This window comes from Macaca mulatta, chromosome 14, assembly GCF_049350105.2.
Source record: "Macaca mulatta isolate MMU2019108-1 chromosome 14, T2T-MMU8v2.0, whole genome shotgun sequence".
NCBI lineage: Eukaryota > Metazoa > Chordata > Mammalia > Primates > Cercopithecidae > Macaca > Macaca mulatta.
In genome coordinates this window covers 59644658-59704412 of record NC_133419.1, presented here as the reverse complement: position 1 = coordinate 59704412, position 59755 = coordinate 59644658, and the positions used below count along the sequence as shown (strand labels likewise).

At 38.1% G+C, this 59755-nt stretch overlaps 1 protein-coding gene and 1 pseudogene across 1 annotated transcript; one reads left to right on the top strand and one right to left on the bottom strand.

Moving 5' to 3' along the window:
• Positions 1 to 19584: 19584 nt before the first annotated feature.
• LOC106993351 (olfactory receptor 52K1-like) lies at positions 19585 to 20543 on the bottom strand (annotated as a pseudogene).
• Positions 20544 to 44826: 24283 nt separating this feature from the next.
• OR56B4 (olfactory receptor family 56 subfamily B member 4) lies at positions 44827 to 45792 on the top strand. Its single transcript, XM_015114996.2, is given in 1 exon segment — positions 44827 to 45792. A coding segment is annotated over 1 exon segment (966 nt).
• The last annotated feature ends 13963 nt before the right edge of the window (positions 45793 to 59755 follow it).

Sequence of the window (59755 nt, the reverse complement as noted above, 5' to 3'; positions counted from 1 at the left end):
ACACGCACAAAAATGCCCTGTCCCCTCCTCGTGGCTATCTAAGTCCCCATGTGACATTATCAACAGGCTCTAAGTTCCCTCACCCAAAGGATGGGAAAGAGCCCACATTTTTGCCAGTTAGGGAAGAATCTCATTTCCTCCACTTTACACTTCCACAGAGGAAGGCTTTTCTTCTCACCACAAGGGGAAACATGGGAGTGAATACTTCTCTTTCCTCTCCTCTTTTCCCCCCTTTGCTTGCTTTTCCATATGGCAAGAAGGATCATTAATACAATTGAAGAGATTGTTGGGAGCAATGGCTGCAATGGTATGAAACATGCTATGCTCTACCTGTCTGTTTCACTGCCTGCCTCATGGTATGTAAAGATGGCAGTGGACTCTTTTGCTTTATACTTGAATACCACAACCCCACCTGCAAAAAAGCCCATAATTTGCCTTCCAGGGAGAGAAAACTAGAAGATAGCCATTCTCTCTCTTGCATTTTATGTTCTGCTGCGGGCTTTGTTTATGGGGTCCTATAGTCCTCCGTGCAGATGACTGGCAAATTATACTTGGAACCTAATTTTCCAGGTCAAATCTCCTCATGGGTAAGGGAAGGGAGTAGGAAGAAATCTCAAGATCTAGAATTAAGGGAAGGGAATTGAGGGTCTCTTGTTTGTCCCCTGGTCCCATTTGTATTTTCCAGCCACGAATAACCAGACAATTCTGGACATAGAAGTTACTGGGTTCTAATTGTTATGATTTTGACACCTATTTAATTCCTTGGGGGCATTTGCTACTGCTAAGAGTATAAATGGGCTAGTGAGAAATCTGCATTTTTAATCTCCAGCAGCACTCCTGAGCTTCTTCCTCTCAAAAACATACCCTGTCTCCTCCAGGTAGAGAAGGATCTAATTCTAGAATGGGAGATCTGTTCCCCTAATCCTACACAGAAAATGACACTAAAAATTATTAAAAGGAAAAAATGAGCACTCACTGCAGAGGTATCAATTTTGTGTATTAATTGATTACAATATTTCTTATCACAAATAATTATTGAGGGTGTATATTGTGTTGAAAAATGACAGGTACTTGGTAATGAGAAGTACATGGAAGACATAAGAATCCTTCCTCCCTGAAGCCTACAATCTAGCACGAAAGATATACACAGCACAAGTAATATCACAAATTTAACTAGAATTGCAATCATTCCAATTCAGGATGTTGGACTGCAAACATCGTTACCCACTAAATTGCTAAAGAAATATAAAAATAAAAATAATGCAATAACAATACTAGAATATTAGCAAATATACTTGGATTGCATCATATACTTTGAGAAACTTTTGGAATTCATAAATCAGATTAGATTGGATTTATAGAAAAACTGGAATGCAGAAACCTGCAAACCAATGTGTAGGTATGTATATGTGGAGGGTAGGAACTATTAAGGGAAGAGGAATTGGAAAAGTTAAAGCTTGATGCAGGACTGGGAACTGTTCTCATTAAGAGATTCAGGGTGCAAACCTCATCATTACACAATACATCCCTGTATCAAACCTGCATATGTAACCCCTGAATCTATTTTTAAAAATTTAAAATTTTAAGAGATCCAAGGGATACTCCAAGTTTAAAATCAATAAAATTATAACAGTAATTGAAAGCAATTAATTAGTGCATTGATTAGTTTATTATTCTTCTACCTCCAGAGCAATTGGGTCAGTTTAGTATGAAACCTGGCTCCCTATAAAATGAAAGAGGCGACTTTATATCTTCAAACCCTGTAATTGCAGTGGGGCAGATGTAATCAGAGGCAATTACAAGGTAACTTTTGTTCTCCAAGTTACAAATAGAGAAAAGGTATGGAGAGGCAGCTCCACAGGTCAGCAAACTATACCAGATTATCTCTGATTGCAGATATAAAAGCTTCACTGCTTCAGCAAAAGACGAGGGAATGCAGCTCATCTTTCATTTTCCTTTTGACAGCCTGAGGGGGATTCTGTCTGTTAGTAAATCCCTGCACAAAGACCTACAAAGTCCTACAACTGGGACACAAGAGCAATGACCTTAACAGGCTCTGAGAAAATTCACAGCAACGACCCAACCATTTAATTCTTATCTATGAACAAGTAAGAGTAAGAATCAACAAATAATTGAGAAAAACTAGTATCATGTGAAGAAAGGACCTGCCTGAACAAGCTGAAAAACTCATCCCTTACAGAAAAGAGTAAATGCAAGAAAAAAGTAATTTATAATATGCATAATAATATTTTAGAAAAGTCCTAATTTATGCATTTTGAGGTAGCAGAAAAGTAAAGCAATCTAAGTCATCATAAAAGACAAGAAAAGGTTAATCTAAAGGGTTAACACTAGCATTTAGCTGAATGGCTGCACCATGTAAATGTTGAAATATTTTCACAATATTGATAAATATCTAGCATAGGTGATAAAGGCAAACAGAAGGCACATATAAATAACATTAGGAATGAACTAAGTAGACACAGACACAGTAGAAAATAAAACATAATAAGAAAATAAGATAAACAAATTTCTGATAGTAAATTTAATGAGAAAAAATAAAGATTTTTAAACAAACATAAACAGCAAACCCTTACAAAAGGAAATTCTAAAAGATATACTTCAGGCAGAGGAATACATATCCCACCTGGAAGATCTGAGATGAAAAACGTTTACATTTTAGGCTACAGGTTGGTCTGTTGCAACGAAGATTCCCAAAAATATAGTGGTTCAATCAAAACACAAGCTTATTTCTGTCTCAGGTTGAAGTCAGGGTTGGTGGCCCAGACAGTGTCAGCAACACACCTTGTCCATATTATTGTTCTGCCATCTTCAACTCTCATTTCTGTCTTGTGATCCAGGAACGCTGCCTTAAATCCCACCATCATATCCACTTTGCAAGCATCAGCAAGTAATACAAACGGAAAGAGACAGCAAAAAACTACTTGTTATAGCCTACCGAAACGAAACTTAGAACTGTCTCGGGTCAAGAAAGTTTATTCCAATACATATGATAGACCACAGCCTGAGTTTCTCTAGAATACCTCACCAGACCTGGTAAGTCGAAGTCCCACACCTGGAATCAAGCTGATGAGAATGTGTAATTCCTCTTGCAATGAGAACAGTTCACTCCCTAATTCATTCATGTGCACCAACCCAATTAAAAGCATAATACTCAGTTTCACAGACAGAAAATTATTTTACTGAGAGTAGAATTTACAAAGAAAGAAGAAAGTAGAAAGACCTAATTCCACCCCTGCTACCAATATGAAATCCCAAGATAGGATATTCTCATCACCTGAGCATCTTCCCTCAAAATAGCAATGACTTTACTTCTTCCAGGACTAAACAAAATGTGTTACCATTTAGGAACAAAAAAAGTTAAGCCAGAACTTAGGGCTACATCTAACACACAGTATGCAATACACCAGTTGTGACAGTCCTCTTGTAAGTTCTTACCCAGTTCCTATTAACAGAAATGAAAGATCTAATTGACATCACTCTATATCCACAGTTTCAGAAAGAGAAACTGAAACTCATTTTAAGTGGCATAACTCCTTTTTTATTTATTTATCTCTTAAAGCTGTATTTACCAACACCAAAGTCTAGCACATTTTGTGGTTATTGGATGCTAATAATTACATGGCTGCATTCATTTTGTTAAATTAACACTTATAAAAAAAAATACACACACACACACACACACACACACACACACACACACACTCACTCAGTACTTGGTCTTATTTCCTCTTTACCCAAAGTAAAAATATAAATAAATTTAAAATTACAAGTATACCTTTTAAAAAAGAAATCATACACACACATATATATACACACATATACATACGTATGTATGTGTATATATATGTGTGTGTGTATGTGTGTGTTCCTTGATAATAGGAATCCTATTTTGTTATTCCTAGGATGCATTATACTACCTTCCCCATTTGTTTTTGTTTTAAATAAATAACACCTATATTACAGTGAAAGGTGTTTTCTCACACTGTGGCCTTCTCAGCTGTTTTGCAGAGACCCCATTAATACACAGGGGGATTCCAATGATCTGGGGCTGCCAGCACAAACTTAGAGGTTTGGAAGACACTCTAAACCTAAAACCAAGCAAAGGGTGAGACTTTCCATTGCCATTCCAGTGAATGTTGCATGGTCTATCACTGGGTAATAGCAGGAAAGATGACATCCAGAGCTGTCATCCATTTCTACTGTCCTCAAGTCTCTCTGACACAGGAGTAGGAAAATGTTGTAATCAGGAACAAAAGAAAGAATGTAAAAGCTATTCACAAATTCAGGTATCCAGACACATCCCAATAAGCTGTGAAGCCAAGTGCCTCTGGATATTCTTTGCTGTCATATAACTGACACTAGAAGGAGTACTCACTGTGAAAATTACCCCAACCATATAATCTGAGACTACGTCTCAAAAAAAAAAAAAAAAAAAAAAGAATATCTGGATCAGGCAGACAGTGTACTCAATCTCATGGGCATGAACCAGGAGCACTGCAAGGGCTTTGGGTGCAGTGGAGGAGGCCAGAACCAGGTCGATGGCAGCTAACATGGACAAGAAGAGGTACATAGGTTGGTGCAAGGATGGGTCTGTCCCGATGATGAAGAGAATGGTAACATTGCCCACTAGAGCAAGGAGGTAAAGGATGCCCAGGGTCAGTGCAATCCAGTGCTGGCTTTCCTCTAAACCTAGAATTCCTATCGGGAAAAAAGAAGGCTGGGGTAGCCTCCAGCTGGAATTGCTAAGGGCCATTATCAATGACTTGAGGAGGAAAGAGAAAAAAGAAACCAAAGTCATGATTTCTGCATTTCTGGTACATTATCACATTGTCCAGGTCACGTTGTCTATCATCTTCATGGGAGGAATAAAGTGATTAAAACTGCAACCAAAGGGTATCTAACTTTATAGTTAGATACAAGAAAGAAAACCTTTGGTGGAGATAATTTTTTTACAGGTGAGATATCCACATGTCTGAATTAGAATAAGTCTAGTTTTGTTTAGAGATAAGAGTAAACATACACTGTTTTTGGAGAGATGCATAAGCTTTAACCATTCAGTTGCTTATGTTTTGAAACTGTCAACTTCAAAGGTTCTCTTTATTAACCTCTTGGCATTACTGAACACTGTAAATTAAACTGCTGTTTTTGAAATTAGCTTCCCTCAGTTTTCATGGCATGGCACTCTAGAGTTGTTTCTCCTATAGCCTCCGTCCCACCATTTTCTCCATCTCATTATGTTGTTGATTCCAGGGATCCATCCTTTCCTCTTTTCCCTATTCAGTACGTGATCTCTGTATTGGCTTCATCCACTTTCATGGTTTTAACTATCTACTTTTATTTCTTTCGAATCTATGTTTCTAAGTCAAATATCTTTCTGAAACACAAATCATTCTTTCCGTTTGCTTCCTGAATAGCTACACTATAGCCTCAACATATTCAAGACAAATTAATTGATCTATCTTTCTTAAATCTGTTCTACCTACCTTTGGCAATATTTTTATGGATTACATCACTATCCGTCTACCAAATCCAATCTAGAAACTTGGAAACTGTCTTTACTTATTTTTATCTCTCATCCCTTTTCCCTATTTGCCAATTCCTGTTAACTGTATTTTTAACACAAAACTATTACATCCACTCCTGTTCTCAACCCCTGATGTCAAACATCCAACTTCTCTCACCTGTACTGTTTCATTACATCTCTCTGCCTTTTCTGTAAACATCTTCCCAATTCACTCTCAACCTTTAAGTCAGGTTTTTCCTAAAATGAGGTATCATCATCTCATGTCTATGGCTAAAATCCTTCAGTGAATCTATTACATGGAATAAAATCATACTCTTCAGACTGCATTAAAGGTTTTCAAGGGTTATCTATTGTGTATTACTTTGGTCTTACAGTTAACATATTTCTACATGTATGTTTTACTAAACCATTCCAACATTCTTGGAGTTATATGACTAAACTATCCTATTTTACATATGTCTTTTGTGTAGTCTTTCTTCCATGTCCTTTATCTGAATTGGTCTTCCTCACTCTTGAAAATTTAGAGTCTACTCTCTTCTGCTGCTCAAAAGGACTCATTGGCGGTGTTAGGTCAAGACTGTTTATGTCAGGAGCACTGTATGTCATGATCCTTCTTTGTTCACCCATAACTTTCTGACTTATCTCCATCATAGAAATCCTGTCAGCATCTTAATGGCTTGTTTTAAAGAACTGTATCTCATTACATTTCAAGATTATAAGCTAGCATGGATGCTTCACAACACAGTGTGATAAATACAAGCTTTGAGGGCAAAGTTTGTTGAAATTCTGTCCATTTCATATTCTGGGAATAAAATCTTGCTAGGCTTTTGAAACTCTCTAAGTCTTAATTTCCTTATTTCATAGTAAAATAAATAATATTAATCTTACATACTTACTACAAATTTTAACTAATGTATGTAAAGTCTTGATATATAGGTTACTTTATAAAGTATAGTCTATAAATTATAGTTATCTTTTTTAACATTACTAATAAAAGATGACTATGAGATCTTAGTCATCTTTTATTAAGTTGATGCAAAAGTAATTGTGATTTTTGCCACTGAAAGTAATGGCAAATATTAATAGCAATATTTTTTTAATTTATTTATTATTATTATACTTTAAGTTGTAGGGTACATGTGCATAACGTGCAGGTTTGTTACATATGTATACTTGTGCCATGTTGCTGTGCTGCACCCATCAACTCGTCATTTACATCAGGTATAACTCCCAATGCAATCCCTCCCCCCTCCCCCCTCCCCATGATAGGCCCTGGTGTGTGATGTTCCCCTTCCTGAGTCCGAGTGATCTCATTGTTCAGTTCCCACCTATGAGTGAGAACATGCGGTGTTTGGTTTTCTGTTCTTGTGATAGTTTGCTAAGAATGATGGATTCCAGCTGCATCCAAGTCCCTACAAAGGACTCAAACTCATCCTTTTTTATGGCTGCATAGTATTCCATGGTGTATATGTGCCACATTTTCTTCATCCAGTCTGTCACTGATGGACATTTGGGTTGATTCCAAGTCTTTGCTATTGTGAATAGTGCTGCAATAAACATGCGTGTGCATGTGTCTTTATAGCAGCATAATTTATAATCCTTTGGGTATATCCCCAGTAATGGGATGGCTGGGTCATATGGTACATCTAGTTCTAGATCCTTGAGGAATCGCAATACTGTTTTCCATAATGGTTGAACTAGTTTACAATCCCACCAACAGTGTAAAAGTGTTCCTATTTCTCCACATCCTCTCCAGCACCTGTTGTTTCCTGACTTTTTAATGATTGCCATTCTAACTGGTGTGAGATGGTATCTCATTGTGGTTTTGATTTGCATTTCTCTGATGGCCAGTGATGATGAGCATTTTTTCATGTGTCTGTTGGCTGTATGAATGTCTTCTTTTGAGAAATGTCTGTTCATATCCTTTGCCCACTTTTGGATGGGGTTGTTTGTTTTTTTCTTGTAAATTTGTTTGAGTTCTTTGTAGGTTCTGGATATTAGCCCTTTGTCAGATGAGTAGATTGCAAAAATTTTCTCCCATTCTGTAGGTTGCCTGTTCACTCTGATGGTAGTGTCTTTTGCTGTGCAGAAGCTCTTTAGTTTAATGAGATCCCATTTGTCAATTTTGGCTTTTGCTGCCGTTGCTTTTGGTGTTTTAGACATGAAATCTTTGCCCATGCCTATGTCCTGAATGGTACTACCTAGGTTTTCCTCTAGGATTTTTATGGTATTAGGTCTAACATTTAAGTCTCTAATCCATCTTGAATTAATTTTCGTATAAGGAGTAAGGAAAGGATCCAGTTTCGGCTTTCTACTTATGGCTAGCCAATTTTCCCAGCACCATTTATTAAATAGGGAATCCTTTCCCCATTTCTTGTTTCTCTCAGGTTTGTCAAAGATCAGATGGCTGTAGATGTGTGGTATTATTTCTGAGGACTCTGTTCTGTTCCATTGGTCTATATCTCTGTTTTGGTACCAGTACCATGCTGTTTTGGTTACTGTAGCCTTGTAGTATAGTTTGAAGTCAGGTAGCGTGATGCCTCCAGCTTTGTTCTTTTGACTTAGGATTGTCTTGGAGATGCGGGCTCTTTTTTGGTTCCATATGAACTTTAAAGCAGTTTTTTCCAATTCTGTGAAGAAACTCATTGGTAGCTTGATGGGGATGGCATTGAATCTATAAATTACCTTGGGCAGTATGGCCATTTTCACGATATTGATTCTTCCTATCCATGAGCATGGTATGTTCTTCCATTTGTTTGTGTCCTCTTTTATTTCACTGAGCAGTGGTTTGTAGTTCTCCTTGAAGAGGTCCTTTACATCCCTTGTAAGTTGGATTCCTAGGTATTTGATTCTCTTTGAAGCAATTGTGAATGGAAGTTCATTCCTGATTTGGCTCTCTGTTTGTCTGTTACTGATGTATAAGAATGCTTGTGATTTTTGCACATTAATTTTGTATCCTGAGACTTTGCTGAAGTTGCTTATCAGCTTAAGGAGATTTTGGGCTGAGACAATGGGGTTTTCTAAATATACAATCATGTCATCTGCAAACAGGGACAGTTTGACTTCTTCTTTTCCTAACTGAATACCCTTGATTTCTTTCTCTTGCCTAATTGCCCTAGCCAGAACTTCCAACGCTATGTTGAATAGGAGTGTTGAGAGAGGGCATCCCTGTCTTGTGCCAGTTTTCAAAGGGAATTTTTCCAGTTTTTGCCCATTCAGTATGATATTGGCTGTGGGTTTGTCATAAATAGCTCTTATGATTTTGAGGTACCGAATTTATTGAGCGTGTTTAGCATGAAGGGCTGTTGAATTTTGTCAACAGCCTTTTCTGCATCAATTGAGATAATCATGTGGTTTTTGTCTTTGGCTCTGTTTATATGCTGGATTATGTTTATTGATTTGCAAATGTTGAACCAGCCTTGCATCCCAGGGATGAAGCCCACTTGATCATGGTGGATAAGCTTTTTGATGTGTTGCTGAATCCGGTTTGCCAGTATTTTATTGAGGATTTTTGCATCGATGTTCATCAGGGATATTGGTCTAAAATTCTCTTTTTTTGTTGTGTCCTTGCCAGGCTTTGGTATCAGGATGATATTGGCCTCATAAAATGAGTTAGGGAGGATTCCCTCTTTTTCTATTGATTGGAATAGTTTCAGAAGGAATGGTACCAACTCCTCCTTGTACCTCTGGTAGAATTCAGCTGTGAATCCATCTGGTCCTGGACTTTTTTTGGTTGGTAGGCTATTAATTGTTGCCTCAATTTCAGAGCCTGCTATTGGTCTATTCAGGGATTCAACTTCTTCCTGGTTTAGTCTTGGAAGAGTGTAAGTGTCCAGGAAATTATCCATTTCTTCTAGATTTTCCAGTTTATTTGCGTAGAGGTGTTTATAGTATTCTCTGATGGTAGTTTGTATTTCTGTGGGGTCGGTGGTGATATCCCCTTTATCATTTTTAATTGCGTCGATTTGATTCTTCTCTCTTTTCTTCTTTATTAGTCTGGCTAGTGGTCTGTCAATTTTGTTGATCTTTTCAAAAAACCAACTCCTGGATTCATTGATTTTTTGGAGGGTTTTTTGTGTCTCTATCTCCTTCAGTTCTGCTCTGATCTTAGTTATTTCTTGCCTTCTGCTAGCTTTCGAATGTGTTTGCTCTTGCTTCTCTAGTTCTTTTAATTGCGATGTTAGAGTGTCAATTTTAGATCTTTCCTGGTTTCTCTTGTGGGCATTTAGTGCTATAAATTTCCCTCTACACACTGCTTTAAATGTGTCCCAGAGATTCTGGTATGTTGCATCTTTGTTCTCATTGGTTTCAAAGAACATCTTTATTTCTGCCTTCATTTCGTTATGTACCCAGTAGTCATTCAGGAGCAGGTTGTTCAGTTTCCATGTAGTTGAGCGGTTTTGATTGAGTTTCTTAGTCCTGAGTTCTAGTTTGATTGCACTGTGGTCTGAGATACAGTTTGTTATAATTTCTGTTCTTGTACATTTGCTGAGGAGTGCTTTACTTCCAATTACGTGGTCAATTTTGGAGTAAGTATGATGTGGTGCTGAGAAGAATGTATATTCTGTTGATTTGGGGTGGAGAGTTCTATAGATGTCTATTAGGTCTGCTTGCTGCAGAGATGAGTTCAATTCCTGGATAGCCTTGTTAACTTTCTGTCTCGTTGATCTGTCTAATGTTGACAGTGGAGTGTTGAAGTCTCCCATTATTATTGTATGGGAGTCTAAGTCTCTTTGTAAGTCTCTAAGGACTTGCTTTATGAATCTGGGTACTCCTGTATCGGGTGCATATATATTTAGGATAGTTAGCTCTTCCTGTTGAATTGATCCCTTTACCATTATGTAATGGCCTTCTTTGTCTCTTTTGATCTTTGATGGTTTAAAGTCTGTTTTATCAGAGACTAGTATTGCAACCCCTGCTTTTTTTTGTTCTCCATTTGCTTGGTAAATCTTCCTCCATCCCTTTATTTTGAGCCTATGTATGTCTCTGCATGTGAGATGGGTCTCCTGAATACAGCAGACTGATGGGTCTTGACTCTTTATCCAGTTTGCCAGTCTGTGTCTTTTAATTGGAGCATTTAGTCCATTTACATTTAAGGTTAATATTGTTATGTGTGAACTTGATCCTGCCATTATGATATTAACTGGTTATTTTGCTTGTTAGTTGGTGCAGTTTCTTCCTAGCCTCAATGGTCTTTACATTTTGGCATGTTTTTGCAATGGCTGGTACCGGTTGTTCCTTTCCATGTTTAGTGCTTCCTTCAGGGTCTCTTGTAAGGCAGGCCTAGTGGTGACAAAATCTCTAAGCATTTGCTTATCTGTAAAGGATTTTATTTCTCCTTCACTTATGAAATTTAGTTTGGCTGGATATGAAATTCTGGTTTTAAAATTCTTTTCTTTAAGAATGTTGAATATTGGCCCCCACTCTCTTCTGGCTTGTAGAGTTTCTGCTGAGAGATCTGCTGTTAGTCTGATGGGCTTCCCTTTGTGGGTAACCTGACCTTTCTCTCTGGCTGCCCTTAAGATTTTTTCCTTCATTTCAACTTTGGTGAATCTGGCAATTATGTGTCTTGGAGTTGCTCTTCTCGAGGAGTATCTTTGTGGTGTTCTCTGTATTTCCTGGATTTGAATGTTGGCCTGCCCTACTAGGTTGGGGAAGTTCTCCTGGATGATATCCTGAAGAGTGTTTTCCAACTTGGTTCCATTTTCCCCCTCACTTTCAGGCACCCCAATCAGACGTAGATTTGGTCTTTTTACATAATCCCATACTTCTTGCAGGCTTTGTTCATTTCTTTTTCTTCTTTTTTCTTTTGGTTTCTCTTCATTTCATTTCATTCATTTCTCTTCTCGCTTCATTTCATTCAATCCTCAGTCGCTGATACTCTTTCTTCCAGTTGATCGAGTCGGTTACTGAAGCTTGTGCATTTGTCACGTATTTCTCGTGTCATGGTTTTCATCTCTTTCATTTCGTTTATGACCTTCTCTGCATTAATTACTCTAGCCATCAATTCTTCCACTTTTTTTTCAAGATTTTTAGTTTCTTTGCGCTGGGTACGTAATTCCTCCTTTAGCTCTGAGAAATTTGATGGACTGAAGCCTTCTTCTCTCATCTCGTCAAAGTCATTCTCCGTCCAGCTTTGATCCGTTGCTGGCGATGAGCTGCGCTCCTTTGCCGGGGGAGATGCGCTCTTATTTTTTGAATTTCCAGCTTTTCTGCCCTGCTTTTTCCCCATCTTTGTGGTTTTATCTGCCTCTCGTCTTTGATGATGGTGATGTACTGATGGGGTTTTGGTGTAGGTGTCCTTCCTGTTTGATAGTTTTCCTTCTAACAGTCAGGACCCTCAGCTGTAGGTCTGTTGGAGATTGCTTGAGGTCCACTCCAGACCCTGTTTGCCTGGGTATCAGCAGCAGAGGCTGCAGAAGATAGAATATTTCTGAACAGCGAGTGTACCTGTCTGATTCTTGCTTTGGAAGCTTCCTCTCAGGGGTGTACTCCTCCCTGTGAGGTGTGGGGTGTCAGACTGCCCCTAGTGGGGGATGTCTCCCAGTTAGGCTACTCAGGGGTCAGGGACCCACTTGAGCAGGGAGTCTGTCCCTTCTCAGATCTCAACCTCCGTGTTGGGAGATCCACTGCTCTCTTCAAAGCTATCAGACAGAGTCGTTTGCGTCTGCAGAGGTGTCTGCTGCGTTTGTTTAGTTTACTGTGCCCTGTCCCCAGAGGTGGAGTCTACAGAGACAGGCAGGTTTCCTTGAGCTGCTGTGAGCTCCACCCAGTTCAAGCTTCCCAGCAGCTTTGTTTACCTACTTAAGCCTCAGCAATGGCGGGCGCCCCTCCCCCAGCCTCGCTGCTGCCTTGCCGGTAGATCACAGACTGCTTCGCTAGCAATGAGGGAGGCTCCCTGGGTGTGGGACCCTCCCGGCCAGGTGTGGGATATGATCTCCTGGTGTGCCTGTTTGCTTAAAGCGCAGTATTGGGGTGAGAGTTACCCGATTTTCCAGGTGTTGTGTCTCAGTTCCCCTGGCTAGGAAAAGGGACTCCCTTCCCCCTTGCGCTTCCCAGGTGAGGCAATGCCTCGCCCTGCTTCAGCTCTCACTGGTCGGGCTGCAGCAGCTGACCAGCACCAATCGTCCGGCACTCCCCAGTGAGATGAACCCAGTACCTCAGTTGAAAATGCAGAAATCACCGGTCTTCTGTGTCGCTCGCGCTGGGAGTTGGAGACTGGAGCTGCTCCTATTCGGCCATCTTCACCGAACTCTCAATAGCAATATTTTTAATGTTTAAAAAAGAAAACTATAGTTCTTTCTTTTCTTCTTTGTCTTCTTGACTCTGCTTCTCTGTTTCAAACTTTTGATATGTTTACCTCTCATCATGATGTTATAACAATTCAGTGTCTCTGACACCCCATGTTAACATGAACTATTGAATGAACAGCTGTCTGTTTAACTTTCTCCATGGGATCCACCCCTCAAGTATTAAAATAAAAAACTTGCAATTGATTATATTTGTGTCTGTATGTTTATCTTAAAAGACAGATGTAGTCTGAAACAACTATATTTTTCTTTGTTGGGGTGGTGGTTCATGTACATGTACATGTGAAGATTTCTTAAAGTCTAGAATGACTCAGTTCTTGTGGATTATGCATCTGCAGATCACTCAGTGTGTCTTTTTTAATGAATAAATAATGTTTGGGAATTATCACCCCAAACTCCCAGTATAACAGTTATAAATTCTGAAATTCCAGGTGGGCATATATCTCCCAGCCTTTGTCTTTCTTCAAGAGTCAACTTAAAATAATAATGACATTTTTATTGAGACTTCCAGGGGAATCTCACACTCTTACAAAAAAAAAATCACCTTTCAGTGCTTAATATTCCACATACTGAGAAAGTTAATTCTCTTTCTTAGATACTCCCCTTCTGTTACAAGCATCAGCTCATTTCTCATTTTATATCTGAGAAGTTGGAGAACAGGTATGTGTTTGTGGAAGGCACCCATGGCTTTAATAGAAGCAGTGTGAATAAAGCAGTGAGACTGAAACTGTACTACAGAAGGTGAAGCAGAGGAGCAGAGACACAAGCCTGAATATAATCTGCTTCTTTTTTATGCTGCATGGCTTGTAAGACTAGAGCAAAAGCCTACATCTGCTTATTAAGTGCTAATTATTAAAGTAAGTAAGAGATCACTCTGTGATTCTTAGAAGAAAAGCTGAAGACACTTTATTCCCAAGAACCTAAAAGTGAAGCTCTATTTAGTTCTCTAACCAGAAAGCAGGGGACAATTAGCAAAGAGCTGATGCTGTTGAACGAATACTTATTTACCCACATTCAATCTAAGCAACCTATCTTCTGTGAAGTTGTGCTTGAATTCTGTAAGACAGCATAATGTGTCCCCTTTTCTTTCCTTTTGTGATGTCTTTACCACTTTGTCATTGCATTTACGACTTTGCACTTTAAAAAACAGAGACTATGCCTTGCTTATTGCAGCAACCCCAGGGCAAGCTCCAGAAGCACCTAGAATCCAGTCTGTAATCAGTAATGTTGGCTGAATAAATATTTATATGATTACATTAAATAATAAATAAATAAGTGCATGAGTGTCTTAAAAGGCTGAAGATCGTGAAAGTTTGATAAGGCAGAGACTGAATTTAAGTAAAGGAATAATGTAGCAGACACTGGGTTGCCATTTGAGGAGATTACTGATTGAGTGTCAATAGTCCTCACCTTAAGTGATGCTCTGGGTGCTTCATGGCAGAAAGATCCCCACTGATTCATCACTATCCTACATTCAAAGAAGTGATAAAGAAATCCTAGGTGTGTCAGAAATCAGGGGATTCCTGTGGTCACTGGTAGTCACTTCTGCTCCTAGCAGGCAGGGAGGCCTCTATGGGATGTGACTTGTCTCTCTCTCTCTTTAATTTCCTTATCAGCAGTGACCTGGACTCTAGGATAGTTGGGAGGAAAGGAGGCAAGGACTTAGGCAGAAAAAGAGCAGTGGAGGGCGCAGAAATAGTGGGTCCGTGATAATGACCTCATAAGAGAGGAAGATACAGAAATCAAGCACTAAGAGGCAGAGCTTAACTGCACAAATTGGAGACACATAGATAATCAATATAGTAAGCCTGGCAAAGGGCACTGTCCTTCTGGTCTCTGGGTTGTCTTTGAGGATGTGCCCTTTAAAGTGTTGGGTCAGCCTGGAGGGAGACTCACAACACAGAGAGAACTAGGAAAGGGAGAAAATTCCCAGACTCAGGAAGGTTCTGTTATAACCCTTCCTGCTCATCTCCAGGAACACGCTGAGTCCTCTGTTCAGCCTCCACAATGGTCTTCTGCCTTAGCTTATGCATAACAATGATGAAGAGGATTTTCTATTCAGAAGGGCTGCACAGCAGTCTCAATGCCAGAGAGGGAGAAGGAGAGGACATCAAATGCATCCCTCGAGGTCTGTACAGCTAAAGTTTCCCAAAGATGTGACACATGAATACTAGCTTTGGCAAGACATGGGTAAACTGTATCTACATGCATGATATTTGATGGCGAGGATGCCACCTAGGACCACGCTAAATGGTCCTGTGAATGCCTCAGGCTAATCATGAAGGCTTAAAGAGATTGGTAGGCACCTGTAGGCACACAAGTTAACTAGCAGCAATGAGTCCTCCCCTAATCTCTCTCTGTCTGTATTCTTTCTTATCTTTCTTTTTTCCCCACTGTCATAGAGTCCAGGCCACTGTTAAGAAGGAGATTAAGGATAGAGAAATAGGTCACATTTCATAGAAGAGCCTCCCTGCCCACTAGCATCTAAATGGTAGAAACTAGGAGAGGCTTCATTTTGAGAAATCAGGCCTGGAGAGAACAACTACTCTAACTCAGGGGGAAATAAAGACTACAAAGAAGTGTCAGACCAGAGGTATTAGGAAACTCAGAGCCACATTAGCCAAGCCAAAAAATAACCCCTGTCACAAGGACAATGAGAAGGGTAGGAGTCAGCTGGCTATAGTCTTCCCCCACCATGAGCCCCAAAACTGACCTCATTTTTCACACCTGAATTCCTGTACACCAGGGATCACTGTTTCCATCATCATCACCCCGAAAGGAAAGGTCATTCTTGATACCTTCCCAAGGCAGTGATGGTGACTGTGAGCAAGGCACTGGGCAGGCAGGCTGTTATTACCAACTGGCAGGTCCCAGAGGTCTCACAGACCCACCTGGGCAAAGCCAAAAGTAGCCCCTAGACTGACTAGAGGAACACAGAGCTAAAGTTACACCCCACAGGGATGAGTGCTTGGACAGAGAGGCCAAGCAGGAAGAGTGCTCCTACACCTAACCAGGTGGCCCATATCTGTTCAGCATTGTTCATTACTCCTAAGCCTATACATGCTGATGGTGATAGGAAAACTTGTGCAGTGAGCTGGGAAATTTCACATTGTTCTGTGAGCTCAGACTTCTCATTCTCACAGAACAATCTTAGACCCCAGGAAATTCTTTAGTGAATGCTGTGGTTCAATGTGCTATTCCTCCAGGTGAAGGGAGTGTTGGCTTCTGGAAGTTGATAACTAACTTACTCTCCTTTAGCTAAAGAAAGCAGCCTCGCCCAAGGTTACCTTTCCTTCCCCAAGCAGCTCATAGCCAATGACTGATGATATAAGAATATAAAGTCCTGGCCCCCTTTCTCCATCATAAACAACACTGAGAAGTCATTCTAGCTCATGAGGTCCCATTTGTTTAGCTAAGGCACCTGAGACAACTTGATCATAGTTTCATTTCTTCTTCAGCCCCATTTCACTCCTCTCACTCCATGACAGTCATTGTTACCATGTATATGTCACAATAAACTTCTTGCATGCAAATCTCTGCTTCAGAGTCTGTTTCTGGAGAAGCCAACCTTAGACAAATGCTGCCTGCCTCAGGCGAGTTGAGCACTTTACTTCTCCTCTATAGGACGGTGACAAACCCAAGGGCCTCAACCCCATTGCCATGGTACATGTGGGACAAATGAGGCTCCTCCAACAGTCCATCTGAGGAAGTTCCCAATGAGATAGGCTAAGGCCTCCTTTATCATATTTTCCCATCATAAATAGACCCTTCTCTTATTTCCATCTCTGATTGAAGCAGCTTCCCACTTCACCTAGTGTCCAATTATCCTTGGGAACAATGCCTCAAGTGCACAGTCCTTCCATTCATCCAGTCAACAAGTATCTCATTCACAGCTTGTGAGGCACCCTATTTATCCATTCATTCAATAAACATTAAATATATAGTAATTCTATGTACTCTACTAGATGTTGGAAAAAAACAAACGATATGATAAAATGGTTCTCATGGATCTTGGGATGATATAGGTTAAGTACATGATCATAGAATTAATTACAATTATAAGTGTTATATATTAAAACTATAATGTTTTAAAAGCATATAATGAAAGGACCTCTCCAGTATGGGGAGTTCAGGAAATCCCTCTCCAATTTAAGTTAGTGACCAGAAGACTTGGGTCTTAAAGTGGCTTAATTTAAGTTAGTGACCAGAAGACTTGGGTCTTAAAGACCTGGGTTAAAGTGAAGGGCGATATGGAGATAGGCTCCGTGCACAAAACATGAGCAGAAGAAAAGGGACTCCGGTATTTTCAAAGATCTGAAAGAATTTTTAAAATTGGAGACTCAGGACTCAGGACTGAGCCTGGAGTGTAAGCAGGAGCCCGAACATACTGGGTTTTTTGGGCCATGTTTAAGGGCCAAGGAAATCCATGAAAGATTTTAAGCAGAGGATTGAGATATCATCAAAATCTCATCAACAAAATGACATCTTACGAAAATGGAGAGGCCAAGGCTAAGCATAGATGGCAGGAGATCTTTGAGGAAGAAAATTCAGTGATCTCTACAGAGGTTCAAGGATGTGTAATGAGAATGGGTAGATGAGGTAGGTATCTTTGGGAATAAAGAAATTGAGAATATGAAAAGATAGACTGTTCAATGGATTAGCCACATAAATACTGATGTCTCCCTCCAGGGTCATGGGTGGCAAAAAAAAAAAAAACAGAGAAGATTTTGACCATGTCATCATTTGATGAAGGCAAGTAGAGGAGAGATAACAGTAACCAGGAGTGGTAGAGGATGATATGAATGAATGGCATGAACCTCAAAGAAGCACCAGTCTTCGCTGATTTGTTTGTTTGTCTGCTTTTACAGGAAAGAACTGAAAATTGTATTTCAGAAAAAGACACTGAACTCACCACCATGCCAAAGGTAGAAGAGATCTGAAAAAATAAATTATCACCACTTATTAAGAAGCATAACATTGCATCAGACATAAAATAGGATTAATTATAGCACCAGCTTCATTTGCATTTTGTGAGCATTAAATGAAAGAGTGTATCTGCAAAGTTTTTACTTCAAGGATTCAAGGTACCATGTAGTAAGAGCTGAACACACAGGAGCTACCTTTGTTATCAAGATTTCTCACTAATACAATATGTTCAGGATAGAATTCTTCAGAGCTAGTTTGCCCAGAGCACTTAGAGACCTCTGAGCCCTTATAGCAGTGATTCTGTCTTATAATAGTAACTATGCCCTCCAATGCCCCTGCACAACATCCAAAATACCGCCATTTGAAATTACAACTTTTGCAAAGACTAAGTTAAGGTGATGTTTGCGGTGATGATGGTAGTAAAGAAAATAGTGTTAATAGTGATTGTTGCAGCAATGTTTTTTCATTTCTTTAACAAAAATATGTTGAATGTCCACTGTCATAAAAGTATACATAGTCATTTATTCAAAAGCACATACTATGTTAATATGACTAAAGAAGAAATACGCTAGTAACACAGTCCATTAAAATAATGAAACTTATTTATTAACACATGTTTATTGACAGCATATTATATGCCAAGAACTATTTTAAGAATATGGTAGAAGTCACTATGTAGTAAGAATGTAAACAGAGATTATTTTTCCAACAAAAAAATTATAATTATAAATTATAATGAATAATAAAAGAAACACACAGTACCCTGAGATCAGAAAACAAATGACTTAATGTAATTAAAAGAATCTTTTCTAAGGAGATGAGGTTTGAACTGAGGTTCAAAATGAGTAGAAACAGCAAGAATAAGGGCAGGGAAAAGCATTTCTATTAGGAGGAGCCTGGACAACCCACCTGGAGGGAGCATAAACATTTGAGGAAATAAAGAAAAGCATTTATGTATATTAGGAATATATAACACTCAAACAATACTAATATGTTTCAAGGATATGCAAATACATAAGAGCATAACACAAACACATTAATGGTAGGAACTGGGAAGGAAATGAACAAGAGAGTAAGAAATGAAGACAGAAAATAAATAAACAGAACAAGAATCAGAACAACAATCGTTGCATGCAATAAACTTACAAGTATGATTAACTCCAAGTCTTGCAGCTGAGATTAAAAATGAAGAAATAAAACTACAGATATCATAGAGGGTCATTCATCTCAAAAATAGAATGAAAAAGTACTGGAAATAGAGAAAACAACCTTAATCTGCAATTCTAGTCATATGGAACATGAATATTTTAAAGTATTTCTCTCATAAATTTGAACTCAAGATTATCTCCATAGTTAGTCACCCTTCTTTCTCTGAAGCTAAGTAGGTGGTACAGAGGCCAGTCTCTTCCCATGGACTGGCTGTGAGTGAGCTCTGTGGTGGTGGGAGGTGCCCCATTTTTTCCTATGTCCAGCTCATCTCTTTCTGATCTCCTAAAACACTTGAATTCAGATCCATCATATTACCTGATGCATTTATCTTATCAACACAAATAATAAACTTTCAGAAGAGAAAGGTATCAGAAAGATTTCCTGCTTATTGATCAGTTGAGATACCCCAGCCCTTCTAATAGTTTTCCATCCCAATATATAAATACCATAGGCCTCAGAAGAGATTTCCTAACTTCCAAACACCTAGGATAACTTTCCCTGCTTTCTTTTTACTCTCTCCACATGACCTGGGCTATGGGGCTTTCACCTAGTGAGGGAGGGCCACCTGGGCCCCTGAAGTCCAGCTGATGATAACTACACTGAGGTAGGCTCAACCCACTTGGAGCTCAGAATCATCAACAGCCACTCCCAGATCTGCTTGGTCTTCATGCCATAGACAAAGGGATCCAGTGCCGGGGGAAAGAGCAAGTGGAGATTGGCAAAGATGACCTTTGCAGCAGAAGCTGTGGATGGTCCAAAGCTCTACATGACCACAGAAAGAAAGCCAGGTCCATAGAAGAAGAGGATGACACAGACATGGGCTATACATGTGCCGCCTGCTTTAGCACGTGCCTTAGGTGAAGGAAAATGCATTACAGTCCTCACAATCTGCCCATAAGAATAGGTAATAAAGGCCACATCCCCCACACCAAGAAGGATTGCCATGGCAAAGGCATAGAGGTTGTCCACAGTGGTGGCCCCACAGGCCAGTTTCACCACTGCCCTATGCTCACAGTAGGTATAGGTAATTGTGTGTGAGAGCCACAGTAGGGCAGCCTATGAGCCAAGCTTGGAAAGGAGATGGTCAATCCCATCACTCCCAACACCACCAGGCCTCCAATCTTGGCAACAACAACATGTGTAAGGATGGTTGCATAATGCATGGCCACAAAGCAGTCCAGGGCCATGACGACTAGCACCCCTGACTCCATGGCAGAGAATGCATGGGTGAAGAACATCTGGAAAAGACAGGAGTAAGGAGCTATGGCTGTAGCATCAAACCAGAAAATAGCCAGCATCTTAGGCAGTGTGGAGAGAGAGAGGACCAAGTCGACAAAGGAGAGCATGGCAAGAAAAAGAAACATGGGCTGGTGAAGGCCTGCATTCTGTCCCGATGAGAAAAAGCAGGACACCATTCCCAGGCAATGACAGGAAAACATAAAGCAAAAGGGAAGTGAGATCCAAATGTGGGCGGCAGTCAATCCTGGGATGCCAGCCAGGAAGAAAGTGTGTGGGAAGAGAACAGAATTATTGGGAAAAACCGTGGTTATCATCTCACATGGAAGTACAAAGTGACATTGCAGAGAAAGGCAGGCTGGTAAAATTCAGTGATGTAGCAGTTGGGAGCTCAGGACATATGCTCTCACTGACACCATCACCAATACATCACTCTCCCCTACAGTTCTCAGAAAAGAGTAAAAATTAATTTTCAGTTTGGTCAATATTTCTGCAAGGTCTTCAAACACAGAAGACGCAAGTTAGTGGGAAATGCATTGGGTGAGATTTGTCCAGTGGCAAGTGCATTAGACAGGAAGTTCAGAAACCAGTTTCTAGTATTAGATATTCTATAATATGTGTGACCTGGAGAAATTCACATAAACAGGTTTAAGTAGATGCCCAGGGCTTGCTGTTGAATAACAATTATCCCATTAAGCTCATATCCCCAAGTTTTGAATTCAGCTGCTTGATTCAATCAATGCTGACCTCAAATAGTTCTCCAGTCTTATCCAACTAAGCCTCATCTAAAATTGCCAAAAATTCTAACATCTGAAAAATCCCTTAATTTAGAGACATTCTACTCTTCAAAGCTTCATTTGACTGTCAAGTTTACATATAACATATGTTACAAGAATAACATATGGTCCCTGATAATTTCAACAATGATCAGGCTCTTCCTTGCATATTCCTGTCCACTTCACTTGGTCCTCTACCAGATATCTCAATGGTTGTCTGCTTTACCGCCTCCTGTATTTTCTGCTCCTTCAAGTTGCTGTTGTACAGAGATAGACACAAAGCTCAGAGTTGTGGTGACCTGGATAAACAAAACTCTGATAATAACAACAATGTGAAAGCCAAAAAATTCTATACCACAGTCACCTTACTCAGATCATGAGAAACCTTGGCAGATGTGCCCTCCAGTTCTTCTTTTCAGGTTATTACATTAAGAGTGTACAACATTATTCATCATTATTCATGTCCCTAACATATATTACATTCAACATATTCATTTTATTTATTAGAAAACTGATGTCTGGAAAAAGTAAATTTCCCAGGGCTATAGCTCTCTACAGTGACAGAATCAGACCACAGCTCACATCCACTGACTTCCAAGCTAGGAAGCCATCTTCCCATCTCCATGTTAGCAGTGGCTACTGCAGAGCCAAGGAAGAAATTCCAGGGCCCCATGGCCAAAAGTAGGAAGTACAGAGTGATCAAATAATAGGGCAGACAAGGAATGATTTAGAGATCATGTGAATCCCCCAATATCCCCCAATACCTCAAGTACCACAATCCTCTCAGGTGAGAGACAAACACAGGACTCACATATACCTGGCACTAGGGCCAGGGAGGGCTTTGGAATGTGAGACAAGTGATTCACATTCTAGGCATAAAGGTGCAGCCTTGGAGGGTGGAGCAAGATGGCTGAATAGGAGCAGCTCCAGTCTCCAACTCCCAGCGAGAGCGACACAGAAGACAGGTGATTTCTGCATTTTCAACTGAGGTACTGGGTTCATCTCACTAGGGAGTGTGGGACAATCGGTGCTGGTCAGCTGCTGCAGCCCCACCAGCGAGAGCTGAAGCAGGGCGAGGCATCACCTCACCTGGGAAGTGCAAGGGGGAAGGGAATTCCTTTTCCTAGCCAGGGGAACTGAGACACACAACACCTGGAAAATCGGGTAACTCCCACCCCAATACTGTGCTTTACCAAGGATCTTAGCAAACGGGCACACCAGGAGATTATATCCCACACCTGGCTGGGAGAGTCCCATGCCTACGGAGCCTCCCTCATTGCTAGAACAGCAGTCTGCAATCTAATGGCAAGGCAGCCGTGAGGCTGGGGGAGAGGCACCTGCCATTGCTGAGGCTTAAGTAGGTAAACAAAGCCGCTGGGAAGCTCGAACTGGGTGGAGCTCAAAGCAGCTCAAGGAGTCCTGCCTGTCTCTGTAGACTCCACCTCTGGGGACAGGGCACAGCTAAACAACAACAACAAAAAAAAAGCAGCTGAAACCTCTGCAGACGCAAATGACTCTGTCTGATAGCTTTGAAGAGAGCAGTGGATCTCCCAACACGGAGGTTGAGATCTGAGAACGGACAGACTGCCTGCTCAAGTGGGTCCCTGACCCCTGAGTAGCCTAACTGGGAGACATCCCCCACTAGGGGCAGACCGACACCCCACACCTCACATGATGGAGTACACCCCTGAGAGGGAGCTTCCAAAGCAAGAATCAGACAGGTACACTAGCTATTCAGCAATATTCTATCTTCTGCACCCTCTGCTGCTGATACCCAGGCAAACAGGGTCTGGAGTGGACCTCAAGCAATCTCCAACAGACCTACAACTGAGGGTCCTGACTGTTAGAAGGAAAACTAACAAACAGGAAGGACACCCACACCAAAACCCCATCAGTACGTCACCATCAGCAAAGACCAGAGGCAGATAAAACCACAAAGATGGGGAAAAAGCAGGGCAGAAAAGCTGGAAATTCAAAAAATAAGAGTGCATCTCCCCCTGCAAAGGAACGCAACTCATCGCCAGCAACGGATCAAAGCTGGACAGAGAATGACTTTGACGAGATGAGAAAAGAAGTCTCCAGTCTATCAAACTTCTCAGAGCTAAAGGAGGAATTACGTACCCAGCGCAAAGAAACTAAAAATCTTGAAAAAAGAGTGGAAGAATTGATAACCAGAATAATTAATGCAGAGAAAGCCATAAACGAATGGACAGAGATGAAAACCATGACACAAGAAATAAGTGACAAATGCACAAGCTTCAGTAACAAACTCAATCAACTGGAAGAAAGAGTATCAACGATTGAGAATCAAATGAATGAAATGAAGTGAGAAGAGAAATCTAAAGAAAAAAGAAGAAAAAGAAATGAACAAAGCCTGCAAGAAATATGGGATTATGTAAAAAGACCAAATCTACGTCTGATTGGGGTGCCTGAAAGTGAGGGGGAAAATGGAACCAAGTTGGAAAACACTCTAAAGGATATCATCCAGGAGAACTTCCCCAACCTAGTAGGGCAGGCCAACATTCAAATTCAGGAAATACAGAGAATGCCACAAAGATACTCCTCGAGAAGAGCAACTCCAAGACACATAATTGCCAGATTCACCAAAGTTGAAATGAAGGAAAAAAATCTTAAGGGCAGCCAGAGAGAAAGGTCGGGTTACCCACAAAGGGAAGCCTATCAGACTAACAGCAGATCTCTCAGCAGAAACTCTACAAGCCAGAAGAGAGTGGGGGCCAATATTCAACATTCTTAAAGAAAAGAATTTTAAACCTAGAATTTCATATCCAGCCAAACTAAATTTCATAAGTGAAGGAGAAATAAAATCCTTTACAGATAAGCAAATTCTTAGAGATTTTGTCACCGCCAGACCTGCCTCACGAGAGACCCTGAAGGAAGCACTAAACAAGGAAAGGAACGACCGGTACCAGCCATTGCAAAAACATGCCAAAATGTAAAGACCATCGAGGCTAGGAAGAAACTGCATCAACTAACGAGCAAAATAACCAGTTAATATCATAATGGCAGGATCAAGTTCACACATAACAATATTAACCTTAAATGTAAATGGACTAAATGCTCCAATTAAAACACACAGACTGGCAAACTGGATGAAGAGTCCCCCATCAGTTTGCTGTATTCAGGAGACCCATCTCACATGCAGAGACATACATAGGCTCAAAATAAAGGGATGGAGGAAGATCTACCAAGCAAATGGAGAACAAAAAAAAGCAGGGGTTACAATACTAGTCTCTGATAAAACAGACTTTAAACCATCAAAGATCAAAAGAGACAAAGAAGGCCATTACATAATGGTAAATGGGTCAATTCAACAAGAAGAGCTAACTATCCTAAATATATATGCACCCAATACAGGAGCACCCAGATTCATAAAGCAAGTCCTTAGAGACTTACAAAGAGACTTAGACTCCCATACAATAATAATGGGAGACTTCAACACTCCACTGTCAACATTAGACAGATCAATGAGACAGAAAGTTAACAAGGATATCCAGGAATTGAACTAATCTCTGCAGCAAGCAGACCTAATAGACATCTACAGAACTCTCCACCCCAAATCATCAGAATATATATTCTCTCAGCACCACATCACACTTATTCCAAAATTGACCACATAATTGGAAGTAAAGCACTCCTCAGCAAATGTACAAGAACAGAAATTATAACAAACTCTCTCTCAGACCACAGTGCAATCAAACTAGAACTCAGGACTAAGAAACTCAATCAAAACCGCTCAATTACATGGAAACTGAATAACTGGCTCCTGAATGACTACTGGGTACACAACAAAATGAAGGCAGAAATAAAGATGTTCTTTGAAACCAATGAGAACAAAGATACAACATACCAGAATCTCTGGGACACAGTTAAAGCAGTGTGTAGAGGGAAATTTATAGCACTAAATGCCCACAAGAGAAAGCAGGAAAGATCTAAAATTGACAGTCTAACATCACAATTAAAAGAACTAGAGAAGCAAGAGCAAACACATTCAAAAGCTAACAGAAGGCAAGAAATAACTAAGATCAGAGCAGAACTGAAGGAGATAGAGACACAAAAAACCCTCCAAAAGTCAATGAATCCAGGAGTTGGTTTTTTGAAAAGATCAACAAAATTGACAGACCGCTACCAAGACTAATAAAGAAGAAAAGAGAGAAGAATCAAATCGACGCAATAAAAAATGATAAAGGGGATATCACCACCGACCCCACAGAAATACAGACTACCATCAGAGAATACTATAAACACCTCTATGCAAATTAACTAGAAAATCTAGAAATGGATAATTTCCTGGACACTTACACTCTCCCAAGACTAAACCAGGAAGAAGCTGAATTCCTGAATAGACCAATAGCAGACTCTGATATTGAGGCAATAATTAATAGCCTACCAACCAAAAAAAGTCCAGGACCAGATGGATTCACAGCTGAATTCTACCAGAGGTACGAGGAGGAGCTGATACCATTCCTTCTGAAACTATTCCAATCAATAGAAAAAGAGGGAATCCTCCCTAACTCATTTTATGAGGCCAATATCATCCTGATACCAAAGCCTGGCAGAGACACAACAAAAAAAAGAGAATTTTAGACCAATATCCCTGATGAACATCGATGCAAAAATCCTCAATAAAATACTGGCAAACCAAATCCAGCAGCACATCAAAAAGCTTATCCACCATGATCAAGTGGGCTTCATCCCTGGGATGCAAGACTGGTTCAATATATGCAAATCAATAAATGTAATCCAGCATATAAACAGAACCAAAGACAAAAACCACATGATTATCTCAATAGATGCAGAAAAGGCCTTTGACAAAATTCAACACCCTTCATGCTAAAAACGTTCAATAAATTCATTATTGATGGAATGTATCTCAAAATCGTAAGAGTTATTTATGACAAACCCACAGCCAATATCATACTGAATGGGCAAAAACTGGAAAAATTCCCTTTGAAAACTGGCACAAGACAGGGATGCCCTCTCTCAACACTCCTATTCAACATAGCATTGGAAGTTCTGGCTAGGGCAATTAGGCAAGAGAAAGAAATCACGGGTATTCAGTTAGGAAAAGAAGAAGTCAAACTGTCCCTGTTTGCAGATGACATGATTGTATATTTAGAAAACCCCATTGTCTCAGCCCAAAATCTCCTTAAGCTGATAAGCAACTTCAGCAAAGTCTCAGGATACAAAATTAATGTACAAAAATCACAAGCATTCTTATACATCAGTAACAGACAAACAGAGAGCCAAATCAGGAATGAACTTCCATTCACAATTGCTTCAAAGAGAATCAAATACCTAGGAATCCAACTTACAAGGGATGTAAAGGACCTCTTCAAGGAGAACTACAAACCACTGCTCAGTGAAATAAAAGAGGACACAAACAAATGGAAGAACATACCATGCTCATGGATAGGAAGAATCAATATCGTGAAAATGGCCATACTGCCCAAGGTAATTTATAGATTCAATGCCATCCCCATCAAGCTACCAATGAGTTTCTTCACAGAATTGGAAAAAACTGCTTTAAAGTTCATATGGAACCAAAAAAGAGCCCGCATCTCCAAGACAATCCTAAGTCAAAAGAACAAAGCTGGAGGCATCATGCTACCTGACTTCAAACTATACTACAAGGCTACAGTAACCAAAACAGCATGGTACTGGTACCAAAACAGAGATATAGACCAATGGAACAGAACAGAGTCCTCAGAAATAATACCACACATCTACAGCCATCTGATCTTTGACAAACCTGAGAGAAACAAGAAATGGGGAAAGGATTCCCTATTTAATAAATGGTGCTGGGAAAATTGGCTAGCCATAAGTAGAAAGCCGAAACTGGATCCTTTCCTTACTCCTTATACGAAAATTAATTCAAGATGGATTAGAGACTTAAATGTTAGACCTAATACCATAAAAATCCTAGAGGAAAACCTAGGTAGTACCATTCAGGACATAGGCATGGGCAAAGATTTCATGTCTAAAACACCAAAAGCAACGGCAGCAAAAGCCAAAATTGACAAATGGGATCTCATTAAACTAAAGAGCTTCTGCACAGCAAAAGACACTACCATCAGAGTGAACAGGCAACCTACAGAATGGGAGAAAATTTTTGCAATCTACTCATCTGACAAAGGGCTAATATCCAGAACCTACAAAGAACTCAAACAAATTTACAAGAAAAAAACAAACAACCCCATCAAAAAGTGGGCAAAGGATATGAACAGACATTTCTCAAAAGAAGACATTCATACAGCCAACAGACACATGAAAAAAATGCTCATCATCACTGGCCATCAGAGAAATGCAAATCAAAACCACAATGAGATACCATCTCACACCAGTTAGAATGGCGATCATTAAAAGTCAGGAAACAACAGGTGCTGGAGAGGATGTGGAGAAATAGGAACACTTTTACACTGTTGGTGGGATTGTAAACTAGTTCAACCGTTATGGAAAACAGTATGGCGATTCCTCAAGGATCTAGAACTAGATGTACCATATGACCCAGCCATCCCATTACTGGGTATTTACCCAAAGGATTATAAATTATGCTGCTATGAAGACACATGCACACGTATGTTTATTGCGGCACTATTCACAATAGCAAAGACTTGGAATCAACCCAAATGTCCATCAGTGACAGATTGGATTAAGAAAATTTGGCACATATACACCATGGAATACTCTACAGCCATCAAAAAGGATGAGTTTGTGTCCTTTGTAGGGACATGGATGCAGCTGGAAACCATCATTCTTAGCAAACTATCACAAGAACAGAAAACCAAACACCGCATGTTCTCACTCATAGGTGGGAACTGAACAATGAGATCACTTGGACTCGGGAAGGGGAACATCACACACCGGGGCCTATCATGGGGAGGGGGGAGGGGGGAGGGATTGCATTGGGAGTTATACCTGATGTAAATGACGAGTTGATGGGTGCTGACGAGTTGATGGGTGCAGCACACCAACATGGCACAAGTATACATATGTAACAAACCTGCACGTTATGCACATGTACCCTAGAACTTAAAGTATAATAATAATAAATAAATTAAAAAATATATATATATTTACACGTCTTTAACTCTTACATATTTATGTGCTTTTCATATGTAATTTTTATGATAATAAAAAGAAAACAATAAATGTTTATTAAAAAGGAGTAAAGTTTAATTTTCATACCAAAAAAATCTCAGCAATTAATGAATTGATGATTAACAAATGTTAATACTTCTTGTAGGCCAGAAACTCTGATAAAATATGTATGTAGATTATCTGACTGAATTCTCACAATAACCCTTTGGACAGGTAAAATTCCCAATTTCCAGATAAGAAAACTCGGGCACTGGAAATTATAGAGCTTGCCCCCTGACAGCACAGTTTCTAAGTGGGAGAGCTGGGATTCAAGTCCTGGGAAGTCCGATTGAAAAACCATAGCACTATTCTCACTCTCAGTCTTGTTCTGTTCCAAAATTTCTGTGTGAACTTGAACAACTTATGAAACCTCCCTATGTTTCAATTCTTCTGATTAAAAGTTATAAAAATCATAATATTTTGCTGAGCCAAATCGCAAGCATGCTGTGACAATCAAAAGAAATAAGGAATACATGCTTTGATGTAAGATATACACATGGAATTATAAATCTAACTATGTGGCAGTTTTCTTGCTAGGAAAGGAAGAAAATAGATCCTAGAAAATGCCCTATAAATATAGTATAAAAATAGTTTCAAATAACCTATTAATTAAAGCTAACCGAATTTTTACTGTTAGCTCACCTAACAAAATTGCACACTTTTTGAGTACAAGAACCATTCATGTGTACTTTCTCTGAGCCTCAGTCAGAACACTGCACACAATAGGTGCTTAATTCATGATATAATCAGGGAGCATCACAAGATCTGTTGAATTCTGTGTATCAAAGAAAATATCCTGGACTGTGGTCTGAATAATGACCTCAGAAAGTTTGTATATGAGTCCACCTTGGAAAACAACTTCTTAGGAAATAGCACAAGGACTAAAGCAACATCAGAAACCATCAGCTCATCTCACCAGAGTAGTGGATGCTGGGCAGCACAACAGAGCTGCCGGGGGAAGTCATCTGTGTGTGGAACAGGACATCTTAAGAGTTATGTTTGAAAACTTACCCAAAAAGAGACTATCAACTTCCTCCAAAAGAATTGGCTGCTTCACCCTTTCTTGACAAGGATTCAAATGGAAGAAATTGATCCTCTAACAAGAAGAAGCAAGAGAGAAACAATTACAGAAAGGATTTTAACTTAACTCAACCTCCCATGGTTTTTACCCTGAAGGATCAGGGTAATAACATCTAATCCTGCAGAGTTCTTCACAGTTTGCAAAATACTTTCCCACATGGACTGAGCAATTTCATGTAATTTTCATAGCAGTCCTCTTAATTAGGAAGCTGTTAAAGAATTACTATTAATTCTTTTCTACAAAGAAACAGGGGCTAAGGTTGGATAACTATATAAATTCATCCACTGGAAAGTGGCAGTGCTGAGGCTCAGACAGGTTAGATGTCTCTGTAGATGGCAATACTGTGCCATCCTCAAAGCTGCCTTTAAACTTTCATTCATACATACATTTATTTATTTATTTGTTTATTTATTTATTTTTCATTCATTCAAAAATACATAGCATGAGTCCATGTGTAGCAGCCCAGATTGTAGGCCACTCTCAACGACTTCTGTGGACATGTGTGTCAGTTCTTTTGAAAATAAGTAAATACTTAACATTTATCTTGGAGTCAGCAAAAATTCTAACACAACAGGAAGATTTATGCAGTTAATTTTTCTCTCCTCTGTATGTGCCACGAGGATAAAAAAAAGATTGTGCAAAAAAAGATTGTGTTTTGTTTTTATGAATTATTTATGTTTGTCATGTATTTCATATTCACCCATATGCTTTGCTTTATATGATTTTAATACTGTCATACTACTTTATTTGCCTGTTTGTCTTCTCCCATTCACTTCTTTCCATATTCGTTTGATATTTTAACTTCAGTCTGTCTTTTGGAAACACCATTAGTTTGATCTTTATTTTTAACCATATTTGAGGAACTTTCCCTTTAAATAGGGGAACTAAGTCCATTCACATTTGTCATAATTCCTATGATTTTGTTTTGTTTCACCCTGTCATCTTATTTATTTTTATTATGTTTTCTGGTAGCTTCTTCCTGCTTCTGATTTTGCTGAATTGATCTCTTTCACACATCTCCCCACATCCCCATTCCATTGATTTGCGCATTTTATTAAATATATCTTTTTGATAGGTTGTTGTATGCATAACTTTATTAACACTTAAACTTATACTTTTTATTAATATGCCCAAATTACATAATAGTTATGCAGTATTTTCTCATTCCAATTCCAAGCTCAAGATAAGAACTTTATCCTTCTTATGTCTCTTTTATTCTTTATTGAACATCTCACTAAGTATGGCACATTTCAAAGACAAGCATAATAATAGCTCCCATTTCACATTCTCTTTTGCAGTGAAACATTAACAATTCTGTATCAAGAGATTGAACTTAGTTCCCCTCCTCCTTGAATCTGAGCCTTACTGATTCACTTTTAACCAAGAGAATGTGACAGAAGTCCAGAAAAAGTCATTCGGCATCCACTTGTGTCTCTTGGAAAGTTTGCTCCCTGAATGCTCTCTGGAAGATGCTCCCTCTCAGAATCCAGCTGTGATGTGATGAGAAGTCTAAACCACATGACAAGGCCAAGTATGGGGACTCTAGTCAACAGTCCCAGCTGAGCCCAGCCTTGGAATCATGCTAGCCCAGGAAGTCTAACATGTGATTGAAGATGTCTTCAACTGATTCCAGTCACTAACCATTTGATCACCTCCAGCTGTCTGAGTCTTCTGAGCCGAGGCTGCATATTTGTGAAGTAGAAGTATGCCATCCTCACGGCACTGCTCTTAAATTCCTGACACACAAAATCTGTGAGCATGATAAAATAGGTGTTGTTTGATACCACTATCTTTATGGTGGTCTGTTAAAAAGCATAGATAACTAGAACACTGGATATTACTAACATAATTTGGAATTTTAGTTCTAAGTCATTATTAATTTTTAAAGCATGTCACTTCCAATTCAAAAATGTCTTAGAATTTTTAATATTCACAATTACATTATCAAAATTTATTTCTATTTGACTGTGAAGCTTTACTAAATTCATTGTTCATAGCAATTTCTAGTATGCTTCATTCTTCCAATACATTATTTGGTGTCCAATCAGGAGAGAGAAACCACGTGAATTTCAACAGGAGAAAGTTCATATAAATACTTTTTAACTAGAACAACAGATTGGAGTATCAAAAGATTGACTAGTAAGTAGAGAAAACTCTAAAGAATATAAGAATAGTAGATACAGGGAGGAGCCACTGTCACTACAGATGAGAGAGACTGCCTAAGAAAAATGACTCCTGGGCTGAAATCCAGACCTTATTGGAGAGGATACAGAATGGAGAGAAAATGCAATCATGCTGTGCTGATGAAACTTGCTGGAAATCTACATTCTAGGATGCTGGGGAAAGTTGTTCACAAGTAGATATCTCACCAGAGACCCTCTGCTATAAAATCACCCCCAGGAAGCTACTAGGGGGAAGCTGCCGGCCACTGGATGCTGCTAACTGCTATGTACTGCAGGAACTGGGTATTGGAGAAGCTGTACATGCTGCAGCTAAGCCTGACAGGGAAGCACATCAGAACCAGGAAATAAAATCCTCTCCAGTGACTTTAGTGAGAATAGTGACTTAAGAAACTCCAAGAGCCTGCCCCTCCACCAAACTAACAAATAAACAGGCACAAATTGTTAGAATGAACTTTAATGGAACTGGTCAAAGGTCTGCAGCAATGAGGTGAACACTTGATCAAGAAAAAGATGACAATCTCAGCAGGAGACCTTTGCGGCATTCTAACCCACTCTGGCTCCATTCCTTCTTCTCCAGTTTGGTGGTAGTCTTGAGAACAGTATCCCATGTTTCCTATGTGGGTTCATGGTACCAAAAGGAGCAGAGGAGACCTTGTTCTCAAAGAATTATTGTAATTTTGACCCATCTGGTGGTTCACTGAAGGACAGGTGCAAAGAACTTGCCTTTATTTTGCCTAACTCAGAATTCTCCAAGGGCAGCTATCTAGGGGCCTTGTCAAAAACATTTGACAAATGTGTTAGCCTCTGCCACCAGAGGGAAGGAATAACAGTCAGGAAACAATAGACACACTTAAAAGCTTGGACTGCTTATAATATTTAAGAGGTTAACTTTTTAACAAAAACTATGAGGCACACAAAAAAAAAATAAATAAGAAAGTATAGCCAATACACAGGGGTTAAAAAAAAAATAGAAACTGTCTGAAGAAGCCCAACTATTAGGATTTACTAGACAAAAACTTTAAATCAAATGTATTTGCTCAATGAGCTAAAGGAAACCTTGGACAAAGAACTAAAGCAAACCAGGAAGGAGAACAATGTCACACCAAACAGAGAATGTCAACAAGGAGACAGAAATTATAAAAAGAAAAAAATAAAAATACTGGAATTGAAGTGTGCTTTTCTATACACCCAAGAGCTCAACAAATTCCAGTTAGGATAAACTCACAGAGATGTATATTGAGACATATTACAATCTAACTTTAGAAACACAAAAACACAAAAAGAAAAATTAAAAAAGAAAGATGAAAACAAAGACAGATACCCAAAAGCAGCAGGAAAGAAACAACTTATTACATAAAAGGAATTCTCAATACGATTAACAGCTGCCTTGTCATCAGGAACCACAGAGGCTAGAAGTCAGTGGGGTGATATACTAAAATTGCTGGGGGAAAAAAAAAAAAAAAGGTCAACCAACATTTTTATATCCAGCAAAACTATGTTCAAGAATAAAGGAAAATTAAGACATTTCCAGACAGTTCCCAGCACAAAAACAAAAAAAAGAGAGTGTCCATAGCTAGTAGAGCTACCCTACAAAAAATGTTAATGGGAATCCTTCAGAATGAAATGGAAGAACACAATAGTAACTCAAATTTGCTTAAAGAAATAAAGAACACCAGTAAAGGTGATTGCAAAGGTAAATATAAGTTGGTATTAATATATTTTATATTATTATATAAATAATATAATATTTATGTTATTTAAAAAATAATTACATAAAATTATAAGTGTATGTTAATGGGCACACAATGTATAAAGATATAATTTGTGACAATAAGATAAAGGGAAACAGCTAGATAGAAACAAAGTTCTTGTATACAGTCAGCCCTCTGTATCCATGGGTTCTATATATGTAGATTTAACAAACTATAGATTTAAAATATTTGAAAAAATAATGATTAAAAAACCAATACAACAATAAAAAATACTACAAATAAAAACAATACAATACAACAACTATTTATATTGAATTGGTATTGTAATCTAGAGACGACAAAGTATGTGGAAGGATGTAGATAGCTTATGCAAATAGTATACCATTTTATATGAGGGAGTTGAGCATCCACAGATTTTGATATCTGTGGGGATGTCTCAGAAGCAGTCCTCTGTGGATATCAAGGGATAGCTCTACTATTGAAACTAAATTGGTATTAATTCAAACTACATTATTATAAATTAAGATGTTAATTATAACTCCCAAAGCAAGACTAAGAAAATAACCAAAAATATGTAGTAAAAAGAAAGAAGAGGGAAATTAAATTGGTATACTACAAAACATCTGTAAAACACAGAGGGCAGTACTGAATAATTGAGGAATGAAAAAGATCTAAAACATGAAACAACAAGTAGCAAAATGACATAAGTCCTTTCTTATCAGTAATTACTTTAAGTGTAAATAGATTAAACTCTCTAATTACAAGGTTTAAAGGGCTAAAATGGATTAAAGGAAACATAATAGGTTATCTACAAGAGACTCACATTAAAATAAAAAACTTTGAAATGGAAAGGGTGGGAAAAGATATTCTAGGCAAATAGTGAGCAAAAGAAAGCTATCCTCTATTATACTAGAATATGATATATTTGTATACAGTAGTCCCCATTTATCCATGGCTTTACATTTCATGGTTTCAGTTAACCACGTTCAACCATGATCTTAAAATATTAAATTAAAACATCCAGAAATAAACAATTCATAAGTTTGTCATTGCATACCACTTTGAGTAGCATGATGAAATCTCACACCACTCTATTTCACTCAAGACATGAATCTTCCCTTTCTCCAGGACATCCATACTGTATATCCACACTCCTATCCACCCATTAGTCACTTAGTAGCCCTCTTGAGTATCAGATCAAATGTCACATATAGTATACGTAGGTTTTGGTACTATTTGTGGTTTTAGGCATTCATTCACTGGGAATCTTAGAGCATATCCTCCACAGATAAGGGGGAACTATATATAGCTACACTAATATCTGACAAAATAGATTTTTTTAATTGTTATGAGAGATGAAGAACAATATTATATAATGATAAAAGGCAAAAAGGCAAATCTGTCAAGCAACAACAATTATACATATATATGCACCAAACAACAGAGCCCCTAAATAAATAAAGTAAAATTTGATAGAATTGAAGGAAGACATAGACCAACTAGACCTAATAGGTATATATTGAACATTCTAACCCAACAACAGAATACACATTATTCTCAAGAGCATTTGTAACATTCTCCAAGGTAGACCATATGCTAGGCCATGACAAGATTCAATAAATTTTAAAACATTGAAATCATGGAGAAGAGGCTAAGATGGCCAACTAGAAAGAGCCATGGTAGAAAGCTCCCACCGAGAAAAACAAAAATGGTGAGTGAATCCTGCACTGGAAACTGAGGTATCCAGGTTCTCTCATTGGGAGTGACTAGGCAGTTGGTGCAATCCACAGAGAGTGAGAAAAAGAAGGATGGTGCAATGGTTCACCTGGGAGCCACACAGCACAAGGGGAGCTTCCACCCCCAGCCAAGGGAGGTGGTGAGTAATTGAGCTACTCTGCTCAGGAAACCATGCTTTTTCCATGGATCTATGCAACCTAAAGACCAGATCTCCCTCATGAGCCCATGCCACCAGGGCCTTGGGTCACAAGCATAGAGCTATGCAGATTCTCTGTGGCCACTTGGCTGAAGACTGCCTAAGATTACCAAGTTCTAGGGGGAAGGGGTGGCCATCATCACTGCAGCTGCCTGTTGCCTAAGCTCCCAAGGGAAGGAGTGGCAGCCATCACTGCAGCTCCAGTCTGGCATTTTTCCCCTGCCAGTGCCAGGGAGACTGGATGGTTTGGACCCAGGAAGAATTCCCCATAGTGCAACACAAAGGCTGTGGCAGATCATGACCAGACTGCCTCTTTAGGCCAGACCCTGACACATCCCAGGCAAGGCCTTCCTATGGGAATTTCAGCAACTCCAGCCAGGAGTTTATGGACAGAACTCTGATCTCCCTGGTACAAAACCCCTTGAGGGAGGGGTGACCATGATCCCCATGGATCAGCAGACTTATTTTTTCCCCTACTGGCTCAGAGGAATCTGGGAAGTCTGGTCAAGTGGGATTCCCCCCATCGCAGTGCACCCCTTCCACCAAGGGGTAGCCAGAGTGCTTTGTAAAATGGATCCCAGATCTCATGTCTCCTGACTGGATAAGACCCCCTAACAGGGGTCACCAGACACCTTATACAGGAGTGTCCCCACTGGCATCATGGAGATCCCAGAGGAAGGAGCAGGCAGCCATCTTTGCTATTCTACAGCCTCCACTGGTGACACCTCCAGGGGTGGGAAGGACCCAGGTAAATAGGGTCTGGAGTGGACCCCCAGAAAACCACAGCAGCCCTACAGAAGAGGGGCCTGTTTGTAAAAAGAAAAACAAACAGAAAGCGACAACAACAGTATCAACAAAAAAAGTTCCCACAAAAACCTCATCCAAACGTTAGCGATCTCAAAGACCAAAGATAAACTCACAAAGATGAGAAAGAATCAATGAAAAAATGCCGAAAACTCAAAAAGCCAGAGTGCCTCTTCTTCTCTAAATGATCACAACACCTCTTCAGCAAGGGCACAGAACTGGGCTGAGGCTGACATGGATGAATTGACAGAAATAGGCTTCAGAAAGTAGGTAATAACTAAATCCACTGAGCTAAAGGAACATGTTCTAACCCAATGCAAGGAAGCTAAGAGCCATGATAAAACATTACAGGAGCTGTTAACCAGAATAACCAGTTTAGAGAGGTACACAAATGACCTAATGGAGCTGAAAAACACAACATGAGAACTTAACAATACAAGCACAAGTATCAATAGCCAAATAAACCAAGTGGAAGAAGAAATTTCAGAGCCTGAAGACTATTTTGCTCAAATAAGACAGAAAGATAAGATTAGAGAAAAAAGAATAAAAAGGAATGAACAAAGTCTACAAGAACTATGGGATTATATAAAAAAGACTGGACCTACGACTGATTGGGGTACCTGAAGGAGAAGGGGAGAATGGAACTAAGTTGAAAAACATACTTCAAGATATTATCCAGGAGAACTTCCCTAACCTAGCAAGGCAGGCCAACGTTCAAATTCAGGAAATCCAGAAAACCCCAGTTAGACATTCTATGAGAATATCAACCCCAAGACACATAATCGTCAGATTCTCTAAGGTTGAAATGAAGGAAAAAAAATGTTAAGGGAAGCCAGAGAGGAAGGCCAGGTCACCTAAAGGAAAGTCCATCAGACTAACAGTGGACCTCTCAGTGGAAACCCTTCAAGCCAGAAGAGATTGGGGGCCAATATTCAATACTCTTAAATAAAAGAATTTCCAATCCAGAATTTCATATCCGGTCAAACTAAGCTTCATAAGCAAAGGATAAATAAAATCCTTTTCAGACAAGCAAATGTTGAGGGAATCTGTCACCACTTGAAAGGGCGCCTGAAGGAATCACTAAATATGCAAAGGAAAAACCCTTACCAGCCACTACAAAAACACACTGAAGTACAGAAATCATTGACACTCTGAAGCAACTACATCAACAAATCTGCAAAATAACCAGCTAGCCTCATGATGACAAGATCAAATTCACACACAACAATATTACCCTTAAATATGAATGGGCTAAATGCCCCAATTAAGAGACAGAAGGCAAGCTGAATAAAAAGCCAAGACCCATCAGTGTACTATATTGAAGAGATGTGTCTCACATGCAAAGGCACATATAGGCTCAAAATGAATAGAAGGAGGAAAATTTACCAAGCAACTGGAAAGCAGAAAAAAGTAGGGTTTGCAATCCTAGTTTCTGACAGAACAGACTTTAAAGCAACAAAGATCAAAAAAGACAAAGAAAGGCATTACATAATGGCAAAGTGTTCAACAAGAAGAGCAAGAAGAGCTAACTATCCTAAATATATGCACCCAATACAGGAGAACCCAGATTCATAAAACAAGTTCTTAGAGATCTACAAAGAGACTTAGACTCCCACACAATAATAGTGGGAGACTTTAACACCCCACTGTCAATATTAGATCATCGATACAGAAAATTAACAAAGATATACAGGACTTGAACTCAGCTCTAGATCAAGTGGACCTGATAGATATCTACAAAACTTTCCACCCAAAAACAGCAGAATATACATTTTCTTGGTGCCACGTGGCACTTACTCTAAAATCGATTACATAATTGTAAGTAAAATACTCCTCAGCAAATGCAAAAGAACTGAAATAATGGTCTTTCAGACCACGATGCAATCAAATTAGAACTCAGTATTAAGAAACTCATTCAAAACCACATAACTACATGGAAATTGAACAACTGATTCCTGAAAGACTCCTGGGTAAATAATGAAGTTAAGACAGAAATAAAGAAGTTCTTTGAAGCCAATGAAAATGAAGAGACCACATACCAAAATTTCTGGGGCACAGCTAAAGCAGTGTTAAAAGGGAAATTTGTAGCACTAAATGCCCACATCAAAAAGCTAGAAAGATCTCAAGTTGACACCCTAGCATCACAACTACAAGAACTAGAGAACCAAGAGTAAATAAACCCCAAAGCTAGCAGAAGACAAGAAATAAACAAAATCAAAGTGGAACTGAAGGAGACAGAGACATGAAAAACACTTCAAAAAATCAATGAATCCAGGAATTGGTTTTTTGAAAAAAATTAATAAAATAGATAGACTTCTAGCTAGACTAATGAAGAAAGGAGAGAAGAATCAAATAGACACAAAAATTGATAAAGGGGATATCACCACTGACCCCACAGAAATACAAACAACCATAAAAGAATACCATAAACACCTCTATGCAAATAAACTAGAAAATCTAGAAGAAATAGATAAATTCCTGGACACATACACCCTCCCAAAACTGAATCAGGAAGAAGTTGAATCTCTGAATAGACCAATAACAAGTTCTGAAATTGAGACAGTAATAAATAGCCTACCAGCCCAACAAAAAAGCCCAGGAGCAGATGGATTTGCAGCTGAATTATACCAAAGGTACAAAGAGGAGCTGGTACCATTTTTTCTGAAATTATTCTAAATGAGTGAAAAGGAGGGACTCTTCCCTAACTCATTTTATGGGGCCAGCATCACCCTGATACAAAAATCTGGCAGAGGTACATCAAGAAAAGAAAACTTTAGGCCAATATTCCTGATGAACATCCATGCAAAAATCTTCAATAAAATACTGCCAAACCAAATCCAGCAGAACATCAAAAAGCTTATCCACCATGATGAAGTCAGCTTCATCCCTGGGATGCAAGCCTCCTTCAATGTATGCAAATTAATAAACGTAATTCATCACATAAACAGAACTAAAGACAAAAACCACGTGATTATCTCAATAGATGCAAAAAAGGCCTTTGATAAAATTCAACATCTCTTCACATAAAAAACTCTCAATAAACTAGGTACTGATGAAACTTACCTCAAAATAATCAGCCATTTATGACAAACCCACAGCAAATATCATAACAAATGGGCAAAAGCTGGAAACATTCCCCTTGAAAAGTGGCACAAGAAAGTGGGCAAAGGACATGAACAGACACTCTCAAAACAAGACATTTATGCAGTCAACGAACATATGACAAAAAGCTCAACATCACTGATCATTAGACAAATGTAAATCAAAACTACACGACAAGTAGCCCAAAACTTTATAAGTTGCCTACCAGGGTCACTGTAATGGAATTTATGATCTTAAGAAATTACTAGTTGTATCATAAAAAATGACTGAATTGTAAAGTTAACTTCCAATAGCTTGTATATAAAATAAAAATGGACAGGAAAGAGAAAAAAATGGTTAACATATAGAAACAAAAGCATACATATAAAAAACAAATAAAAATATTTAAAACTGCTACAGTTCTTATTCTATAATTGGTCACAGAGTCATAACTGATATCTACCATATTTCCCCAACCTCTACCAGAGCCTGGAGGAATCTTGCCTCCATTATATAGAAGCAACTCAACTTCCCGTTGGTAATTAGGATCAATCATTCCAACTGATAGCTTAATGTCTTTTTTTTTCTGTTAGTTCTGTGATATAAGGCAGTAAAATGAGCCCTTTGATAAGAGAATATATAAATACAGGGTCCAAATTAAAATAGTTTCTGTTCTAATCCTCTTATGATATTTGAAGACTTTGCTGCCATTACTATACATGCAAATTGAAATCCAGAATATCTCCCTCTCCCAGTCAGTAACTATTAGTAACCTCCTGGGGCCAATAAAATCCACTTGCTAGCTATATATCAGTCTAGACAGTAGTTCATAGTGGCTTAGGTCTCTCATTATGTTGACAAGCAAAACACTTTTGAACTTCAGAGGGAGTCGGTAGATTAGATTTATCTATCTGATTTACCTATTTACTTACTTCTCATTATGGCATCACTAGAATAGCCGCATGACCACTCATCTCAGAAACTCAAAAATACTCTTCCAGGAAGCAGCTTAGAACATTCAGGTGTTGATTCTAGCCAATTTCTGAATTCAGAAGAGTATTTTTCTGTTGAACTTCAACATGTGCCTCTTTAAATTCTCCCTTTCCGAGCTCATAAAGTTTTCCATAATATAGCATGCCATAATGGGATTCCTGACATTATTCAGTAATTCACGGTTCATTTCAGATCATATCACCAATTTATTGTCTGTGATCTTAAAATGGTTATAATTCTATCTTACAAAATTGTTATAATTTAGCTCCTCTGATACCATGAAAAAATTCCATTGAGCAGATTCATCTTTCTTTGGGGTAAGTTGATTGATTAAAAAAAAAAAAAAAAAAAAAAAACTATCACAGAGAACAATCTGTCCCAGAACAGACTAATATTTCTATCAGGGAAAGTAATTTCATCACTCTTTTATTCCAGTTTAATTAACACTAAAAATATGATGTCATGAATTAAAAGAGAGACAAGTGATCCTAGAAGAAAGAACTGATCAACACGGATTAACTACTGGAGAGGATTCTGGTAAGATTAAGTTCTAAAATATGCCTATTATATTTGCCAATTTAAGTCATTAGCAAGGACAGTTTGTGTGATGTTATGACAAAAGTAAATTGCAGTGAGTTAAAACGCATTCAGGAAGTGAGAGAGAGAGCAAAATAAAGAAGCTACTCATAAAGTCTGGGAAAAGGGAAGTAGATAGGGGCACCCTCTGGAAGGGATATGGAGTAAAGATATGTTTGACATGGGGAGACTTCAGAACCTTCCCGTAATGAGGGGCAGTATTCATCAGATAGGGATGAATTAATGTCTGAGGAGTCTGGATGAAAAAATATTTGGTTGGCTGCCCCTGGGACTAGGGCTAAATGGGGTATATGCCTAGAAATTAGTTAGCTAACCCCAAAGAGTACTTGGGTCCTATTCCCATTGCAATGTTAAAAGCATTAGACCCTCAAGGATGCTTGTAGAGTAGGGAGGGCATAAAGAGCAGCACACTAGGACCAGGTATCTCAGGGATCTAACTTATACTAAATCCATAATCTCCAGGAGTGTTGAGCAAGGGCAGGAATCTGTTCTGAACAACAAAAGGGTGAACATAGGCAGCTGTGGCCAGGAAGGTAGAAGCAGCTACAGAAGACTGCCAGCCTGAGAGCTTCTTCATAGCCCCTCCTGACATAGTAAGTAAAGCTGTCAATGATCTGAATCTTGAGAGGTGAGGGAACAGACATGGTCCATGTCCTATAATTCTGTCCTAATCTCTGAACTTGATTACATGTCTTATCTTTGGTTTCCATAGTCAGCTTTCCTTGTTTGATTCTTCACCTCCAGTTTCCCCTTTTGCTCAGACTCTCCACCTTTGTAGGGACTAAGATCTGTGATCAGGAAACAGGAGAGAAATGAGGCTGAGCTAAGATGATCAGTGAATAAATGATAAACCAAGGGATCTAGAATAGCACAATAAATTCTTTGTGTAAGATTCCCAGAACGAAAAGTAACTCCGAACAAAAGGCTATTTTGTTACATTTGATAAAATACATGCAACTTTAAAAACAAAAGACACTATATTTGATGTAAACTCTAGCTGAATTACCTGTTAAATTCAACCAAAAAGTCCAAGATGTTTGCCATCATAATTAGTTTACACAGATTTTGAATTTCCAACCATTTCATTAAGACATGAAACAAAAATTAAGAGGCATCAATATTTGTAAAGAAGGAATTTATATTATTGTTTGCAAGCAACTTTTTATTCTACCTAGAAAAAAATTTAATATAAATGGGAAAATTCTGAGAATTGACAATAGTTTAGCAAAATGGACGATATACAAGACAAAATAACAAAACATATACAACTGCACCACTATAAAATAGTAAAGACAAGATGTTTACCAACAATAGATAATTGGTTGATATAATACCAAAAAAAATCACAAAACATTTAAAAGTGGCACAAGTTTAGAAAAGTGGGTAAATGCAAGAGGAAATAAAAACATTGTAATATATATTCTAAAGCATCACATTATCACAGATATATAGATACATTCTAATGTATATTTCTGTGATATAGATCCCCTTGAATTTATCTTTTTTAGTGTTATTATATCAATTAGAATGTATAATGCGGGCTGGGCACGGTGGCTCACTCCTGTAATCTCAGTACTTTGAAAGGCCAAGGAGGGCAAATCACCTGAAGTCAGGAATCAAGACCAGCCTGGCCAAAATGGTGAAACCCATCTCTACTAAAAATAAAAAATTACCTGGGAGTGATGGCATGCACCTGTAATCCCAGCTACTCACGAGGCAGAGACGGGAGAATCACTTGAACCCAGGAGGCAGAGGTTGCAGTGAGCCGAGATAGTGCCACTGCACTTGCACCTGGGAGACAGAGCGAGACTCCATTAAAAAAAAAAAAGAAGAAGTATAATGCAGAAAAACATATTCACTAAAAACATTCCAAATACTAATAATGATAATAAGAACATTGCAATACAAAATTTCAATGACACTTTTTTTCAGATTTAAATAAAGGCAGACAGGATCTATATTTATGAATGAGAAGGCTTGATAATATAAAGATATCAACTTTTTTCAAAATTAATCTACAGATTTAACACAATCCTAACCAAAACCATGCTATGTTGGAACTCAACACAGAATTCTAAGGGTAATCTGGAACATGATTACATAAAAAGGGTTTTAAACTAAGGGAGTAATAAGAGGAATATAGTTCTGTTATGTGTTAAATTTATTATTAAACAAAATTTTTAAATTTAGTTTAATATTGACACAAAAATAACCAGAAAGAAATAGAAACAACAGAATCCCAAAAATGCAATTTTATCTATATGTATATAAATTCACTATGTGACAAATGACATAATAATCACTTGGTGAGAGCTGTAGAAGCCATTGTCTAATTATTTGAAATCTATTTATTTACATAGGTCTCATTAACAACAAAAGTAATTTCATGTAAATAAGTTATGTCACAAAACCAAAAAGCCAACTATTAAAGATATAGAGAAGTAAATATGGATCGAAATTTGAGTAAAGAACAATATTTTGCAATTGTTTCTTGTTTGCATTGTGGAACACTTTGAGAATTTGATGAAAAATAAACGGATCCTTTCTCTAGAAAAGTGTAAATATAGACTTACAAATTAAGGAAGTTCACAAACTTCCATGAGACTATCTATAAATTCTTGGTTAAAGAGTCCTATTTTAACCATAAAAGATAAAAAATTCATAAAGGGTAAATAGTATAAATAATATTTTAAAGGTAAAAAATGCATATATGTATATATTTACAGTATGTAAAACCAAACGAAAATTGGGGGAAATGTTATAAAATGATTTGATAACATTCAGTAGTCATTGAAAACATGTTTATAAAAATTTAAAATGTCTATAAGGAGTTTCCCAGTGAATTGGAAAGTTTATATATACATAATGTTAAGAAAAAGCACAGTTTGAAAGATCCTATTTTCATGAAACAGGAACTGTGTAAGAAGATTGCAAAGAAAAATGATAAAAATTAAATATTTTGAAACATTAAATCTTTGCTAAGATTTTTATTTATAGCTATTTTTCTGCATTTTTTGTTTTCTAAAAGTGTTACTGTTTTATTTTTCTTATTTTTTATCAATTTCATGGATAATATACGCTTACCATAATTAATAAATGGCATAGTCATTCATTTTTCTCAGAAGTAGTGAGGGATGGACACTTGATCTTACACTTAATACCATGAAATGAAGCAAAGGCAGAGATTTGGGAAAGATAATATTAATACCTAAATATTTAACAAGGTGAGATATTATTCATAGATAAAGGCAATATAAAGAATTCTCAGATATTCAAGGACTCCAGGCATTTTGTCCAAGTACACTTTTTGATACAATTGCTTGAAGATATTTTGCAACAATTCAAGAATAAACAAAATAAGAATGAAAAGAACCAAGTGTTACAGGGACAAGAATGAGCCATAAAATTACTTAATTTTAAAAAGTCAAAATGTGTGCAATAAATGCTTGCTAGGTTTCTAAATTATTCCACAGAAAAATCTGGAAGTGGTTGGAAGTTCATTGGTGATTTTCCCTCCTTACACCTTTTATTAATAAAATTGATTATTTGAAAATATAATTTTAAGTATATCTTTAACACTAGCTTCATAATCAGAAGAGGAAACAAATGATATTCCTAAAGGGTACTGACCTATGGGCTACAATTTGACGCAGGGAGTGCTGGAAATAAATGCAAAAGACTAAAATTTTTTCTATAGATTAGTCGCTAGTGTTTTCAACATATGATTCTTATCTAGACAACTCATTCAACCTATTTCCTCATATGCAAATAACAATACCTCTATGGCGAAGATTAAATGAGAGGGTTTGCTGCAGATACCGTTTGCCAGCCACAGGCATTGTTTAAAAGAAAGGCATGGTCAGGGTTTCCACTATGGCTACTTATTCCTAACGGTTCCCAAGAATGGAGACGACACCTCTGCCCTCTAACTTTACCTGCTGAAAATCAGGTTCTTTATAATGTACATGTCTCATACTTTCTATCCTTATTCCCCACCTCCCAGAATTTCAGGAAAATAAAGCTAGAAAACTTTCACTTTTATTCTAGTCAATATTCTACTAAAATTTTTATCTTAGCATCTATTTTGGCCCATCTGTTCTTATCTGAACTGTTTCTTAGGGTCTCAAGAGTGTAGAGAATGCACGATGTTAAAAATGACTGAGTTATTGTGGGTAAGCCTTATTTCTCTACAGAAGTTTTGGCCCTCAGTTGAGCTAACCACAGTCTTATTCTGTTTCCCCTTAATCCATAGGCAGATGCTGAGAACAAAATATCTCATGATATGAATATTGGCCTAAGTATAGCCAATAGCTCAGGGTTTCAAGTGTCTGAGTTCATTCTGATGGAGTTCCCAGGCATTCATGAGTGGCAGCACTGGCTCTCTCTTCCCCTGGCTCTGCTCTACTTCTTAGCTCTTGGTGCCAATCTCCTCATCATAATCACCATTCAACATGAGACCATGCTACATGAACCCATGTACCATTTGCTGGGCATACTGGCAGTGGTGGACATTGGCCTGGCCACCACCATCATGCCCAAGATCCTGGCCATCTTCTGATTTGATGCCAAGGCCATCAGCCTCCATGAGTGTTTTGCTCAGATCTATGCCATCCACTCTTTCATGTGCATGGAGTCAGGCATCTTCTTTTGCATGGCAGTGGATAGATATATGACCAGTTGTTATCCCCTTCAGTACACTTCCATAGTTACTGAAGCTTTTGTCGTCAAAGCCACACTGTCAGTAGTGCTCAGGAATGGCCTGTTGACCATCCCAGTGCCAGTATTGGCTGCCCAGCGATACTACTGCTCCAGGAATGAGATTGATCACTGCCTGTGCTCTAACTTGGGGGTCACAAGTCTGGCCTGTGATGACACCACCATCAACAGGTTTTACCAGCTGGCCTTGGTCTGGGTTGTGGTTGGGAGTGACATGGGTCTGGTCTTCGCTTCCTATTCTTTGATTATTCGCTCAGTGCTGAAGCTGAACTCTGCTAAAGCAACATCTAAGGCCCTGAATACCTGCAGCTCCCACCTTATCCTCATTCTCTTTTTCTACACAGCTATTATTGTAGTATCTGTCACTCACCTAGAAGGAAGAAGGGTTCCCCTCATCCCTATTCTCCTCAATGTGCTGCATATTATCATTCCCCCAGCCCTTAACCCCATGGTATATGCCCTTAGGACTCAGGAGCTGAGAGTGGGCTTACAGAAGCTGCTTGGTTTGGGCGAGCATGTGTCCAGGAAGTGAGCTAACTTTAAATAGCAGAATATTATATGCAATGCTGAAGAAAGAGCACAGTCTTTGGAGTCCAACACACCTTGTTTAAAATTCCATCTCTCCCAATTGCTAGGAATATCGATTCATCTTAATTAATCTATTTTGTATAGAACATAGCATGTTCAAGGCATTGCTCTAATCATTTCACATGTATTAACTTTTTTAATCCTGTAACAACTCTATGATGCAAGCACAATTGCTATTTATACACTTTGTGGATAGGGAAACTGAGTTGGGAAACTTGCCCAAGGTCACAGAGGAAGGAAGTTGCAGAGTAAGATTTCAACTGAAGCAATCAGCCTTCAGTGTTCCGTCTCTTAACTCTTTCTTTCTATTTAACCTCACTACTAATTTTTTAAATGCAAATTAAGATAAACAAGGTGAAATTACATATTACTTCTCTTTAATAAAAGAAAATTCTGTTTTAAAGTTGGCCAAAGTTTTTTTCTCTAATGGTAAAGAGAGTATATTTTAAATCCTCCAGAAGGACTCATTCTAGTGGAACTACTTATATAGATGTAAATCAAGAATTTGACAGGAATTATTTTGTGACTTCACAAACTCTTTACCAACTCTTGAGTTAATTTGCATTAGAGCTCTAAAAGGAGTATCTCAAACACTTTTTTTTTTAACTCTCAACACTACTTGAACTTCTTTAATGAATTAAGAAATCTCAATGGAGCCCTGTAGTTCAATGACAGACAGACACCAAGGGTCTCTAAAGGGGAACTTTCCCCATAAGAAAAATGGTGATTGTTTGGAGACAGAGAGAAAAGAAAGTTAGCAAAATTGTTTCTTATTTATTTAAATGCTAGAGTATATAGCTCAGCAAGGGTGAAATATTGGCTGCAGGATGAGGTTGGAAGTCTCTCCTGACCCAATCACATGGCAGACTTTGAGAAGAGAAACCTAACACTTCTGCTAGTAAATTTGGAAGTCCATGTGTGAGAACTTTAAGCCATTACAATTCAAGCACTTAAATCATCTTCCCTTTGATAGAGTCAGACAGCGATAGCAAGGCATTATGGTATCTTTGGACAAAGCAGAATTGGACCCTGTGCTTCCACCTGTTTTTTACAGTGACTTCACATATCAAGAAGAGAAAGTAATTGTACTCTATCACTAAGGATCTTTTCCTGACTACAGTCTTATAAATGTCTCATTATAAGAATACCCTCTTCAAAGTATTCAAAAAGGAATGGGTTGGCTAGGTGCAGTGGCTCAAGACTGTAACTCCAGCACTTTGGGAGCCCGAAGCAGGCAGATTCCCTGAGGTCCGGAGTTCAAGACCAACCTGATCAATATGGCAAAACTCCCGTCTCAACTGAAAATACAAAAATTAGCAGGGTGTGGTAGTGCATGCCTGTAATCCCAGCTACTAGGGAAGCTGAGACAGGAGAATTGCTTGACCCAGCAGGAGGAGGTTGCAGTGAGCTGAGATCATGCCACTGCACTCCAGCCCAGGTGACAGAGGGAGACTCCTTCTCAAAAAAATAATAATAATAAAATAAAAATAAAAATAAAAAATAAAAACAATTGGGTTATCTGTTTCAAAATAAGACTAACATTCTGCTCATTCAATTTAGGGGTATGCAAGTCATTAGAAAGAGCAGTTTCACTGGGCGCAGTGGCTCACACCTGTAATCCTAGCACTTTGGGAGGCTGAGGCGGGGAGATTACCTGAGGTCAATTCAAGACCAACCTAGCCAACATGGTGAAACCCCAAGTCTACCAAAAATACAAAAATTAGCTGGGTGTGGTGGCAGGCACCTGTAACCCCAGCGACTCAGGAAGCTAAGGCAGGAGAATGGCTTGAACTCAGGAGGCAGAGGTTGCATTGAGCCAAGATCGTGCCACTGTACTCCTACAGCCTGGGCAAAAGGGCAAGACTCCCTGTAAGAAAGAAAGAAAGAAAGAAAGAAAGAAAGAAAGAAAGAAAGAAAGAAAGAAAGAAAGAAAGAAAGAAAGAAAGAAAGAGAGAGAGAGAGAGAGAGAGAGAAAGGAAGGAAGGAAGGAAGGAAGGAAGGAAGGAAGGAAGGAAGGAAGGAAGGAAGGAAGGAAGGAAGGAAGAAAGAAAGAAAGAAAGAAAGAAAGAAAGAAAGAAAGAAAGAAAGAAAGAAAGAAAGGAGAAAAGAAAGAAAGAAAGAAAGAAAGAAAGAAAGAAAGAAAGAAAGAAAGAAAGAAAGAAAGAAAGAAAGAAAGAAAGAAAGAGGGAGGGAGGGAGGGAGGGAGGGAGGGAGGGAGGGAGGGAGGGAAGGAGGGAAGGAGGGAAGGAAGGAAGGAAGGAAGGAAGGAAGGAAGGAAGGAAGGAAGGAAGGAAGGAAGGAAGGAAGGAAGGAAGGAAGGGAAAGAGCAGTTTCAACACAGTGATAGGACAAGATTTTAGATGTATGGCCATAGGTTTTAAAGATGAGGAAGTGAAGGCAATATGCAAGAATGTCTCTTACAAGAGGTTGGGTCAGTGAAACGTAGACCTTAGGGATACAGGAGAGAGTCTAAGAGGTGCCATGGAAAGACCTAAGATGTACATGGAATTGAGGTATTTTTTGAAGCTGGCAGTCCTTGGAATCTTTGTATACTGAGGAGCATGATTCGAGAGAGAGGAAAAGACTGTTAATATAAGAAAGGGAATATAATCACATCAGCTCTTTTATTTTGAACACACACATACATTAGTTACAACACTATTGATATATTAGTAAACAATTTAAGCCTAACTGAATTTTACATTTGCTTATGTTCAATTTCATCCACTAGAAATACTGACTGAATGCAGTGTCAAAAGACAAAATTACAACAAATTTAGGTTAAAAATACAATTGGCTTTGATTTATTATTCTAGAATCAGGTAGCATTTCATTGTATAAAACAGAATGAGGGTTCTGATTAGCTCAGCAGAGGAGGTTGACTTTTTAGGCAGAAAAGAGCTGAAGAAAGTAGAAACAGAGAACAAGAAGCAGGTTGGACGTTTCAAAGTTTCTTCCACTATGGAATTAAAACAGAGTAGACATATCCTTTGCCCATTTTTTGATGGGGTTGTTTGTTTTTTTCTTGTAAATTTGTTTGAGTTCTTTGTAGGTTCTGGATATTAGCCCTTTGTCTGATGAGTAGATTGCAAAAATTTTCTCCCATTCTGTAGGTTGCCTGTTCATTCTGATGGTAGTTTCTTTTGCTGTGCAGAAGCTCTTTAGTTTAATTAGATCCCATTTGTCAATTTTGGCTTTTGTTGCCGTTGCTTTTGGTGTTTTAGACATGAAGTCCTTGCCCATGCCTAAGTCCTGAATGGTATTACCTAGGTTTTCTTCTAGGGTTGTTATGGTATTAGGTCTAAAATTTAAGTCCCTAATCCGTCGTAAATTAATTTTCGTATAAGGAGTAAGGAAAGGATCCAGTTTCAGCTTTCTACTTATGGCTAGCCAATTTTCCCAGCACCATTTATTAAATAGGGAATCCTTTCCCCATTTCTTGTTTTTCTCAGGTTTATCAAAGATCAGATGGCTGTAGATGTGTGGTATTATTTCTGAGGACTCTAGAGGACATTCATACAGCCAACAGACACATGAAAAAATGTTCATCATCACTGGCCATCAGAGAAATGCAAATCAAAACCACAATGAGATACCATCTCACACCAGTTAGAATGGCAATCGTTAAAAAGTCAGGAAACAACAGGTGCTGGAGAGGATGTGGAGAAATAAGAACACTTTTACACTGTTGGTGGGATTGTAAACTAGTTCAACCATTATGGAAAACAGTATGGCGATTCCTCAAGGATCTAGAACTAGATGTACCATATGACCCAGCCATCCCATTACTGGATATATACCCAAAGGATTATAAATCATGCTGCTATAAAGACACATGCACACGTATGTTTATTACGGCACTATTCACAATAGCAAAGACTTAGAATCAACCCAAATGTCCACCAGTGACAGACTGGATTAAGAAAATGTGGCACATATACACCATGGAATACTATGCAGCCATAAAAAAGGATGAGTTTGTGTCCTTTGTAGGGACATGGATGCAGCTGGAAACCATCATTCTCAGCAAACTATCGCAAGAACAGAAAACCAAACACCGCATGTTCTCACTCATAGGTGGGAACTGAACAGTGAGATCACTTGGACTCGGGAAGGGGAACATCACACACCGAGGCCTATCACGGGGAGGGGGGAGGGGGGAGGGATTGCATTGGGAGTTATGCCTGATGTAAATGACGAGTTGATGGGTGCTGACGAGTTGATGGGTGCAGCACACCAACATGGCACAAGTATACATATGTAACAAACCTGCACGTTATGCACATGTACCCTAGAACTTAAAGTATAAAAAAAAAAAAAAAGAAAGAGTAGACTTCCATATTATGCTGACTCAGGTTGACTGAAATCTTCTGTTATTTGATGGAAAACTGGCCCATTTCAAAGTTTAGTTTGATTATCTGGCACCTAGCACAAATAACTCCATTCTGGTTTGAGCTGGTCTACTGGGGCCTAGTATAGAAGGCTAGTTCAAAATAATAGTATCCCATAAACTTTGTTTAACCATTCCCCCACTTTGGGTCATGCACTCACCTAGGTTAGAGCATCATTGTCATTCTCCATCACCATTGTTTTGAGTTTACAGTCTCATCATGTTATTCATAGATTACAGTGTCCTTGTTATCATGCATCTTCTGGAGTTTGTCATCCAGACAGGGAGAGACCACTTAGCATTCAGCACATGGCTGCATGTAGCTATTAAGACTTTCTGAGAAGATACAGCACACCAGGAAGATTACTACTACTACTATTATGACTGACATGATTTGGCTAGGTCCCCACCCAAAGCTCACCTTGAGCTGTAACAATGTGCACATGTCAAGGGCAGGGCCAGGTGGAAATAACTGAATCATGGGAGTGGTTTCTCCCATACTGTTCTCCTGGTAATGAGTAAGTCTCACAAGATCTAATGGTTTTATAAACGCGAGTTCTCCTGCACAAGCTGTCTTTCCTGTCACCATGTAAGACATGCCTTTCCTCTTCCTTCATCTTCTGCCATGATTGTGAGGCCTCCCCAGTTATGTGGAATTGTGAGTCCATTAAACCATTTTCCTTTATAAATTACCCAGTCTCTGGTATGCCTTTATTGGCAGCATGAGAACAGGCTAATATGTTGACTCTAAGGAGGATAACACCAAACGTTTGAGTATGCCCTTCGGCCAGAGTCTCCATGAACAAAACCAACTAAAATTAAATAGATCGAAGAATGAGCCACATCAGGAATCTACCCACTTTAACCAAGTAGCCTACTCATTTATTTTTTGAAACTAAATCTCGAAAATACCAGTGTATTTATCCAAGTTTAACGAGAAGTGTTAGCAACTGCACAGACTCCTTCCAGTCCAGCTACTAAATAGAAATTCTGTTATCTAGTATCCCATAACTAAGTTAAATAAAAGCAAGGAGTGAGAATATGTGGGTCTAGAAGTCTGACTCTATAAAATAGAGCAGTAGTGTAATTTGAACAAGCAGTTATATTAGGGCTGTTACTAAAGTTAGTCACTGGGTGGACTAAAGGATCTCTCAGGTCATGTAAAAAAGCTGGATTTGGCATGGCATATCTGACATTTTGTCATGTTGCCTATAGAAGCTACTGATTGTGAAATTCCATAACTACAGCAGGAGGTAGGCACAAGTAAGAAAAACTTAAGAGAGGTAAGGCCAAGTGCAGTGCCTCATGCCTGTAATCTCAGAATTTTGGGAGGTTGAGGTGGGAAAGTCACTTGAGTCAAGGAGTTTGAAGCCAATCTGAGCAACACAGCAAATCCTCATCTCTAAGAAAAATTTAAAAATTATCTGGGCAGGGTGGTACATACCTATAGTCTCAGCTACTCAATAGGCTGAGGCAGGAGGATTGCTTGAGCCCAGGAGTTTGAGGTTATAGTGAGCTTTAATCACGCCACTGCACTCCAGCCTCAGTGATGGAGTGAGACAATGCATCTTTAAAACGAAAAAAAAATTAGAAGGGGTAAGAGTCTCATGATAGGGAGTCTTGTCTGATGTCTTGGGAAAAGCTGTGCACAGCATGAAGTTGCCAACTTCTTGTCCTGGTTTGCAGTTTCAACATCTGTGGTTATAACATCACACGTTTTGGTGGACTCTCTGAGTGGCCCAAACATCAGGTACAAGATTTGTCCCTTGAAATTTACATCTAGTTGTCCAGCTTCACCTTATAGGGATTCATGAACAGAACACTTCTTGCTCTTAGTTGGAGAATTGTAGCTAAGATACCGAAAAAAATTAGAATAATTCAGGATCTAGTCCAGTCTACAGGTAGATAATAAAAACTCAAAAACAATGAGTATTAGTTACAATCTAATAACAGGTGTACTATAGTTTTTATTTTGGAACATAGTTTGTCTCTCTACAATCACCTCTATTTCTACAAAAGATACAGCAAGTCTAATTTGTTTGCAAAATAAGCTTAATATCATCAAACTTGGCTTGATTATTTACATAAAGGACACAAAACGAGTGATTGACCACATGGCTTTGTTAAAGTTTGTTTTACTGGAACTTTTGATAAGGAATCCTAGATTGCACTTTTAAAAACCTCAAGAATCAGAAGCCAAACCAAGGCAGACTTCAGAATTGGCTGAAGTACTTATAGGTTCATTCTACATACATTCTCAAATATGACTTCCTAGTCAAAGCATTGGTTACATAACCAATATTTCCAATTATCTATCCTGTCATAAAGAGAGAAGACTATTCCCGAACTTATACAAATAACTATATTGCCATAAAAATAAGAATACTCATAATAATTTCCAAATTCTGAAGAGATCAGATGGGAGGAAGTAAATATTTTCGTTTTTGTTTAAGGAACTTTACCAATTTGCTAGAAACTTTAGATAGCTTAAAAGAAAAAGGTTTCCTTAAATCTGGAAAACGAAACATCAAAAGAACCAGCACAATTCCAAACTTAAAAGTCATTAAAACATCTTCATCAGTTCATTCAATTCCATGTAATTAATTCTCGTTCTGCTTGATTTTGGTTAGTAGTTTTATGAAGCCATCAGTTTCTTCATTAGAGTTTTGGAAATTCTTACCCAGTTCAAAGGTATTATCTGAAAACCATCAGAAACCTATTTCTGTTAGAGTCCTTCCCATGAATCTCCTTAAGGATGAAGCACTTTAGGAATATAATGGCTTACAAAACAAAAAATTTTTTAGAAAAGCATCAGAATAAAGTAATTAACTATAAACAAAATGGCATGGTTAAAGAAATGATAAGAGCTTACTATAATAATGACACAATTGGCAAAGAAATTTTGTTACTTTTGTGGCATACATCTTTTTTTATTATTATTATACTTTAAGTTCTAGGGTACATGTGCATAATGTGCAGGTTTGTTACATATGTATACTTGTGCCATGTTGGTGTGCTGCACCCATCAACTCGTCAGCACCCATCAACTCGTCATTTACATCAGGTATAACTCCCAATGAACATAACCAAAATTATGGCAGATAGCCTTATACCAAGACATATCAGATTGCTAGGAATTTCAAATAGTTTCTGGAACACATATTAATAACATATTCATACAAATGTAACTCAAAGAAGGTTAAATGTAATTTCTTATATAATAATACTTCCCATATAATTTAACATATCAAATAGTTCAAGGTCAAAAGATGTCATTTGGAATTTGATCTTGGAAAGTTAGTAAAAAATGTCAAAAGATTTAAAACACACGGTTATACAGAATCATCAGTAATTATGAAACAATGAAAAGCAAATACGGAAAAGTTACACAGTTTAAAAAAAAAGTAGCTCTTTTAACCTTAAGAAGATTCTATTTTTTAAGCAATCAAAAGAGCTAATAAAAGACAACATAAAGTAAAAGAAATTATCTTCGTAAAACACAGAATTTCTTCTTTATTTTTCCTTATGCAGATCACTTAAAGGGTAAAGAAAACCTTTCTTAGTCTTCTATAAACACTCCAAGGAAACCCTGGGTTATTTTGTGCTTTTTTTTACGCAGCCATAAAAAAGGATGAGTGCATGTCCTTTGCAGGGACTTGGATGAAGCTGGAAACCATCATTCTAAGCAAACTGTCACAAGGACAGAAAACCTAACACTGCAGGTTCGCATTCATAGGTGGGAGTTGAACAACGAGAACACATGGACACAGGGCAACGAACATCACACACTGGGGCCTGTCAGGGGATCGGGGGCTGGGGGAGGAATGGCATTAGGAGAAATACCTAATGTAAATGATGAGTTGATGGGTGCAACACACCAACGTGGCACATGTATACCTATGTAACAAACCTGCACATTGTGCACATGTACCCTAGAACTTAAAGTATAATTTTAAAAAATGAAAGACTAGATGCTTTTATATTAATGCTCATTTTTTAAAAACTCATAATAAATTCATTCGGTTTTAGCCCACCTGACCACACATGAAGTTTTTTTCACAATCCTTCTACATATAATGGGGAAAGGATAGATTCTTTAATGAATGACGCCTGGAAAAATGAATTTTCACATACAAAAGAATGAAATTGACCCTTATCTTACACCATACGCAGCATCAACTCAAAATGGATAAAAGACCTAAATATAAGGCCTGAATCCATAAGTTTCTAGAAAAGAACATAGGAAAAAAAGTTCTTTGACATGGCCTTGGCAACAATTTTTTTGGATATCACATGAAAACCCCAGGCTACAACAACAAAAATAAATAAATGAAATCATATCAAACTAAAAAGCTTCTGCACAGCAAAGAAACAAAAATCAACAAAATGAAAAGGCAATCTATAGTCTGGTAAAAATATTCACAAATTGCATATCTAATAAAGAATTAATATTCAAAATTTATAAAGAACTCTTACAACTCAATGGCAGAAAAACAACCTAACTGGAAAATGGCGAAGAAGCTGAATACACATTTCTCTAAAGAAGACATACAAATAGCCAAGAGGTACATGAAAAGGCATTCAGTATCACCGATCATCAGCAAAATGCAAATTTAAACCACTGTGAGATATCACCCGTCACTTTTTAGATGACAATTTTCAAAAAGATAAGAGAAAACAAAGTTGGCAAGGATGTGGAGAAAAGGATGCCCTATTCCATTGCTGGAAAAAATGTAAGTTAGTACAGTCGTTATGGAAAACACTATGGAGGTTTCTAATCAAATTAAAAATAGAACTACCATATGACTCAGCAACTCCTATTTTGCATATATACCCAAAAGAGATCATTGTGGTTAATTTTAGTTAATTTCAGCACATAGCACAATAGCAGCTACCCATCCCCCACCATCAGTCCCGCGGCAGACAGCTGTGCACGTGCTCTAGGAGCAGCTTGCACGCAGCTTGGAAAGGTCTGAGTGTGCAAAAATACACCCTGTCCTCCAAACATCATGGGTCGAGGTTCTTATCACTGATTGCTGCTTCTAATCACAATGATACAGACAGACAGGAGCCATTGCTGTTGTACCTTCACTCATTTTTTCAAACTTCTCCCCCTCATCCAGCTGAAGTGACTTCCAGAGAATTTAAAGGGCTGGTACACTTTCCCTGCCTGCCCCCTTTATTTTATTTCCCCTTTTGGAAGCTAGACATTAATTACTAGGACATTCAAAAGGCACTGCATATGTAATGAACTTTAGAAAGTGATTGTGCATGTCAGGAAAAAGCACGGGCTCAGAAAAGACTTGAGAGGACCCTAAGTTTTCACCTCAGGCTAATCCTGAAGATAGCCTATAATCATAACAAATAAATAAACAAGAAAAATCAAACCCTAGAGAAGGAGAAGAATCTAATTTCCAGAGTTACCACATAATTAGAATCAAATATCCAATGTTCAATTAAAATTTACAAAGTATACAAAAAAAAAAAAACCAGGAAATTGTGGCCTATTCAAAGGAAAAAATTAATCAGCAGAAACACTTGATGAAAAAGAACTGATGGCAGAACTACTAAACAAAGACTTTATTTAAAATTACTGTCTTAACAATGCTCAAAGAACTAAAGGAAGATGTCGAGAACGTTAAGAAAACAATGTAAAAACAAAATGTAAATATCAATCAAGAGATAGAAAACCTAAAATGAAACAAAAAAATAACCATTCTGGGCTGAAAAGGACAACTGAAATATTTAGTAGAGAGATTCAAAGGCAGATCTGAGCAGAAAGAAAAATTAACAAACTAGAAGATAGAATGATAGAAATTATTAAGTATGAGAAACAGAAAGAAAAAAATTCAAGAAAAGTGAACACAGCCTAAGGGCTTTACAGGACAGCATCAAGCCGACCAACATAACCAAACAACAACCAGCATTATAGAGTCTCAGAAAGAAAAGAGAGAGGAAAGGGAGCAAAGGGAATATTTGAAGAAATAGTGGCTAAAAACTTCCAAAATTTGATGAAAGACATAAATATGAAATTAAAGAAGCTCAATAATTTCCAAGTAAGAAGAACTCATAGAGACCCATATCAAGACACATTATAAGCAAACTCTCTAAAAGACAATGAGAGATCTTTAAAGGAGCAAGAGAGGAGCAACTAATATCACATACAAGTGATGTACAAGAGGATTATCAGCAGATTTCTCATTAGAAACACTGGAGCATGGTAGGCAGTGACCAATATATTCAGAGTGAAAAAAAAAAAAAAAGCTGTCACCCAAGAATCCTATGTCCAGCCAAACTGTACCTCAAAGATGAGAAAGAAGTTAAGGCTTTCCCAGAGAAACAAAAACTGAGGGAGGTTGCTACCATTAGCTCTGCCCTGCCAGACCTGATGGTTTCACTGGTGAATACCACCAAACATTTAAAGAACTAATATCAACCTTTCTCAAACTTTTCCAAAAAATTAAAAACGAGGGAATATTTCCAAACTCATTTTACAAGGCCAGCATTACCCTGATACCAAAGCCAGAAAAAGACACTACAGGAAAAAAAAAAAAAAAAAAAAAAAAAAAAAAAAAAAAAAAAAAAACCACAGACCCATATCGCTTATGAAAATCCTCAACAAAATACTAGCAAACCAAATTCAGCAGCATACTAAAAGGATTATATACCATAGCTAAGTGAGATTTATTACTGGGATACAAAGATGGTTTAAAATATAAATCTCACTTATAAGTGGGAACTAAAAATTGAATACACACGAACATAATGGGAACAATAGACACTGAAGACTACTGATGGGGGAAGAAATGAGGGAGGCATGAAAATCCACCTATTGTGTACTATGCTCACTACCTGAATGATGGACCTGTACCCCAAACCTCAGCATCACACAACATACCCATGTAACAAACCTGCACATGTACTCCCTATATCTAAAATAAAAGTTGAAAATGAATAGTCAATATTTATTAAAAGTAAAATAAAACTTGACATTATAAAAAAAAGTAACAGCACAGAAGGGTAAGGTTATGGACCTATATTGGAGCAGTTTCTACATTTTATCAGAACTGTTTGTATTAATCTGAAGTAAATTGTGATTTTTTAAAAATCCATAGAACTGCTAAAAATAGCAAAAACATAATTTAAAATCAACAGAGGAAAGAAATTGGTACACTAAAAATATTGATTTCCCACAAAATAAGTCACATAGTAGTAAAAGAGTAACAGAGGAACCAAAAAAGGGAACTTGAGACATAAAAAGAAAAATGAGGCTGGGCGTGAGGGCTCACACCTGTAATCCTAGCACTTTGGGAGGCTGAGGTGAGCAAATCACCTGAGGTCAGGAGTTCGATACCAGCCTAGCCAACATAGCAAAACCACATCTGTAATCCCAGCTACTCAGGAGACTGAGGCAGGAGAATTGCTTGAACCTGGGAGGGGGAGGTTGCAGTGATCTGAGATCGTGCCACTGCACTCCAGCCTGGGCGACAGAGTGAGACTCCTCAGGGGAGAAAAAAGAAAAAGAAAGAAAAATGGCAGATGTAAATCCAGACATACTGACAATAACACCAAATGTGAATGGACTAAACACTCCAACCAAAAGCACTTTGGTTGAAAAATAAAAGTAGTTTGAAAGAAAAAGAAAGTAAAAATATAAGCTATGTGAACAATAACCATTAGAATGCTGAAGTTACTATATCAATATCAAATAAAATAGACTTTAAGACACAAAATATTTCTGGAGTGATTTTTGTTTAAAAGGTCAATAAGTAAAGATACATTCATTATAAAATGTATAAACATTGCCCCAAAACGTATGAAGCAAAATCTTACATAATTGAAAGAAGAAGCAGACAATTCAACTATAATAGCTGGCATTTTAATATGCCACTCTCAATAATTGACATAGTAGAATATTGGCAAGAATTTTGAAGGTTTCAGCAACAAACACTATCAACCAACTTAACATAACTGACACTTACAGAACATTCCATCCAATGATAGCAGACTATAGATTCTTTTCAAGTGCACATGAATATTTTTCCAGGACAAACCCATGTACTTCTATTGTAGAAGGATAAGACTTCAACAACAACAACAAAAAAAAAAAAAAAAACACCAAAAGAAAAAATAATAACAGGATAGAAATCAATGAAGTAGAAAACAGAAAAATAAAGGAAATCAATGAAACTAGTAATTTTATCCTAAATATTGATTTCAAGAAAATAATCTATTAAAACATTTTTCTTTAGAAAAATCTTCATTGCATCTGTATTCACAAGATTAAATGCATTATGTCTGCAGAACTTTGTAATCACAGAAGAAATTTCTTATGAAATAATATAAATTTTTAAAAGAAAACTATAAAACATATCCAATAAGATATCTCTTATCTAGATGAGAAAGTACTTAAAATTTTACACATTTTTGTGGAAGAATAATAGATTTTTTTAAGACTACATATTTTTATGAGTTGCTACTCAAAAATTTCTAGATATAAGCAATAAACTAGTTTAGAAAAAAAGCAACTCTAGGCTATCTTTTGAAGTCACTTCTTCAAAATGTAATTATTTATTGACTGTGAAATGCTGGAAATACAATAGTGAACAAGAAATCCATCACCTCGCCCTCATACTGTTTATAGTCTAAAAGAGAACCTAGACAGAAAACACAGAAATACATCTGAATACAGGGGTCTCTGAGAACCAGATCTAGATCCTGCACCTGATTCTGCCTCTGATTTGCCGCTTGACTGCAGTCAGCAACTTCTATCTGCCCTGCTCGCCTTTTCTGAAAAACACCTTCCCTATTCATATGGTTGACATGGAGCAACCATGTCTGTGTTAATGGCATCCCACCTTTCATCACAGCAATCTGGATTAGGAGTAGGAACCTGACATTAGCTGAGCCAAGAGATCCTTCCCCAAAATTTTTAGACTGTCACTCTCCAGCGGACAACATTTTCAAAATGTAAAACTGAAAAACTGCTTCCAGGCTATGGAGAAAGCCAATCTTAGCATGATATAAAAATACCAGACTGAAAATAGATATGACAGATGGAGGAGGCTAGTTCTAGTCCTTCCTATAGTCTAATATCCTTGCCCTTCCTACAGTCTAGTTTCTCAGTCTTTCCTTCTAGTCTATAAGCCAATAAGTTCCAATTTTGCTTGACGGTGTGTGCTCTATTTTGGTCAGCTGCAGCCCAAACAACAGAACAAATAGTGTCCTTTTCAATTTATTTACCCTCCCTAATTTTTTATTTGTACATTGGAAATAGTAATTGTGTAAATATGTAACTAGGATTTTAAGAAGTTCAAAAGATAACAAAAGAGAATATGCCTTGAATGTGCTATCCCCTATACTGGTAATTAAAATTAATTTGCAATAAAATTCAAAGCCTGGAAAAAATATTCTAAGTGCCCTTTTGGTGGAGCCTAAATGATTTTTTTTTTTTTTTTTTTTTTTGCAGAGTCTCACTCTGTCACCCAGACTGGAGTGCAGTGGCGCAATCTCTGCT